The sequence below is a fragment of the Mauremys reevesii genome, linkage group 13 (assembly GCF_016161935.1).
Source record: "Mauremys reevesii isolate NIE-2019 linkage group 13, ASM1616193v1, whole genome shotgun sequence".
Taxonomy (NCBI): Eukaryota; Metazoa; Chordata; order Testudines; family Geoemydidae; genus Mauremys; species Mauremys reevesii.
The window spans coordinates 737,494-809,080 of NC_052635.1; the positions used below are offsets into that span (position 1 = coordinate 737,494).

The 71,587-nt window shown below is 49.6% G+C and overlaps 1 long non-coding RNA gene and 3 gene segments (V, D, J or C); 3 read left to right on the top strand and 1 right to left on the bottom strand.

Annotated features, from left to right (window-relative positions):
• Positions 1-27,877: 27,877 nt before the first annotated feature.
• On the top strand, positions 27,878-28,537 carry LOC120380697. The segment is given in 2 exon segments: positions 27,878-27,993; positions 28,218-28,537. Coding segments are annotated over 2 exon segments (369 nt in total).
• A 4,763-nt stretch (positions 28,538-33,300) lies between these two features.
• On the bottom strand, positions 33,301-35,517 carry LOC120381173. The gene is made up of 3 exons (XR_005587956.1): positions 35,398-35,517; positions 34,417-34,651; positions 33,301-33,950 (listed from the first exon to the last, which is right to left on the bottom strand). It is a non-coding gene; the product is annotated as an uncharacterized LOC120381173 (long non-coding RNA).
• An 867-nt stretch (positions 35,518-36,384) lies between these two features.
• Positions 36,385-37,914, top strand: LOC120380698. The segment is given in 2 exon segments: positions 36,385-37,344; positions 37,595-37,914. Coding segments are annotated over 2 exon segments (366 nt in total).
• Positions 37,915-40,397: 2,483 nt separating this feature from the next.
• On the top strand, positions 40,398-41,133 carry LOC120381172. The segment is given in 2 exon segments: positions 40,398-40,487; positions 40,791-41,133. Coding segments are annotated over 2 exon segments (336 nt in total).
• Positions 41,134-71,587: the final 30,454 nt, after the last annotated feature.

Sequence of the window (71,587 nt, forward strand, 5' to 3'; positions counted from 1 at the left end):
ACCTGGGGCCCTCCTCCCTCCTTCCCAGGTGGAACGCTGCCAGCCCCCCTTTCCTGGGAATGTTGCCCCTCATCCGACTGGGTTTCTATCCAGTCAACCCTCTGCAGGTTGGGTCTGCTCGGTCTGTCCCTGAGCTTGGGGCATTCGGCCTGTATGTGGCCTCGTTGGCCACAGTGATAGCAGCCCATGTCTCATGGGTCCCCTCGAGTGGGTCGGATGGACCTGACGCCGGATGTTTCCCTTTGGTGGGGGTTCTCCATAGGCCCCTGCTGGGAGGGCCCATGGTGACTCTCTCTCTCTGCGTTGAGGCAGACCTGCTCCTTCGAGATGCCTCCCTGCTATCCCCTGCCCGACTGTCCATGTATTGGTCGGCCAGCTGGCCTGCATGCTGCGGGTTCTCCGGCTACTGGCCCATCAACCACAGCCTCAGGTCAGATGGGCACTGCTCATACAGGTGCTCCAGTATGAATAGGTCAAGCAGGTCCTCTTTAGTTTGGGCCCCAGCTGTCCACTTGCGGGCATAACCCTGCACCCGGTTGACCAGTTGTAAGTATGTGACCTCCCGGGTCTTATGTTGACTCCGGAACCTCTTCCGGTACATCTCCGGGGTCAGCCCAAACTCGCGGAGCAGGGCCTGTTTGAACCGGTTGTAATCCCCTGCCTCTGCCCCTTTCATTCAGCTGTACACCTCCACGGTGGTGGAGTCCAGTAAGGGGGTGAGAAACGGGATCCTGTCTGCAGGGTCAACCCGGTGCAGCTCGCAGGCATTCTCAAAGGCCGTCAGGAAGGTATCTATGTCCTCCTCCTCCTTATGCCGGGCCAGGAAGCTCTTATCGAAGCTCTTTGTAGGCTTGGGTCCCCCCTCACTCACCGCCGCTGGGGCCTCACTGTTTTTCAGCTGGGCCAGGTCCATCTCGTGTTTACGCTGCTTCTCCTTCTCCTCCCACTCCTGCTGGTGCTGGTTCTCCTCGTGTTTACGCTGGTTCTCTTTCTCCTCCAGCTCACGCTGGCTTTGTCTCTCCTCATGTTCCCTCTGTTTCTCACGATCCTCCAGCTCTCTCCGTTTTTGTTCCCTCTGTTTCTCACGATCCTCCAGCTCTCTCAGTTTTAGCTCCTTCTCCCATTCCAGCCGCATGCGCTCCACGGATGCCGAGCGTCGCCGGGACGCTCCCCTGCTCGGGGGTGAGCTTCGCCGGGAGGATCCCCTGCTGGCCGGGGGGATCACGGTGCCCTTGGTAGTCGCTGGGCTCCTCCTCCCCCTCCCCCTAGGCCTAGGGGTGGGAGGTCTCAGGAAGCCCTCAGTGGCCGGCTGACCATTCCCAGCGGGGACAGACACTGGTGCCTGGGCTGCATCTGCCAGGCTGCTTCCCTCAGAGACAGGGATCGGTTCATTCATGCGATCTTCGTCCTCCAGCTGGGCAATCAGCTGGTCCTTGGTGAGCTTCCCACTGCGCAGCCCCCTCTGCTTGCACAGCTCCACCAGGTCGCACTTACGCTGCTTGGCATACATCTTCCTGCTGGCCACTCGCAGGCCGGGGTGCTTGCCGCTCCCCACAGGTTCCAGGGGGACCCCTAGTGTGCCAGTCCTTGAGGTCACCACCTCTCTGCCATGGTCGAGCTGCAGACTCCTCCGCCCCTGGGACCGCTCGCTGCGATCCCCCGGGGGACCCTGTTACTGCAAAGTCCTTCTCTCTGGTCACACACTCCCAGGGGTTAATCACCCCTGCAATCGCCCCTTCGTTTTACTGCTCCCCAGTCACTTACTGCAGGAAGCGCCGTCCACGGGGTGCAGTAGATCCCACCCCTACCACCAGTTGTCACGGAGTGTGGGGGAGTCAGGGCCCTGCACCCCTGGGCTCCCTGCGATTCACCAGGACTCTCAGCCAGCCAGTAAAGCAGAAGGTTTATTTAGCCAACAGGAACACAGTCCAACACAGGTCTTGCAGGCACAGATAACAGGATCCCCCCTGTTAGGTTCACCTTGGGGCCCCAGGAGCCCCATAGCCCCCATTGGGGATCAGAGGCCTGTCTGTGCTTCCCTTCTTTCCCCAGCCAGCTCCAGTCTGCCCAACCCCCTCCAGCCCCTCCTCTCTCCTCTGCTTCTTTCCCGGGCCAGGAGGTCACCTGACCTCTTTGTCTCCAACACCTCTGGTTGCACCTTCGCAGGGGAGGTGCCCAGGCCATCAGTTGCTAGGAGACAGAGTGTCAGGCATTCGGTTGCACTGGCCCTTTGCTTTGCTAGATACTTAAGAACTGCACACAGCATTCCCAGCCCCCAGTATGAACAGTCCCACTTTGTCACAGGGATATCCTGAACTTTAAACATCTTTTTTTCCAAACAATCTTTAAATAAATCACTAAAGTGTGAGGGCCTTGACCATTGGTTTTATCAGCTACATGGCATTGTCTGTATTTGGATGTATTACATGGGTAATAGTGTAATGGAGGAGATGGCAGAGGCAGTGGCAAAGTGCCTTTGGTACTTATCATTTAAAATCCAAGTAGAGAGAGCAATACATGCTGAAGGATTTATCCAGAACACAGGGCACAGCCTGTAGAATAACCCCCAAAATCCAATCAATACCACATTCCCAGGCATGGGTCCCACAAATTTCTTCCTGCCAGTGTATAATTCTTTGTTTCTTCACCAGGGTCAGTTCCTAATGTCCTTTCTAGTCAGGAATTCCTGGACTTTGGCAATTTCAGTGGAGTGAGTGTTCCTTCTTCTTTCTCGAAACAGTCATGGTTCAGCATCCTACAGAGGAGAGGTTACCAACACATCACCCTGTTTTGATTCTTCTAGAAAAATCCAAAGGCACAGTAGGTCTGTCAGTGGACAAGGGAGAGGTTACTAGCACTTCACCTTGTCCTTTTTCCCTGCTGTCCAGAAGGCACAGTGGAGCTAGAAGAAGGAATAGGCTAATCATCAGTAGGAGAATCCTCCCGAGGTGGAGGTGTCTTCTTGCAGTGAGAATAATGGGTCCAAGCAGTCAGTCTTTGGCACTTCACAGCGGTGTTGGTAGTCAGCAGGACTTAATAAGGGCCTTTCCAGCATGGAGCCAAAGCAGTCTTTCATTGGTGGACCTTTACATTGATCCAGTCTCCTGGTTCCAAGGAGTGGCAGGGCTGCTAGGGTCTTTGGGTAGCACTTCTTTAACTGTGAGGAAAGAAACCTAACACATTTCATTAGTGCCTGGAAGTGTTTTGCAGATCTCATAGCTGCTTGGGCACATTCAAGCCCCGCCTTTTTCTTGGTTGTCAGCCAAGTCTTAGCTGTGAGCAGTGTCCTTGAATGGGGCCAGTGTCTTATCTTTAGCCTGAGCTTGAATTCTGCATGCAGATGTGATTGTTCCATCTCAAAAAAAGATATATTGGAATTGGGAAATGTTCAGAAAAGGGCAACAAAAATGATTAGGGATATGGAACAGCTTCCATATGAGGCGAGATTAATAAGACTGGGACTTTTCAGCTTGGAAAAGAGGTGACTAAGGGGGGATATGATAGAGGTCTATAAAATCATGAGTGGTATAGCAAAAGTAAATAATGAAATGCTATTTACTCCTTCTCATAATAAAAAAACAAGGGGCCACCAAATGAAATTAATTGGTAGCAGGTTTAAAACAAACCAGGAACGTATTTTTTCATGCAATACACTGTCAACCTCTGGAACTCCTTGCCTGAGGATGTTGTGAAGGCCAAGACTATAACAGTGTTCAAGAAAGAATTTGATAAGTTCATGGAGGATAGGTCCATCAATGGCTATTAGCCAGGATGGGCAGGAATGATGTCCCTAGCCTCTGTTTGCCGGAAGCTGGGATTGGGTGACAGGGCATGAATCACTTGATAATAACCTGTCTATTCATTCCTTCTGGGACATCTGGCATTAGCCACTGTTGGAAGACAGGATACTGGGCTGGATGGACCTTTGGTCTGACCCAGTATGGCCATTCTTATGTTCCAATGTTCTTATGTTCTCTCCCCAGACAGAAAGTCCAGCGCACTGGCCCTGTGCAGGGCGAGGATGGCAGATGCTGTTGTGTATTCAGTGCCGCCCAGAGGGGGGGGGCAAAGGGGGCAATTTGCCCCTGGCCCCGGTTCCACAGGGGCCCTCAAGAGAACAGCGGAGGCTCCCGCCTCCTCCCCTCTCCGGGAGCCCTAGCGCATCAAGCGCTGAGTCTCCAGCCGAGCCCCTGAGCCCCGCCCCGCTCAGAGCCACGTGGTGAGGGGGCGGGGCTGGGAGCTCCAACGGGGCCTGAGCCCCGCCCCGCTCAGAGCGGCGTGGGGAGGGGGCGGGGCAGCTGCCTCCGCTCGGCCCGGAGCTCACAGCCCCGCCCCCTCCCCACGCGGCTCTGAGCAGGACGGGGCTCAGGCCCCGCCGGAGACGCGCTCGGGTAAGAGGCTGAGGCTGAGGCTGGGGGGGGGGGAAGCGGGAACCGCCGCCGCCGCCTAAGTGCAGCCCGGTCTTCGGCGGTAATTCGGCGGCGGGGGGCCCTTCTGTTCCGGGACCTGCCGCCAAAGTCCCCGAAGGCTCGCGGCGGGGACCCCCCCCGCCACCGAATTACCACGAAGACGGGCTGCACTTCGCGGCGGGTCCCGCCGCGGTAATTCGGTGGCGGGCTCCCGCTGGTCTTCGGGACTTTGGCGGCGGGTCCCGAACGGAAGGGCCCCGCGCCGAAGACCCCCGGCCCCCGGAATCCTCTGGGCGGCCCTGTGTGTATTACTGTGCTCAGAGCTACACAGTGTGACAGTCAGGGGCTGCCTCTGTATAATAACCAGCCCATTGTCTGGCTGCCGTTTGGCTGCAGAGAGGGGAGTGGAAGGAGGCCCAAGGACAGAGAAACGCCCCGGTGACAGGGATTTTCAGAGGAGCCTAGGAGAATGAGAGGCGGGATCTGGTCACCATACTGCATTTTCACGTCAACGAACTTCTGGCAACTAGTTTTGCCATGAGGGGCACCAGTGTGTTCCAAAAACAATAGCCTATTAAATGGCACAGCAGTACCGTTGTCCTCCTGCTCATAGGCGCCAACTTCTTCTGGCGCCGGTGGGTGCTCGACCCGCCCCACCCCGCCCCCATTCCAACCCCTTCCTCAATGTTCCCGCCCCAATACCGCCCCCTCCCTGCCCCTGTTGGACTCCTTCCCCAAATCCCTGCCCCTTCCCCGCCTCCACCCCTAAGCGTGCTGCGTTCCTGCTCCTCCTCCCTCCCATCCTCCCACAGCTTATTACGCTGGGAAACAGCTGTTTTGCTCTCTTTCACACACACACACACACATTTACTTTAACTCTCTGCGTTTTGCTTCTTTGCCCTAACCCGGATTGTTACCATCTCAGAAATGATGGTGAATGTCATGAATCACTAAATAAGGTAAAATCACGAAAGACCAGAACACATCAAGCCGCCCCACCCGCCATGAACTACTCTGGTGAAAGCTGCCCCCAGGTCCCTTTTTGAAGAGAAGTGCAACCAGACAGTTAATGTCACTAAAACTAAACCAATTAACACAGGAACTCGAGCCTGATCACAGGTGAGAGGTTCATATTCGATAGGAAAACTGGCTGGCCCTGTGCAGCTGAGGAATCTTCTCCAGCTCAGTGTACATAGACAGACAGACAGAGTCTTTAGCAGACCTTCCTCACCTGCTGTATCAGAAAAATACTCACCATCTGTATCTTGAAGGCTGTTTTATGGCAAAGGTGTAAAAAAATCTGCGGAAACCATTTCCCATGTGTGTGATCACATTTTGCCGCTTGCGGGGCGCTGTGGTGCTAGGTGAATAACACAAGTAACCAGGTCCCATGTTCTCTGCCCGCCCCTTACACCAACCTGCCCCCTTTGTCCTTCACACGCCCCCGTTTCTGACAGTACGTGGAGAAGGATTTACAGAGAGAGATTCACTCCTGTGAGGCTGGGTTCATGCTGTTCCATGGGCATCTTCGGTTCACAGACACAACATTCATTCTAAGGCACCTTTTACAGGACAAAATTCTCGCCTTTCCTAAATTGGCGCTAATAGACACCTAGAGGAATTAGCAAAGAATCCTGTGGCACCTTATAGACTAACAGATGTTTTGCAGCATGAGCTTTCGTGGGTGAATACCCACTTCTTCGGATGCAAGCAGTGGAGAGGAATTAGTTTTTGCTGACTAGGAGAATTAGCTCTCTTCAGTCAAAGTATCCTTCAACCGAAGGATGTTTCTGACTTTGCTCTCCGCTGTTATAGTCACAGCTGCGCTAAGTGAGTAACATTCAGTGTTCTCAGCTTTGTTACATTCTATCGAACCGTGTCTTCATCCTGCCTTCATCCTCTAGCTTGTCTGAACGCCGGAGATCACGAAGCGCTCACATTACATCCGATTGTACCTAGTGTGTTTATATTGTCTATGAGGGTTAATGTTTCCTGTTGTTTCCGAGTATAAATATTATATTTCTATTATAGAGGAATGTCTTCTGTGTGTGTGTTGTCTCTGAGCACGCCAATATTATTCATTATATCTGAGCCTAGATGTTATTTTTTCTTGTGTGGTCTCTCAGGGCACACTTTGTGTTTCTATTTTGTCTTAGTGACTCTACCGCGTTTATCTACCATGTTTTTGCTGCGCTGTTTGTACCGGTTACATGCATGTTGTCTCGGAGTATATCAGTTCTGTTCTGTGATATCTGAGTGTGTCTGTTCTGCTCTGTTCCCCCCACAGAAGGCATCTATGGAGCAGATTCACTGACCCAAACTGAAGGCAGCGTTATCATCTCCCAAGGGGACACGGTGCGTCTGAATTGCACCTATCAATTTTCTTCCGGTGTTACGGTTTATCCCTTCTGGTACGTGCAGTTCCCCAGCCAGCCCCCCAGGCTCTTCCTGAGGGACCTGGGACGGGAGGACTCGGATGAAGGGATCAGAAAAGGGTTCAATGCCACCCACGATGAAAAGCACAAATCCTTCCACCTGTGGAAACCGGCCAGCGACCTGAGCGACTCCGGGACCTATTACTGCGCCGCGAGAGACACAGTGACACGGGCCGGCAGGGGCGCTGAGCACAAACCGCTCAGGGAGGGGATGTGCGGAGCAGCACGGAGGCGGGCACCTGGGTCTGGGGTGACTCAGGGGCCGAAAGCGGGGAGTCTGCAAACAATGAACTTGGAACTAAAATCTCTCTCACGCACACACAGTTTAGCTCTCTCCGATTTCCTTCTTTGCCCTAATCCGGAATTTTGCCAGCTCAGAAATGATGCTGAATTTCACGAATCACTAAATAAGATAAAATCAGGAAAGATCAGGACACATCCCCCCTCTCGTGAGCAGCTCTAGTGAAAGCTGCCCCCAGCCCTGTTCTGGAAGGAAAGTGCAACCGGATAGTTCAATATCACTGAAACTAAACAGATAAAAAAACACGAACGCTGCCATTATCATGGTGTAGAAGTTCATATGCTAGAGGAAAACTGGTACTGAGCAGTTGAAGAATCTTCACTTGCCCGGGATACATTGATAAACAGTGAGTCTTTACCGGAACATCCCATCTTTGCATCAGAAAAACCGCTGAAGCGAATTCCTATTGTGATCACATTTTGCCGCTTGGAGGCGGTGTGTTCCTAGAAGATAAATAATACAAGTAACAGCCCGTTCTTCTGTCCCCTGCTCTCTGCCGCCCCTGGCGCCAGTCTAGCCCCCGTTTCCTTTTAGACACGGTGCCACTGATGGGGATTTACAGAGCAGAGAGAATCACTCCTGTGAAGTTGGGTTCATGCTGTTCTGAGAGCTCCTGCTGAGAGAGACAACATTCATTTGAAAGGCACCTTTTATAGGGCAGAATTCTTGGCTTCCCTAAACTGGAGCTACTAGCCAAGAAGACAAATAAATTCTTTCGGGGTTAGTAAATTGGTTTTGTTTAGTCAAAGAATCATGAACCCAAGGACGGCTCCAACTTGGCTCTCCGCTGTTATAGTCACAGCTATTCTAAGGGTACGTCTACACTACGGGACTATTCCGAATTTGCATAAACCGGTTTTGTAAAACAGATTTTATAAAATCGAGTGTGCGTGGCCACACTAAACACATTAAATCGGTGGTGTGCGTCCACGGTCCGAGGCTAGCGTCGATTTCTGGAGCATTGCACTGTGGGTAGCTACTCCGTAGCTATCCCATAGTTCCCGCAGCCTCCCCCGCCCCTTGGCATTTCCGGGTTGAGATCCCAGTGCCTGATGGGGCAAAAATCATTTTCGCGGGTGGTTCTGGGTACAGCCTCACCCCTCCCTCCCTCCCTGACAGCGGCAGACAACCGTTTCGCGCCCTTTTTGCTTGGTGAACCGTGCAGACGCCATAGCACAGCAAGCATGGACCCTGCTCAGCTCCATACCGCAATCGTGGATGTTTTAAACACCTCGCGCACTCGTGCAGTATATGCTGAACCAGGACCTTCGAACCGAGGCGAGTAAGAGGCGGATACGGCAGCGCGGCGATGACAGTGATGAGGACGTGGACACAGAATTATCTCAAACCGCGGGCCCCGGCGCTTTGGAGATCCTGATGGTAATGGGGCAGATTCTATCCATTGAACGCCGATTTTGGGCCCGGGAAACAAGCACTGACTGGTGGGACCGCATTGTGTTGCAGGTGTGGGACGATTCCCAGTGGCTGCGAAACTTTCGCATGCGTAAGGGCACTTTCATGGAACTTTGTGACTTGCTTGCCCCTGCCCTGAAACGCCATAATACCAAGATGAGAGCAGCCTCACAGTAGAGAAGCGAGTGGCGATAGCCCTGTGGAAGCTTGCAACACCAGACAGCTACCGGTCAGTCGGGAATCAATTTGGAGTTGGAAAATCTACTGTGGGGGCTGCTGTGATGCAAGTAGCCAAAGCAATCACTAAGCTGCTGCTACGAAGGTTGTGACTCTGGGAAACGTGCAGGCCATAGTGGATGGCTTTGCTGCAATGGGATTCCCTAACTGTGGGGGGGCGATAGATGGAACCCATATCCCTATCTTGGCACCGCAGCACCAGGGCACCCAGTACGTAAACCGGAAGGGTACTTTTCAATGGTGCTGCAAGCACTGGTGGATCACAAGGGACGTTTCACAAACATCCACGTGGGATGGCCAGGGAGGGTTCATGATGCTCGCGTATTCAGAAGCACTACTCTGTTTAAACGGCTGCAGCAAGGGACTTACTTCCCAGACCAGAAAATAACAGTTGGGGATGTTGAAATGCCTGTCGTTATCCTGGGGGACCCAGCCTACCCCTTGATGCCATGGCTCATGAAGCCATACACAGGCAGCCTGGACAGTGGTCAGGATCTGTTCAATTACAGGCTGAGCAAGTGCAGAATGGTGGTGGAATGTGCATTTGGCCGTTTAAAGGCTCGCTGGCGCACATTACTGACTCGCTCAGACCTCAGCCAAACCAATGTCCCCTATGTTATTGCTGCTTGCTGTATTCTCCACAATCTCTGTGAGAGTAAGGGGGAGACCTTTATGGCGGGGTGGGAGGCTGAGGCAAATCACCTGGCCGCTGATTACGCGCAGCCAGACACCAGGGAGATTAGAAGAGCACACCAGGAAGCGGTGCGCATCAGAGAAGCTTTGAAAACGAGCTTCATCAATGGCCAGGGTACAGTGTGACTGCTGTGTTTGTTGATGAACACCCAACCCCTTTGATTGACTCAGTCCCTGTAAGCAACTCCCCCTCCCCCTTCGAGTACAGCTTACTTATGCAAATAAAGTCACTCTCATTTAAAAGCATTAATTCTTTATTTATTCATTATAAAAAGAGGGAGAGAAGTAAGGGTGTGCTTTGGGAGGAGGAAAGGAGGGATGGAGAAGGCCATTAAAAAAAAATTCAGAGTAACGGCATCCTTCTGGTTGGGCTGTCCACGGGGGTGGAGTGGGCGGGTGCACGGAGCCTCCCCCCACGCGTTCTTACACGTCTGGGTGAGGAGGCTAAGGAACATGGTGAGGGGGGAGGGTGGTTATACAGGGGCTGCAGCGGCACTCTGTGATCCTGCTGCCGTTCCTGAAGCTCCACAAGACGCCGGAGCATGTCAGTTTGATCACGCAGCAGCCCCAGAGTTGCATCCCGCCACCGCTGATCTTCCTGCCGCCACCGCTGATTTTCCTGCCGGTCTTCCTGCCGCCACCTCTCATCTCGGTTGTCCCTCCTGTCCTCACGTTCATCCCTCCTGTCCTCACGTTCACTGGCCTCTTTCCTGTAATTTGAAACCACGTCCTTCCACTCATTCAGATGAGCTCTTTCATTGCGTGTAACTTCCATAATATCTGAGAACATCTCATCTCGCGTCTTCTTTTTCCTCCGCCTTATCTGTGCTAGCCTTTGGGATGGAGGAGGGACGCTTGAAAATTTGCAGCTGCATGAGGGAGATAAATATTTAGAAAGATACATTTTACAGAACAATGGTTATACTCTTTCACAGTGAAAAGCACTATTCACCTTACATAGCACATGTGATTTCCCTACAAGGTCGCATTTTTCATCTTAATAGTGACTGCTTGCATCTCTGGGGTTACAGATCTCACAGACACAGGTCCAGGCATCAGGATTCAGCTTGCATGCGGCCATGGTAAGCCACTGTCTCAGTGATTTACCTCCCCCAACGCATGGCTAATACCACGCTAGCTCCTGCTAATCAACAACCTTCCCCTCCCCACCCACTGCTTGTCCGGTAGCTTGGGAAGCTCGCCTCGCCGGTGACCAAACAGAAAAGATCATCGGCATTTCACCCTCCCTCCCCGCTTCGCTACGTGCAGGAAAGTGTTTTTTTTAAGCTGCTGCATTCCACGAACCCAGTAGAAAAATGGCCACCCCCCTTACTTAAATTCCTGATTTTTAACCAGGTTATCCTGAACGATATCACTTTGCTGAGGATAACAGAACAAGATAAAGAGCGGATGCTTCTTGAATGCCAGCAGTCCCGGGACCATACGCTGCGATGCTTTGCCACGCAATGATACCTGATTACTTGCTACATGCATGGCATGGTAAAGTGTCCTACCACGGTGGGCAGAACAAGGATGCCTTGCCCAGAAACCTTCTGCAAAGGCTTCTGGAGTACCTACAGGAGCGCTTCATCGAGATGTCCCTGGAGGATTTCCTCTCAATCCCCGGACATGTTAACAAACTTTTCTAAGTAACTATACTGTCTGCGAATGCATCCCAAGTCCTCAGGGCAAATCAATCATTAAAAAAGGCTTGCTTAAAAAACACTGTTTGCTATTTGCAAAGGTACACTCACCAGAGCTCCCTTCCAGGGCGTCATTCTCTGCAATAGTTGCTTGCGAGGGCTGGGAGCAGGGTAATTCCGTCAGGGTGATAAAAAGCTCCTGGCTGCTGGGGGTCACGGAGTGCTGTGTGCTCTCTGCGAGGTCTTCCTCTTCTTCTTCCTCTTCATCTTCCCCGTCTGCATAATCCTCAGACATGGCAGAGATTACAACCCCCACCTCGGAATCCACAGTCAGGGGTGGGGTACTTGTGGCGCAGCCCCCTAAAATTGCATGCAGCTCAGCATAGAAGCGGCATGTTTTTCGACCTGCCCCGGACCTTCCGTTTGCTTCTTTGGTTTTCTGGTAGGCTTGTCTGAGCTCCTTAACTTTCACTCTGCACTGCACGGAGTCCCTGCTGTGGCCTTTAGCAGTCATAGCCTTAGAAATTCTTTCAAATACTTTTTCATTTCGTCTTTTGGAACGCAGTTCTGTTAGCACTGAATCATCTCCCCATATAGCGATCAGATCCATTACCTCCCGAGCGGTCCATGCTGGGGCTCTTTTTCGATTCTCAGGAGACTGCATTGTTAACTGTGCTGATGAGCTGTGCGTGGTCACCTGTGATGATGAGCTCTCCACGCTGTCGAAGCAGGAAATGAATTTCAAAAGTTCCCGGGGCTTTTCCTGTCTACCTGGCCAGTGCATCCGAGTTGAGAATGCTGTCCAGAGCGGTCAGTGGTGCACTGTGGGATAGCTCCCGGAGGCCAATACCGTCGATTGCGGCCACACTAACCCTATTCCGATATGTTAATACCGATATTAGCGCTACTCCTCTCGTCGGGCAGGAGTACAGAAACCGATTTAAAGAGCCATTAAAATCGATATAAGGTGCCTCCTAGTGTGGACGGTTGTGGCGTTAAATCGGTTTTACACTCGTAAAACCGATTTAAACGCCTAGTGTAGACCAGGCCTATGTGAGTAACATTCAGTGATCTCAAATGTGTTACATTCTATCGAGCCATGTTGTCTGTACTGTGTCTTCACAATTTATGTTAGATGCCGAAGATCAGGAAGTGCTTATATCTGATTGTATCTATTATGTTTATAGTCTATCTCGCGTTTTTGCTGCCTTGTTTGTATCTGTTACCGGCATGTTATTTCTGAGTGTCTCAGCTTCGGTTCTATCTGAGTGTGTCTGTTCTACTCTGTTCCTCTCACAGAAGGCATCTATGGAGCAGACTCAGTGACCCAAACTGAAGGCAGCGTTATCACCCGCCAAGGGGATCCGGTGCGTCTGAACTGCACCTATCAGATTTCTGGGTTTCCTTACCCCTTCTGGTACGTGCAGTTCCCCAGCCAGACCCCCAGGCTCTTCCTGAGGGACCTGGGACGCGAGGACTCGGATGAAGGGATCAGAAAAGGGTTCAATGCCACCCATGATAAAAAGAACAAATCCTTCCACCTGTGGAAACCGGCCAGCGACCTGAGCGACTCCGGGACCTATTACTGCGCCGCGAGCGACACAGTGACACGGGCCGGCAGGGGCGCTGAGCACAAACCGCGCCGGGTCTGTGCGGAGCAGCGAGGAGATGGCCCGGGGGGCGGGGGGGGGGGGACGACTCGGTGGCAGAAAGGGAAGAACTGCAAACATTGAAGTTGAAACAGAAATCTCTGTCTCACACATATTCACTCTTTAGCTCTCGGTGTTTTCCTACGTTGCCCTAATCCGGAGTGTCACCATCTCAGAAATGATGGTGAATGTCACGAGTCACCAAGTAAGGGAAAATCAGGAAAGACCAGAACACATCCCCTGTCTCATGAGCAGCTCTGGTGAAAGCTGCCCCCAGCCCCGTTCTCGAAGGAAAGTGCAACCAGATAGTTCAATATCACTGAAACTAAACAGATAAACACACGCACTCTGCCATGATCACGGTGGAGAAGTTCATAAGAACAACAGAATGGCCATACCAGGTCAGACCAAAGATCCATCTAGCCCAGTATCCTGTCTACCGACAGTGGCCAATGCCAGGTGCCCCAGAGGGAGTGAACCTAACAGGTAATGATCAAGTGATCTCTCTCCTGCCATCCATCTCCACCCTCTGACAAACAGAGGCTAGGGACACCGTTCCTTACCCATCCTGGCTAATAGCCATTTATGGACTTAACCGCCATGAATTTATCCAGTTCTCTTTTAAACGCTGTTATAGTCCTAGCCTTCACAACCTCCTCAGGTAAGGAGTTCCACAAGTTGACAGTGTGCTGCATGAAGAAGAACTTCCTTTTATTTGTTTTAAACCTGCTGCCCATTAATTTCATTTGGTGACCCCTAGTTCTTGTATTATGGGAATAAGTTAATAACTTTTCCTTATACACTTTCTCCACAACACTCATGATTTTATATACCTCTGTCATATCCCCCCCATAGTCTCCTCTTTTCCAAGCTGAAGAGTCCTAGCCTCTTTAATCTCTCCTCATATGGGACCCGTTCCAAACCCCTAATCAATTTTATAGAAGTCGATCTTTAGCAACTGATTTTTATACAGTCGATGGTGCATGTCCCCAGTAAGTGCATTAGGTAGGCAGAGTGCCTCCTTAATACTGTGAGTAGCATTGAGTCACGGAGTGGTGCACTGTGGGTAGCTATCCCACAGTTCCTGCTGCCCTTTGGAATTCTGGGTTAAGTTCCCAATATCTGATGGGGCAAAAAAGTTGTCAGGGGTGGTTTTGGGTACATGTCGTCAGTCTCTGCTGCTTCCCTCCCTCCCTCCCTCCTTGAAAGCAATGGCAAACAATTGCTTTGTACCTTATTTCCAGGAATGTTTTACTCCATCTATGACAACACCCTGAATCCCAAGCTCTGGTGGTACGAGCTGTACCCAAATGAAGCCCCTCACCTCTTGCTGACACAATATGAAGCACTGGATAAGGAAGAGAGAAAGATCAGGCGAGGGTTCTCCGCCACACCCAATGAACAGGAGAGCTTCCACCTGAAAAAAAACTCCAGTGAACTGAGCAACTCTGCCATCTACTACTGTGGCATGAGTGACACAGTGATTGCACCCAGCAGGGTCACTGCAGAAAAACCCACTGGGGGAAGATGATGGGACACAGATGTGGCCTAGCTGACCAAATGATATACATTTGTATGGCAACTATGGAGTGAGTGTGTCAGATTCCTAGTGGTGGAAATCTACCTGCCTATCTACCCTGGAGTGATGGGGCAAAGCCCAAGCTGGTGTTAACTGGCCATAGCGCCATTGAAAAATGGTCCAGTTTCTCATGTGTTTTGAAGCAGTGCACTTCAATGGAAACAGTTGAGCTACTCCAGTTCGCAACAGCGGAGGCTCTGACCCATTAAATTATATGACATTGTGAATGAATTGCAATTCATTCCTCCTGAACTCCCCTGGTGTCTCCTATGTGAAGGAATGAGGTAGAAATTGGGAAGATAGGAACACTGCATTTACCACACTGGATCAGAACAGAGGGCCATCCAGTTCAGTGTTTACTCTTTGACTATCTTCTACCAGCGGTATCACTATCAGCGGAAGGGATAAGACACCTTCCAATGGGTAGTTGTTATGGGATTATCTCTGATAGGGGTGTTTCTCCCCTAAACCTGGACAAATATCAGTTTGTCTGAGATTGGAAAGTTTATCCATCTTTCAATTTTTAAGTCCTCATTAGGGAAACTCTGAATTTATCCATAAAATCATCCCACTTTTTAAAAAAACAAAAACAATGTCTGGTAAACTGTTGACATCACTTATATATTTTATTCCAATGAGTTCCAAAGGGTCATTAGCTAACATGATAATGAATTTCCATGAACCATTTACCGATTTAAACAAGACTTGTTCATTGGAAAGCTACAATTTAAGGGCCAAACTATGAACTTTCTAGTCAAATGTTATTTCTACCTTAACATATAAATCTGAAATCTGAAAATCTACTGCAGTTACACAGACATCTTAATGCTTTGAAAAGGTTATTCCTCAGGGAACTACTAGGTACTATTTGTAATAAATGACTAGATTGGTAAGGAAGCTGAACATGTTCTTATCTCCCAAGATACCAGAAAAGAAGGAAATGTCTGGGGCATGAGTGAATAATGAAGCTGGAGCTTGCATGAAGGAACACGTAAAAAGAACTGACCAAAATAATTCTTCTTTAGAACACTACTGGGGGGGGGGGGACTTAAGGTGTTTAACAGCAGAGGCCACTAGCCAAAGAACTGCCCCCATGAATCCCTTTCCGTAACACGAGTCAGGTTTTGCAGCTATTAGACATGAGAATAATTAGAAGAGTGTGACAGAGGCTCAGACTCACAGTGGTGGTGCCTCCTGCTGGCCTTCCTGGGGAATTAGTTCTCACAGTCCAGGAGCGCCCTCTTCTGGCAGTGTCTCACCTGCCGTTACCTGTCCTTTCCAAGTCTCCACCAGGTTAGGCCCCGTGTCCCTCCCAGACCACGGTGCCCTTCCCCGGGTTACTACTCTCTGGCAGTGCCTCCCCTCCAGGGAACCAGCTACCCCTAATCCCACGACTCACCTCAGTGACCCATTGCCAGTCTTCCTCTAGCCGCTTCCCTCAGGGGCAAAGAGCAGTCTGAACTGGGCACTCATCATTGGCAAGGGGGGGTGGACCTGTTGCCTATTCTTCCCCTGGCTGCACCTCTGCAGATCTAGTACCTCCTCAAGGCCCTGTTTCAGGCCCTCGGCCTGGAGTTGGTCAGGCCAGAGCTCCCCTGGCTGCTCCTACCTTCCCCAGCACTGCTCTGGCCAAGGTACCCTGTCTAGGCAGCCAGTCCGTCTCTCTCCAAAGTTGGCCCTGGTTGGCTGCCTTCAACTTCCCCCCTGGCCCCCGATTGGCTGCTGACACAGGCCTCTTCAAGGGCTGTTTAACCCCTTGTTCACCAGTGCAGGGCAACTGACCCATCACAAAGAGAAACACTTTAAGCTGCTTTGGAAAAACTTCCTCTTTTTAAAACATGGGGCGTGTGTGTGTGTGTGTGTGTGTGTGTGTGTGTGTGTGTGTGTGTGTGTGTGTGTGTGTGGCAATGTTTTATCAATGAGTCACCTTTCAGGCAGGGCTGTCATTTCAGAGCCTGGTGTTTAATGTGGTTCCCCTTACCCACCAAGTTTCTCCTTCCTCTTTCTCTCAGACATGGTGTAGAAGCCAGACAGTCAGATTGAAGGGTGAGATCAGATTGCTTTATGATTAGGATCACTGTCCTAGAGTTTCCTGCCACTAAAGAAGCTGTATGGATATGTAAGACATTGCTCATAAGAGCAGCAAAGAGTCTTGTGGCACCTTATAGACTAACAGATGGTTGGGAGTATGAGCTTTCGTGGGTGAATACACACTTCGTCGGATGCAGCTGAGAATATGGATCTAATTTCTTTTTATCCCCTCTTACTTAGCACATATGGTGGAAGTTTGGAAGGGTCAGAAATACCCCTGCTTCCGGGCATATACCTACTATAACTTGGTGTCCTTGTGGGTCACAACTGAGGATGCCAAACTCAGGATGAACTGATGAGAAATAGGGCAGATACACCCCAAGACTGGTGGCTACTCCCTCATAGCAGATACCAAACCAGCAACAAAAGTAAACTGTTTCACCCCACTAGCTAAAAAGAAGAAATAAGAGCCGTTTCCTTAAAGCATTCCAGTTTCTATATCCCCACCAAAAACACTGGGTTCAGAGATGAGTGGTTCTTCACAACCAGTCTCATCAAATAAAAGGTTCTTCTGATCTCAAAGGACCAGCCATGCACCCAAGTCAATGTACAACTAAGATCTTACCAAAAAATCGCACTAATGCTAACCCTTTTGTATCTAAAATCTAAAGTTTTATTCATAAAAAGAAAGAAATAAAAGTGAGAGATAAAATTAGTTGAAGGGATCAACTACAGACAATAATTGCAAAGTTCTTGGTTCAGGCTTCTAGCAGAGATAGTATAAACTGCTGGCTTAAGTCAGGTCTCTGGAGTACATCCACAATCCTTTGTTTGAATCTTCAGGTTTGTAGTCCAGTTCCTCCAGAGGAAAGAAGCAGGATTGAAGACAAAATGGACATGTTCCCAGGGCCTTTTATTTCTTCTCCCATGTGGAGGGAATCCCATTATTCTTATTGTGGAAAAGTATAGCAGAAACCATGTCATACACAGAGAGTTAAGGGTTAATGCCTCTTTTACCTGTAAAGGGTTAAGGAGTTCACCTAGCCTAGCTGACACCTGACCAGAGGAACCAATGGGGGGACAGGACGTTTCAAAAGGAAGGAGGGAAGTTCCCTTTGTCTTAGTTCAGTTTCGGTTTTGGCAGGAGTGGAAAAGATCAAGGAACCAGCCTCTTATCAGATTAGTGAGTATTAGAAAGGAATAAATAGGTTGATGTTTATTTTCTTTGTAACTTGTCTTGGTACCATTAAGGGAATTATCACATTTGGGTATTCTTGTGTGTATTAAGATTTTTGCCCAGGGGAACATCCTCTGTGTTTTCTATCTGTTGTCTGTGAGGTCAGCTGTATGCCGTCTCCCAGAGGTTTTTTTTCTTTTACCTTTCTTTTCTTTAATTAAAAGCCTTCTTTTAAAGAACCTGATTGATCTTTCCTTGTTTTAAGATCCAAGGGGATTGGATCTGGACTCACCAGGAATTGGTGGGGGAAAGGAGCGGGGATGGTTAAATTCTCCTTGTGTTAAGATCCAAGGGGTTGCATCGGTGTTCACCAGGGACTTGGTGAGGAAGTCTCTCAAGGCTACCCAGGGAGGGGAAGGTTTTGGGGGGAAAGAGGGTGTTCCAGACACTGAGGAATCTGGGTGGTGGCAGCAAGACCAGATCTAAGCTGGTAATTGAGCTTAGAGTTTCTCATGCAGGTCCCCCACATCTGTATCCTAAAGTTCAGAGTGGGGAAGGAACCTTGACAAACCAGATGTGCAGGCTGATTACCTTGTTAGTTACTCCAGGAGCAAATATTTGAAATACAGATATAGAGCCAATACTCATAGATTGGTTATTAATGACCTCTGTTTCATATGTGTGGGTCCCCGCCACTCCCTAGGGGTGTGCACATGTGTGGGTCCCAGCTGCTCTCTCTCCCCCTCATTGAAGCAGGTGTGCAGGGTTACTGCCCTGGGAACTGCAGGACACCAGTGGACATGGGGCTACTTTGAGGCAGGGCAGGGGCTGACTGGAGGTAGGGTCTGGCTGCAGGCAGGGAAAGGGGTGCAGGGCTGGCTGGAGACAGGGGTGTGTAGGATGGCCTGGCTTCAGGCAAGGCTGCAGGGGGGTGCAGCAGGGGTTGGCAGGGCTGGAGACAGAGGAGTGCGGGACTAGCTCGCGTCAGGCAGGGGGATGCCGCAGGACTTGGCTGGAGACAGGGAAGGGGGTGCAGGGCTGGCTGCAGGCAGGTAGGAGGATGCAGGGCTGGTGCGAGCAGGGAAGGGGGTGCAGCAGAGGTAGATGGAACCCCAGCCCTTTAAATAGCCCCACAGTATCCCAGGGCTCTGGGGACTAATTAAAGGGCCCAGGGCTACCCTGCTTCTACCCCGCCCCTGACCTTTTAAATATCTGGAGGAGCCCTGGGGAAGCGGCAGGGCTCTGGGGGCTATTTAAAGCACCAGGGTGGCAGAGGCAGCTGGAGCCCCAGCCCTTTAAATATCCCCCAGAACCCCCCCCACACACACTCCAGGGTTCTGGGGACTATTTAAAGGGCCAGGAGCTCCAGCCGGGAGAGCTGGGCCGCAGGGCAAGGGCTTGCCGTGCTCTGGATGGGGTCATGGGGCCGCAAGTCCTGCAGCGCTTTGGCCGGAGCTGCGGGGCCACGGACCTTGCCGGGCTTCAGCCGGAGCTCCGGCCGGGGCCACAGGGCTCGCTGTGCTCTCAGCCGGAGCTCCCGCCGGGATCCCGGGACCACAAGGCTTCCTCGCTCCAGTCGGCGCTCTGGCCAGGGGAGCGGGGCCACGGAAGACCCCAGGGGTCCGCAGCCGGCAGGGGTGGCTCTAGCCATTTCGCTGCCCCAAGCACAGCGGCACACCACGGGGGGGGGCGCTCTGTTGGTCGCCAGTCCCGCGGATGTGCCTGCAGAGGGTCCGCTGGTCCTGCGGCTCCGGTGGACCACCCACAGACGTGCCTGCGGATGCTCCACCAAAGCCGCGGGACCCGCGGACCCGCCACCGGCATGCCTGCCGCAGGTCCACCGGAGCCGCCTGCCGCCCTCCCGGCGACCGGCAGAGCGCCCCCCCCCCGCGGTATGCCGCCCCAAGCACGCGCTTGGCGCGCTGGGGCCCGGAGCCGCCCCTGGCAGCCGGGGTAAGTAAAACAAATTAAAAAGGCGCCTAAGGCTTGGTGCCCTCTTAGGCCGAGGCCCCATTCGGGGGAATGAAGCGAATAGGCCTAAAGCGGGCCCTGGCCCCAGGCCCCCTGAATCCTCTGGGCGGCCCTGGCTCCCTGGGCAGGACCGAGTGTCACCCAGCACCGCACCTGCAACAAGAAATAAAATATACTAGTTGTATGTAGTCTGAGCGCTCACCACGATAACCTTAGACAAGTAGATTAAGAGAGAGGCAATAGGGGGACAGAAAGAGAAACTGCACAGAGAGGGAGAGAAAGATGGGAATAGGGAGGCAGTGTGTGTTTGTGTGTGTACAAAGAGAGAGAGAGAAAGAGATTCGGGCTCAATGGGACAAGCTCTAGGACCAACTACCTGGATATAGAGTGAAAACAAAAAGTCCGAACATCAAACGTTTGCTCATCGTTTTAAGCAAAGTGGCTCCGATTTCAGTTCCGCCCTGAACCCTTCAGCCCTGAAGAGACAGCGTCCTTCCTGAATGTGACAGACTCGCCCAATTTCTGCAGCCACTGGCCTAATGAGGGGCGTATGTGGAACTCAGAGCCCTCGGAACGAACCGCGGTTGGTTTTGCTTGTGAACGGCGTCCTCGCCTTCCTCAACCCTCCTTTAACGTGTCCTTGATTTGCGGGTAAGTGCGACTCTTTGCAGGCGGTTACATTAAGTTGGAAGCACAGTGACTGGTTGTACATAGAGTAAATTACATGTCAGAGAAATCTAGGACCCCACCTCCCTACAACCAATTTCTCAACAATTCTTGGTTATTGGTGCACAGTGAGGAGAGAGTCCCATGGATTTTTTTCCCAGAAGAAATTGCGCTTCTAGCTTTCGTGCCTCGGAAAATCCCCGCTTCCACAAACATCACATTTAAAGATTCAAATTAAATCACTCGCCAAAGGCCCCCTTCCCCCCCGCCAGGATAAATTACATTTGCGTGCGCACACGGAGCTCATTCAGGGAAAGTCTGGGTTAATGCACAAAGGCTTCAAAGGATTTCCTGAATATCTGAAAACCAAACAAGCAAAAAAACCCAAAACCAAGGAATAGTCCGGTGGCACCTTAAAACAAACTCCAAAAAGTTCCCAAGCAGAATTTTTCTTAACTGAATTTTACAGCGAGGCAAAGGATTATCAAGGGAAGTACTTGTACCCGGGCTTGTCTGGCATATGGTGAAATCCACATTTTTTACTTCTACTGCTAAAATCAAATCCTTCCAAGCCTACATATCAGGCTTGTAGAGGATTGATTTCATGGATTTATTTGGCAAAGGTTTATGGCTGGCTGCCAGCCTGATGCCAACTCTCCTGCTTTTCCAACCCGGCTTGGGACTGGCTATGGCAGAGTTACAACCACTAATACTGACAGTGCTTTACACTAAGCAGGTTTTAAATGGTGAAATCTAGTGATATTTTTTTTCCTTAGGAAGCAAAGAAACACTTTCCACAGACTCTTGTAACTAAGGAATGGCTTGTAGGAATAACCGAGTTCTTACAATAACCTCTTCTGGAGACAAGTAACAGAGTTACACAGATTTTCCAGGTCAAAAGGAAGAATGATGCACATGCAGTTTGACCTCCTGCATAACAGAGGCCAGAACATTTCTCTCAATGACTCCTGCTCCAAACCAATAACTGATGATTCCTCTGGAGAAACGCGAGAAATTCCATGTGTAAATAACCCTCGCCTAGAGAAACACCTGAATGGCTCCTGGAGGAGAGGTCCATCGATAGCTAGTAGCCAAGATGGGCAGGGATGCAGCCCCATGCTCTTTGTGTCCCTCAGCCTCTGACTGCCAGAAGCTGGGACTGGACGACAGGGGACGGATCACTCGATAATTGTCCTGTTCTGAAGCACTGGCACTGGCTACTGTTGGAAGAGAGGACGCTAGGCTGGATGGACCATTGGCCTTACTGAGCCAGATCATTCTTATGTTTTTTTCAAAATTACTTGCATGATTTATTATCTCTTCAAGGGGGCACACCTGCCATTCTGGGAATTACATTTTACGCTGTGTTTTATTTTGAATCCAACACTCCCCTGGAGAGTCTTTCGGGACTCTCGTGTCATACAGAGAAGGAAGGTGGGAAATCACAGAGAGGACTCTTTTACATCATACACTTTCTTTTAATAAACAAAAGAGGAGGAAGAACTATTTTCATAATTGGATAAAGGGACTAGCCGTTATCTTTATGACACTGCTCCGCCAAGTTCAGTTCCTTCTGCTCTTCCCACGTCTGGGAGAATCTTTCCATTTCTTTCCCTGTGTGGTGTTATACCCACCATGCTGTGCAAACCACGCCGGATGCGTTATTATCTCAGTTATGTATCAGAGGGGTAGCCGTGTTAGTCTGGTTCTGTATATAGCAGCAAAGAATCCTGTGGCACCTTATAGACTAACAGAAGTTTTGCAGCATGAGCTTTTGTGCTTGCATCCGAAGAAGTGGGTATTCACCCACGAAAGCTCATGCTGCAAATCTTCTGTTAGTCTATAAGGTGCCACAGGATTCTTTGCTGCTATCTCAGTTATGTAAATGTGAGTTAATACAGGTATGAATTTACAACCTTTTAATAAAAAATATTTGTTGTCAATAAAACAAATCACCCCACAAATTCTGGAAAATCATAACAGGATTTCCTGAAGCTGGAAACATGCTGTAGAAGACATTGGTCGAGGTTCCAATCTCTGTCCCATCACCGCAACTGTGGCCAGGCTCTTAGCTGCTGTGTGAAGTGTTTCAGTTTCACTGAAATCAGCATCCATCCATCCAGCTCTCTCTTTCTGTCCGTCAGGCTTTCCGTTTAACCAGCGTCTTATGCATGTAAGTCCCTCTGGTTTCCTGATGAGGCAAAGAATTCAAGTTAATGTCTAAATATTGTATCTATTGCATAGTGTCAGCTTCAAACAAAACTGTTTGAAAACCTGAGTGGGTAGAAGAGCCAGGTAGCAGACGGTTTCACAGAGGACTCAGAAGCAAACACCACTCCCCGCCCCTCATTTCCTCTGGGTTTCGGCGTTTGGTTCAGATTCGCCCCTCTGCACTTTTCAGGGCGGCATGTCATGTGGGTCGGTTTATAACATTCAGCCAACAATCCCCTTGCTTCGCTGTTGTGTTTTCACCGCCTCTTTTTGGCTACACTTACAAGTTGCAGCGCTGGTAGAGGCTTTCCAGCGCTGCAATTACACCCCGTCCACACCTGCAGGGCACAACCAGCACTGCAACTCCCTGGCTGCAGCGCTGGCTGTACACCTGGCCAAGTTGGGGTGTAGCGATTGCAGCGCTGGTGATCCAGCACTGCTCATCAGGTGTGGACACACACCGGCGCATTTATTGGCCTCTGGGGAATAAGGAGATATCCCAGAATGCTTTTAACTAAAATTACTCCCTTTGTTTTGTTATGCAGCCTGTCTTTGTTTTGTTGTGAACCTCCGGAGCTCCGTTTCTACCGGAGCTGCTTATCAGCTCCTGTTTGCTGTGATCAATCTGTGAACAATCAAATGAGATCCTCCTCCCTGTTGTGAACAGCTCTGTGGAGCTCCTCCGTTGCCGCTGCTGCTATCTAAAAAACAAACATAGCTCCTGTTTGCTGTGATCATCTGTACCTGGCTGTAAACAATCAAATGAGAGGCAGGCAGGGAAACAGCGGGGAGTCGTGCAGGCTGTTTGCAATTAAGAGTTAAGACTAAGGGGTCAGAAAAATGTTCTGATTTTTCAAGTCAGGAAGCTAAACACACAGTGTTGGCTCCAAAAATCCCCTCTCTCTTTCCCCCCGCTCCCTGTCACACTAGACCCCACTCCACCCCCCTCTTTTGAAAAGCATGTTGTGGCCACTTGAACGCTGGGATAGCTGCCCATAATGCATCACTCCCAACAGCGCTGGAAATGCTGCAAATGTGGCCACACACCAGCGCTGGTAGCTGTGAGTGTGGCCACACACCAGCGCTGCTCCTACACAGCTGGATGACCAGCGCTGCAAACCGTAAGTGTAGCCGTGACTCTAAGCGCAGAGTCCTCTGAACAATGGAAATGAGTTTTCTTCTAACCCTTTTTATATTCACTCTGTATCCAGGTAATTGAGCTGTTAGCTTTGTTCATGCAGCCTGGCTCACTGCTAATTAAACCCCCTCTCTTCTGCTCCCAAAAACAGAACCAATCCACCAGCTGTCTCTGTTTCTCTGCAGTGCTCCCAGTCCCTCCTTTTCAGTCTACCTATCTAGGTACCTAGTTTTATTCTCTCTCTTTCCCTCTCTCGGTTCCGCACTCCGCTTGTCTGGAACTGATACATTGTATTTATTTATTTATTTCTTGTCGCAGGTGCTGCGCTGGGTGACTCGGTCCAGTCCAAGGAACCCCAAGTGTCTGGAGTAGAAGGAGGCTCGGTGACATTCAGCTGTTCCTACAATACCACCGATTCTAGGGGCGTCTATCTCTACTGGTACCGACAGTCTCCTAACCGAGCCCCGCAGTACATTCTGCGGAGAGGGATGAAGCAATACGCTGCTTATAGCGAAAATGTGGATTTTGCCCAGGAGAGGTTTTCTTCCCAGACTGATGAGAGCTCCACAGCCCTGGAGCTGGCGGACACAGCGGTGTATCTCTGCGTCTTGCAGCGGACACAGTGACAGAGCCGAGCTGTACGAAAACCCTCCCTTCCTTCCCATTCACCAGCACTGCACTGGGGAGAGACCAGAGACAGGCGTCCCCAAAGCCCCGCAGTCTCCCCCCAGTCAGAGGTACAGATACAGCTCCGCGTGACAGGCAGGGCCTGTCCCAGGCCCACATCCTGCTGGAATATGGTTATAATAATTGGAGATATACCAATCTCCTAGACCTGGAAGGGACCTTGAAAGGTCATTGAGTCCAGCCCCCTGCCTTCGCTAGCAGGACCAAGTACTGAATTTTGCCCTAGATCTCTAAGTGGCCCCCTCAAGGATTGAACTCACAACCCTGGGTTTAGCAGGCCAATGCTCAAACCACTGAGCTATCCCTCCTTGCTATGTTTTGCTCCCTTCCCCAGTTAAATTCTGTTTCACCCATTGAGACTTGGGGAAATGACTAGCGAAGAGATTTTAAAGGGTTTAGCTGCTTAACAATGCAGAGAAGCACCTAGGGATGGATTTTAGAAAAGTATTTAAGTGCCTCCTGGGATTTTCAAAAGTATCTAGGCACCTAACACCCATTGAAATCAATGTGATTGAGACACCTATTTGGTTTTGAAAATTCCACTAGATGCCTAAATGTCTTTAATACCAGCACCCCTAGAGCAATGGCTCTCAACCTTTCCAGACTACAGAACCCCTTTCAGGAGTCTGATTCGTCTTGTGGACCTCCAAATTTCACTTCACTTAAAAACTACTTGCTTACAAACTCAGACATAAAAACACAAAGGTGTCACAGCCACACTATTACTGAAAAAATTGTTTCACTTTCTCCCTTTGTCTGTGTGAAGTTTTAGTTTCTACTGACTTGGCTAGTGCTTTTGATGTAGCCTGTTGTAAAACTAGGCAAATATCTAGATGAGTCGATGTATCCCCTGGAAGGTCTCTGTGCCCACCTGGTTGAGACCCACTGCCCCAAGGGGAGTTTTGAAAGGACCTACGGTAGATTTATAAAAGGTTTTTAAGCACGTTAACAGGCAGACAGTTGCTATCTACATCGCTATACATCCAAATACCACCAAAATCTGCTCTTTGGTGGGATTTTCAAAATTTCTTTACCAGGTTAGGTGCCTAATTCCTCTCGGCTTTTCATTGGCGTGTCTAAGTGCTATAGTGAGTTATAACAATAGCTTGTTTATCAGCACCCACCACAAACACTGGGGAATCCCTTCTGCCCCAATAATAAGGAAATCCCCTAAGATAGTGGTGAAGTCGCAGGGAGTGAATTATAATGCTCCCTGAATTAAGGTGACTGATAATTAACTGCAGAGCGTGTACTTATGTCAGGGTGATTACAATTACCTGCCAACGAACACAGCAGCAACAATTCATCCAGACAGGTGAGAAGTCTTTAGGGCAGGGGTGACCCTTTTATAATTCTGTGTTTGTTCGGTGCCTGTCACAATGAGGTCCTGCTCTAAGCCCAGCCCTCCGAGAAGACACTTAAATAACTCAGAATTCTTAGCATAACCGGGTCCGGCCCAGGACAGGGGCTGTGTTGACAATAATCAATCATAACCCTGAGCTTACAGAAGGCGCCTTCTGTGTGGAGAGGACCAGTGAGATGATTGTTTGTAAAGAAGCGATAAACCAACACTTTGTTCAAAGCGCGTAATCAGGCCTGGCTGTTAGGAATCATCTGTTTAAAGCAGATGCCTAAAGCAGCTAAATACCACATCGATAAACACAGGGATTATAAGAGGGGGGGCGGGGACGGACCATTGTGACCTTGGAGTCTGCTGTCCTGTATAACACAGGAGAGAAAATGTCACCCAACGATTCTTACTTGAAGCCCATCCTTTGTGGTTGAACTAGAGCAACGTGAGAAATTCCATTTAAAAATAAGACTTTGTGGTCTCAGAACGGTCTCTGAAATGGCTTTCCTGGTGGCTTTTGGTATTTTATTGCAGGGTTTCTTACATCCACTAGCGGGCGCCCCTGGTTTACAGATGGTGACATTTCACATTACATTAGATATTTCTTTCTATAACAATATCTGAGTCAGAAACGGAGACGTTTCCTTGTGACTTCAGCATCATTAGACGGGCGAGGATGAGAGGAGGAGGTCACAGAAAGAGCAGATCTAAGTTTGAAAACCGGAATTAACATTTAATAAAAACGAAGAGGAATAACTTTATAATTAACCAAAGACTCCCAGAAAAGGATCGAAGATAACCTTATGCTGCAAAATGTTTTACTGCTTGGCTCTACAGCTCTGTTTTCTGCTTGATTACTCAGGTGAGAAATGTTTAGTTTGACTGAGTTTATATGTAGTTAAGGTTTTATAAAACGTAAGACCTACAGAATTCCTGTTGTTACAGGATTTCAAAAGACCTAAAGAGAGTGAAGCACCCAGCTTCCTTATGGGCACACCAAATATTTAAGAAAAACAGAATATTTGAACTAGCACAACAAAATTCTTCCAAATTATCTGTAGGAAATCCTTGCCCTCTTAAAACACAATACTTGATTTAACAATGGAAACGTTTCTGTATAAGATATTATTGAAATTACAGACATGGTAGAAAGGAAAAGGAAAAGGAAAGTTCTTTAATGACTCTTTATTGCCTTTACAGGTTTTGTTCAAGGTGATTCTGTGTTTCAGTCTCCTCTGGAGGTGACAGTCTCAGAGGGACACGATGTATTATTACATTGTAATTTCACCACTATTTCTAACAGCCCGAATCTCTTCTGGTACCGCCAGTATCCGAACCAACCACCCCAGCATATACTGACAGCCTATACATCTCCTGCTGCGAAGAACACGTTCATCTCTGGAAAATTCTCAACAGTTCTGTTCGACGCTAATAAGACGGTGCCCTTGAAGATTGGGGCTGTTTCCCTCCAAGACAAAGCCGTGTATTACTGTGCTCTGAGTCCCACACTGGGGCAGAGTTGTATCTCCGGCGTTACAAGAAGTGATCGAGGTGCTCACACACACCGAGGGTGTCAGAGACTGTTTTTCTACCCGACCCTTCTCTGCCAAGTTCAGTTCCTTCTGCTCTTCCCATGTCTGGGAGGATCTTTCCGTTTCTACCCCTGGGTAGTGTTTTATCCACCATGCTGTGCAGACCAAGCCTGATGCGTTATCATCTTAATTATATATATGTGAATTAATACATGCATTAATTTACAACCTTTAAATAAAAATATTTGTTTTAAATAAAAGAAATCACGCCACAAATCCTGGAAAATCGTAACAGGATTTCCCGAAGCTGGAAACATGCTGTAGAATACATTGAGCGAGGTTCTGATTTCTGTCCCAACACCGCAACTCTGGCCGGGTTCTTAGATGCGTTAAAGCGTTTCAGTTCCACTGAAATCAGCATCCAGCCAGCCAGCTCTCTCTGTCCGTCAGGCTCTCTGTTTAACCAGCTTCTTATGCAAGTAAGTCCCTCTGATTTCCCGATGAGGCAAAGAATTCAATTTCATACCTAAACATTATATCCATTGCATAGTCACAGCTACAAACAAAACTTTTTGAAAACTCGAGTGGGTAGAAGAGCCAGGTAGCAGACGGTTTCACAGAGGAATCATAAGCAAACACCACTCTCCTCCCCTCATTTCCTCTGGGTTTGGGCGTTGGGGTCAGATTCGCCCCGCCCCCTCGACTTTTCCGGGAGGAATCTGGGTCATTTTCACACATTTAGCCAATGGTTCTGTTGCTTCACTGTTGTGTTTTCACTGCCCCTTTGTGACTCTCAAACCAGGATCCGCTTTGCTCAAACCATGAGCACGAGTTTGATGCTGAGCTTTTTTATCGTTACTCTGTGCCCAGGTAATTGTGATTTTTGGTTTTGTTCAGGCAGCCCGTCCCGTTGCTAAATAGTTTCTCCCTAAAATAGGAGCCATTGCTTTTAACTATCCGCTCCCGCCCCCCGCCTGCCTTTTCCTCTGCAGTACTCTTCCTTTTCTCGTTGTCTGTCTGTCTGTCTGTCTATCTCTCTGTGTGTTTAGGTTGGACACTCTGACTGTACAGAACTGGTATATTTCTTGTTGCAGGTGCTGTGCTGGGTGACTCGATCCAGTCCAACAAACCCGAAGTGTCTGCAGGAGCAGGGGACAATGTGACACTCAGCTGTTCTTACAATACCAGCTATTCTGATGTCTATCTCTACTGGTACCGACAGTTTCCTGGCCAAGGCCCACAGTACGTTCTCCGAATAGGTGCCAAGTCCTACAGCTCTGTCCGTGATTTTGCAGAGTTTGCCAAGAAGAGATTTACTCCCCAGGCTAATGATACCTCTACAGTTGTGACTGTCACAGCCCTGGAGCTGGCGTACACAGCGGTGTATTACTGCGCCCTGCAGAGGGCACAGTGACAGAGCCTCATCCCAGAGCTGTGCAAAACCCCTCCCTTCCTTCACATTAGATTGTCCCCTGTATCTTTTCTCTCTCCTCTTCAAACTCTTTGAGGCAGAGGTGGCATTAATAGGTTGCATAGCCTGGGACCTAGTACAATGGGGCCCCACTCTCCCCTGCGTCTGTCTCCTCCTGTTGTCCTTGTCTTATACTCAGATTGTGAGATCTTGGGGGCAGGGACACTTTTGTTTTGTATTTGTACAGCACCTGGCACCATGGACTGGAGGGTTCTACACATCCTCCTACTAAGTAATAGAACCCTTCACTGGGGGCAGGGGAGGCCACTCTGTTTTACAGAGAAGAGTTGTCAGCAGATCTCTCACTTACCAGAAGCAAAGAACAGGTAAGGAGGGGAAATGCTGGAAAAGCCCACTTTGGCAAACTGTCTGTGCCAAAGGAGTGAGAAAGTTAAAATATCTCCCAGCTTGGATTAAGCTTGAAAGAGACCCGAAGAAGAGAACCCTGGAAGAAAATTATAAGCCCTCATGGAGAAGCAGACCCTGCCCCTAGCCATTGTGATCCTCACACTGAACTAATTGTGGCAAAGTATGTTTAAAAGGGAGACTGAGTCAATGGGTGTTAGGCACCTTTTAAAATCGAACTAGGAACCTGTTTGTATCTTTAGGTGCCCAAAAGTCTTGGAAAGTCTGACCCTAAATGACTTGTCCAATGTAAAATGGGAAATCTGTGGTAGAACAGGGAACTTAACCCAGATCTCCAACATCCCACTCTAGTGCACTCAGTGAGAGATGGCAATTTCCTGCATTTCTGGGGAGCTTCCTGTATTAAACGTATGCATCACTGTGAGCCAGGGGTTGTATGCAATTCCATGGGGGAGGGAGACCACAGCTCCCCCAGGACCCGAGAACAATGGGGTGGGGGGTGGATGAGGAAAATTCCTTCTGCTTCTAACACATCCCAGTAGGCACCAACTCCTAGAGAGACTTGCATGTACTGATTCAAGCTGGATCCTGTGCAGGCCACCACCCAGAGAATGGATTTTTTTTAATAAACAGCCTGAGTTTAAACTGACTCAGGGCCCTTTTAAAAAAAATTCTTGGACAACTTAAGTGTCTTCAAGTCACCAGGGCCTGCTGAAATGCATCCTCAAGGAACTGACTGAGGAGATAGCTGAGCCTTTAGCTAGTACGTTTGAAAAGTCATGGAAGACAGGGGAGATTCCAGAAGACTGGAAAAGGGCAAATCTAGTGCCCATCTATAAAATGGGAAATAAGGACAACCCAGGGAATTACAGACCATTTAGCTTAACTTCTGTACCCAGAAAGATAATGGAACAAATAATTAAGGAATCAATTTGGAAACATCTAGAAGATAACAAGGTGATAAGTAACAGTCAGCATGGATTTGTCAAGAACAAATCATGTCAGACCAATCTGATAGCTTTCTTTGACAGGGTAACAAGCCTTGTGGATATGGGGGAAGTGGTAGATGTGTCTAGACTTTAGTGTCTAGACTTTAGTAAGGCTTTTAATACAGTCTCCCATGATCTTCTCATTAAGAAACTAGAGAAATGCAACCTAGATGGAGCTACTATAAGGTTGGTGCAAAACTGGTTGGAAAACTGTTCCCAGAGCATAGTAATCAGTGGTTCACAGTCAGGCTGGAAAGGCATAACGAGTGGGGTCCCACGGGATCAGTTCTGGCTCTGGCTCTTTTCAATATATTCATCAATGATTTACATAATGGCATAGAGAGAAGAGTTATAAAGTCTGTGGATGATATGAAGCTGGGAAGGGTTGCCAAGTGCTTTGGAGGATAGGATGAAAATTCAAAATGATCTGAACAAACTGGGGAAATGATCTGAGGTAAATAGGATGAAATTCAATAAGGAGAAATGCAAAGTACTCCACTTAGGAAGGAACAATCAGTTGCACACATACAAAATGGGTAATGACTGCCTAGGTAGGAATTCTGCAGAAAGGGATCTGGGGGTCATAGTAGACCACAGTGTAACGCTGTTGCGAAAAAAGCAAACATCATTCTGGGATGTATTAGCAGGAGTGTTGTAAGTAAGACACGAGAAGTAATTCTTCTGCTCTACTCCGCACTGATTAGGCCTCAACTAGAGTCTTGTGTCCAGTTCTGGGTGCCACATTTCAGAAAAGATGTGGACAAATTGGAGAAATTCCAGAAAAGAGCAACAAAAATGATTAAAGGTCTCGAAAACCTGACCAAGAAGGAAGATTGAGAGAATTGGGTTTATTTAGTCTGGAGAAGACAGGACTGAGAGGGGACATTACAGTTTTCAAGTACCTTAAAGGTTGTTACAAGGAGGAGGGAGAAAAATTATTCTCCTTAACCTCTGATGATAGTACAAGAAGCAATGGGCTTAAATTGCAGCAAGGGAGGTTTAGGTTGGAAAAACTTACTAACTGTCAGGGTGGTTAGGCACTGGAATAAATTGCCTAGTGAGGTTGTGAAATCTCGATCATTGGAGCAGGTTAGACCAACACCTGTCAGGGATGCTCTAGATGGTGCTGGTCCTGCCATGAGGGCAGAGGACTGGACTTGATGAGCTCTCGAGGTCCCTTCCAGTTTTATTATTCCCCCTGTAATGCTTTTACCTTAAGAATAAAATATGCTTGCTGAGTAAAAAGGCTGCATCGTAATTTAAGACTATGGTCAATTACCTTCCAAGAGAATGCAAAGGAGAGGTGCTGGCCTTTTTCGGCAGTCTGTCTAACAGAGGATATCACAGCATAGACAGGGGTCTGTTCAGCCTGGAAATACCCTGGTTAGGGGAGAGAGAGAGAGAGATTTTTCTTTGCCCACCAGAGGTGACAGCTGTGGAGCCAGAAGCCTGAGAAGTGTGCCTGGAACATGGAGGGGGAATATAGGTGCAGTTGCCCAGATCTGTGACCCACTCGACCATCCTTCTTTGCTTAGAAATATAGCTTAGGATTCACAAGGGGGCCCAAGGGAGTTAAGCACTGGTGTTCCATTGAAGATTTTACAGCAGGCAGGTTTTGAAAGATACATGGAAAATATGGTAAGAAGAATGTTTTTAAAAGTGCTACATTGTCAATTTCATCCAAGCCCCTTAGCTCTGCAATGGCTTTCATAGAACAGCTAAAGGCTGCATATATTGACTCTCTAGAAGAACACCATCCATGAGAAATGCCACCAGAAAATAAATTATTCTCCCTCTTCTAGTCTTGGATTTCACAACATCCTCTGTCAAAGAGTTCCACAGTATGCAATTGTATTTTCACTTTCAATCATATTTCTTCCTGCTATCACTTGATACGTTGCTTCATATCTTGTTTACTACTATAAATGCTCCTAGACTCGAAGGGCCCAATCCAGGAAAACACATAGGAACTTGCTTCACTCTTGTTAAAATGAATGAGTACAAACATTCCTTAAAGTTAAACATGTTTAAGAGCTTCGCTATGTCAGGGATCTTAGTTTAAAATGCTTAAAACAGGGTTTCTCAAACAGGACTCGCTGCTTGTGTAGGAAAGCCCCGGGCGGGCTGGGCCAGAGTGTTTACCTGCCCCGTCTGCAGGTCCAGCTGATCACAGCTCCCACTGGCCACAGATCGCTGCTCTGGGCCAATGGGAGCTGTTGGAAGTGGTGCGGGCCGAGGGACTTACTGGCCGCCATTTTGAGAAACCCTGATCTAGGTGCCATCACCATGGCCATCAATTTTCCCAACTGTGTGCTAGGAAATACTTGGACTCAGTATTTTAAACTGATTTTGGGTTTTGAACACCAGATTCCCATTAAAAATGAACAGGGACTGATGTAATAGATTGACATATTTAAAAAACCGGGAGGAAGCTGCATTATTATCTGTTTGACTCCTGCATGGCATAGAACATCATCCCATAATTCCCTGCATTAAGAAGAACATTTTCAAAAGGCTCTTTTGAAAATGGGACTTAGTGACCTACCTCACTTAGGTACTTTTGAAAAATTTACTAGAAGCCCATAACTTCTATCTAAGTTTCTTTTATGGGCCCCATTACCTGAGCTCCTCACAGCCTTGAATTTATTTAATTTTCACAACACTTCTGTCATATAGGGCAGGGTCACGGTCTCCATTTTAGGGATGAGGTCTTCAAGTGCAGAGAATTAACAAGTCATCCATCCAAGGTCACAGAGATAGTGTTTGGTAGAGGAGGGACTAGATTCCCAAATCCTAGGCTCCTGGCCTAATCACAGACCTCTCAAACCTTCCTTACAAACAGAGAAGCTAGTTATTCCCCCCGCCCCTCCCTTCCGCGGCACAGCTGAGAGATGGGAGAGGGGAGGGCAGCAGCAGCTGCTGCTAGAGTAGCAATACCTGGCTGTAGGTTAAAAATACCTACTCCTCATATCAGTATTTCTCCTAACACTGAATCCCTTAATGAGCTACTTGTAATTATGGTTAGGATTTTCAAGAGAGTTAAGCACCCAGTTTCCTTTGAAAATGCCAGTGAAATTCAACTCTCTTGGGCCCTTTTGAATATCCCAGGCCCAATCGCCAGCCAACAACAACAAACACAGAGTTTTCCTGCAAGTCTGAAGTTTGCAGGCTAGGGGAAATTTGAATAATGACTGGGCATAGTAAGAAGTTGTTTTGAAACATGTGCTAAGGTATCGCCTTCCTTATTTTATTTTTACAGCTCAGAAAATAATAATGAATAATTACCGGTTTCCAAAAACTCTCCTCTGGAGAAACATCGCACCTGAAATTCCATGCGAATTTCCCCCTCCTGGGTGGTCTCTAATAGTTTTTATTGGTTGCTGTCAATATCTACTAGAGGGCGCTCCAGACCTGCATATTTAACCTTTGACTTTGTATTTTGTTGATATGTACAGTACGATACCTTTAGCGTCGCAAGGCGGGAAGGAAATGAAGAGGGGCTTACAGAAAAAGCAGGGCTCATTTTTACATCGTGCACAATCATTAAAATAAATAAAGGAAACAACAAACAAATTAACAGAAGCGGAAGAAATATTCTCTTGCTCGCTACAGACACGGAGTAACCACGAGGTTAGTTTGAAGCTGTAGCCAGCATGCTGTGTCTAGGAGTACAGCTCTGCAGTCTACTTTTGTTGTCAGGTGAGGTCAATTTTTGTGATGTTCATTATGAACATGTAAAAGTATGAAAGTCGAAATGTGTTTGTAAGGGCCAGATAGGTCCTGCTGTTAACATGTTCCGGGCGAAAAAGAAATTCCCTAAACGGTGACATTGAATATCGCATGGTATTTAGGGAAGAAAATCATTCTCCTTTTATAAAGAACATATGTCATTCTGTATTCGGGCTGGGATTAACAGAGCTGCCTATCGGATTTGGGCAGCCAGTTCCCATCCATTTTCAGACATCTGATCTGCTTCTCTTAGTCGGCTTTGAAGATCTCAGCTGGAAATAAATGAGAAAAAAATACAGAGATAAGCAAATAGATATGTCTTGCAGAGCGGGGAAGGACAAATAAATAGAGAGGGTATATGCGGATAGTAGATAGAGGGAGTTTGTGGGGACAACGACCTAGCTAGCTAGAGAATGTGTGTGTGGGGATAGATAGATAGATAACGGGGTGGATGGGGATAGATAGATAGGGTGTGTGGGGACAGGTAGGTCACATCTATTGGAACCCTTCTGGGATGCTCAGCTGACAGCAGACACAGCTGTGCTAATTTTTTATAGTCAATTTGCATCTACTGTTTTTGCAGGACTAAGTAACGAGAAGAACAGTGTCACCCAGAGACAAGGACAGCTGACCGGGGTACAAAGTGACTCTGTCACACTGGGCTGAACTTTCACGACTGAAGATGCAGGTTATGACATACACTGGTACAAACAGGACAGCAGCGGCCAGACGAAGTACCTCTTCCGAAGGTCTGTCGGGAGCGAGCACAACGGGGCTGGGAGCCGGTTCTCACTGGACTTCAGGCGAGCCGAGAAATACGTGGGTCTGAGAATGGCAGAGTTAGAACTGAGCGATTCGGCGATGTGTTTCTGAGCTATAGCTGAGAGGGCCTTAGGTTACCACGGCGGGTGGGTTAATAGAGGGGCTTTTACAAAATCCAGAGCTCAGTTTTCTCTTGACTCGGAGACAAAACCTGCGCAGATAGAAATCGGTGTAAAGAGACACCGCAAGCCACAAGCAGGGGTTTGAATCAAACGATGCAGGGTGTGACTGAAACCGCAGGGGCACTAACTGTGTGGAAATGTTACCCTTTTCCATGAACCATCCCCCCACCTCCTCCAAATACCCAGAACCTCATGAGCCAGATGTCAGTACCTGTCACACCGCAATTCCCATGAATAGCTCCGTCTGCTTTTGGGGCCAGACCCCAGCAGGTAGGAATCAGACCTCGCTCCAGTAGCGTAAATGGGGCAAAGTATCAGCTGGTGCAAATCAAGGTTGCCCCGTTGAATTCAATGGGCCCGACCCCAGATGCTGTAAATAACCCTAGGGTCATTGGCGTCAATGGCCCAGATCCCCACGCCGTGAATCAACGAGCTTAACTTTGCCTCACTCTGGAGAAAGAACCCCGCGCACAATTTTCTCTGGGCTGTGAGCAGGAAGGGTCCTGGCCAGATCTGTGGCAATGGAATCCGCGTGTGTGTGTGTGTGTGCGTGCGTGTGTGTGTGTGTGTGCGTGTCTTTTAGCCTTTGAAAAAAAGTAAAAGCCGCTCGACCCTGTGTTTCTTGCTGAGCTCCCGTTTCCGAAGATGAGACAGAACTAAGTTGCTCCTACTGAGCTGCTAAAGTGATCTGGAGGCCAGAAAGGTGCCACGTGACAGGAACAAGCCAAAGCACCAGCGGGCAGGGTAAACGCTACCGGAGGGTATTAGCTGTTACCTGGTGAGGGAAACAGCCTTCAACTGGGGTCTATACGAGAGGACGAAATGGTCTTGCCACAGATTTAATCTCTCTCATTTGATTCTGTGAGAAACTTCACCATAAGATTCTATTCTATCCAGGTTCCTGTATTCACCCATCATCGTGGTGGCTTGAGCCCCTGAAGATCTAGAAACAATATATTTAAACATGAAGGCGCCAGAAATCCTGCTTTGGACAGCAACAGCATTTCTATCTTTGAGTAAGTGTCCGCTAAAAGGGGAAACGAATGATAGAACTTCTGTTACCTAATGGGTTTGAGCAGGGGGTGGAATTAGAAGCCAGGATGACTGGGTTCTGCTCACAGCTCAGAGAGGAGAGCAGGGGTCTAGAGGGTTAAAGGAGAGGGTCTGGCCTCCTGATTTCTAGTTCCACTTCTGGGAGAGGAGGAGAGTCTAGTGGTTGAGAGCAGTTAGACTCCTGAGCATCAGGACTCCTGGGTCCAATGGCCAGCCCTGAGTGGGGATCATGCTGTAGTGGGTAGAGCATGGACGATTAGGACTCAGGACTCCGAGGTTCCATTCCCAACTTCACTGCTGCCTTACCTAGAGCGTGGGGCAAACCCACCCCTCAGTCTGTGCCTGCGACATTCTCTTTGTACAAGATGCGTAAAAACAATCATCCCATTTCTGGGAGGCCGTGAGTCCTAAAAGGCTTCTGTTCTCCTCACACGACAATGTCTGTAGATGTGCGATAGTTTTACATACTTAATTAGGGTGAACTTTTTCTCTTTCCTTCCCTGCAGGTTCCAGCCAGGGACAAGGCAGTGTCACGCAAACACAAGGGCAGCTGGCAAAGTTGGGGGGGTCAGACTGTCACCCTGGAGTGTACTTTCTCCACTGGGTACCAGTATTATTACTTATTTTGGTACAGACAGCAACGATCAGGGACAATGGATTTCCTCTTCCGAATATCTCAGAGTAACACTGACCAGAACGGAGCCGGGAAACGATTTTCTGCAGAATTCAGGAAATCCTCAAAATTCTTCACTTTAACCATTAAAGAGCTAGAGCCGACGGACTCGGCGATGTATTTCTGTGCTCTGTGGGAAGACACTGTGAGGCGTTTAATAGGGAGCCCTGTACAAAAACCCACCCCCTGGGCTTTCTCACCATGAAAAACACAACTGCAGAGTAGCATCCCCAGGCCCAGACAGATGGTTAAACCAGATGATGGGGCTGGTATAAACCACACGACCTGACACTTTTGAAGCCCTCTGGGCCTAATTCACCGTTGTGTTACCCCAGATTAATGTCAGTTTACCCACTCTGGGTCTGCTCCTCAGCTGCGGTGAATCACTGTGTGGCAGATGGAGTCAGCTGGGCCAGGTCCACCACAGGTCTCAGTCAGCTGTACTTCCACTGGGGCTGGATTCCCCTAGCTGGAGTAAACCAGCATGGGGCCAATGGGACAGATACACAAAGACACAACACACACAAGCATGCAGACACACACGCACGTGCAAACACAAACATAGAGACAAACAGAAAGACACCAACCCCCACAAAACCGGCACACACAACACAGAGCTTTTAAGACGTCCCACAATGTATTTAATTCACTTCTCACCACGTAGCAACAAGAAGGACAATAAAAAGGAAAATGAATCAGAAAAAACGACAGAAAGCCAGAAACCGACCTTCCAGGAAATGCAGAGGAAGGAATTTGTCCCACGAGTTCTCACCTGCGCTTCAGTTGCAGAACCCAGCCGGTTTCCTGTGTCTGTTACGCATTTCCCGAATCCCTCCCTCTTCTGCTAGGCCGGTCTCGCACTAACCTCTCCCAGTCCTTCCGAGAAGTTGCCTTTAAATTCTTCTCGCAGCGACCTCTCAGCTTGTCCGGGCTCCAGCTGTCTGAGCACCATGGAGACGCGTTTCATTCTCCACCTTTGGATCTTTAACCTACTAGGTAACCGGGCTCTGGGTTTTTTGAAGAAGCGTCATGGAATTCGGCTCCCAACTCCCGTTCTACCCAGAATCCGAATCCAGATCCAACCCTGACCCAGATCTGAACGCCCCTGCTAGCTTTAACCTTAATTTTTGCGCTAACCTTAATTTGTTCGAAATCAGGCGGATAAACCCCTTGGGCTATTTTAAAATTCACAGCCTAGACCTGCCCACGCACCTGGCTGTCCTTGAACGTGAGTGTCTCGTTGCAGGTGCGGTGCTGGGTGACTCGATCCGGTCCAATGAACCCGAGGTGTCCAGATCACAAGGCGATACCGTGACCCTCGGCTGTTCTTATGAAATTAGCTACACTGCTGGTGTCTATCTCTACTGGTACCGCCAGTACCCGAACCGAGCCCCGCAGTACATCCTCCTGAGAGGAGCAAAAGGAAGCACGTTCAGTGATACTGCAGATTTCGCCCAGGAGAGGTTTTCTTCGCAGGCGAACGACACCTCCACAGTTCTGAACATCACAGCCCTGGAGCTGGCGGACACAGCGGTGTATCTCTGCGCCCTGCAGCGGGCACAGTGACAGAGCCTCACAGCAGAGCTGTACAAAAACCTCCCAGCCCTGCTGCAGGGGATGGTACAGGCATTAAAACGGGCAGCAGCGCCTTGAAACAGCCTGAGTACTGACGCTGCTTAAAATACATCTCCTCCTAACAGTTACAGGTTTCTGTAAAGAGCTAATTTAAACACAATCCTTGGATAATATTATGGGCCTGATCTTTAATTAGGAAACTATTAATACCTATTTTCTTAGCTGACGAGATGACCTGTTCTGTGCTGCGTGGGGGAAAAGCATTTGTAGTAAAACAAGGGTTAAAGGTAAGTACAAATGTAGATGACGTGACATTGTTGAAAATGCAAATTGAGATGAAATGCGAATGAAAACATCCCTTTACACATGGACAATGAACCGTTAAATTGCTCATTTATGTTGAAATGGGGGTTAAATACGCGTGTTAAAATACTGGGGAAATAATTCGAAATACCCGGTTTTGAGTGGTGGGGTAAAGCTGCAGTTACCAACTCTCCCAGAGTCAAATCAATGCTCCTGTTGTAGAGACATTTGCATTTTGGGTAGATTTGTTTGGAAACTATTTAATTGCAAGACACTTTCCCCAAGAACCGTGAGCTCTAAAATCACGTGGTACGTGGTAAAGTCATGACAAAGCACCGCCATCTGCTGGTTGGAAATATAAACACAGGTTGTCATTGGAAACCCTTCCACGCGGTGCCTTGGGTTTCACTCAGGCTGTCGGCAAAGGCAGCAGAGGAAAGACGAAAATGATTTAAAAAAATTCTTTCAGGAGTTGTGGCTGGGAATTTCAAAGGAGGTTAATGGAGTTGGGTGCCTCATCCCATTACATTTGTTGTGATAATCCCAGACGTTATTGCCTGTAAACATATTCATGCCCCATCCCACTGAAACCTGGGTGCGTCAAAAAATCTCAACAGTCCCTCCATGAGTTAGAAAAAATCCTCCCTATTTTACAGCTAGGGAAACTGAGGCATAGAGGAGGAGGATTACACATCGTCACACACACACACAGAGTCTGTGGCAGAGCTGGTCTCTGAATCCCAGAGCAGACCCTTGTCCACAAGCCCATCCCTCTCCCGTTAAGAACACCAATATCTCAGCTGCAGGCTGACCTGAACCCACTGTGTTTCCTGGATCTGCGGAGAGTTCCCCTCCCCAAAACTCCTCCCTCTTCCTCTCCGTCGGTTTCTAATTAATTTTCCAGAGTTGTAGCTGCCCTTACAGACGTGAATTTTATATTTGTCTGATGAAGCGGCAGTAGCTGGGAGTTTGAAACTTGGTCGGTAAAGATAGAAGATACTATGGAGACGTGTTTTATTCTCAGCATTTGGATAGTTCTGCTAGGGAACTGGGCTGGGATTTCAAAGAGGTCTCAGGAAACTAAACACTCAGTTCCCATTGAACTGTAAACCTAACCCCATACATAACCCTTACCCAAGACTGTAACCAAAATGCGAATGGTACAATCACCACAACGCTAAACCCTACCCCTGACCTAGGGGGTGTAGAAGTACAGCCCCCCCTCCCCAGCCCAGTCTCTTCCCTAGAGAACCTACAGTCTAAGGGTGACTGCTCGTCTCTGCCACTGAGCTGCTATATGAACTTGGGCAAGTCCTTTCTACTCTCTGTGCATGTTTCCCTCCCATCCCCTTGTCTGCCTTTCCCTGCTGCACAGGCAATGTCTTAGGGGCAGGGAGCCTCTGTGGCGATCTGTTTTTAAAGCACCTGTCACGCTGCCTAGGGAGGCCCCTGCTGGAGTAATCACAGTGCGGCACCAGCCTGTTCTGGAGATGGGACGCCAGAGCCAATGGATCGGCCGAGCCATTCTCTGCTGGGATACACCTGAGGGTAAAACCAGGCCACGCCCCATATTCCTCACCCTCTGCTGCCCCCTAGCGGCCATTCCACTCCAACCACCTTCAGCTGCATCAATCCGCGATTCATTGAAATCCTGTTTTCATTCGCTTCCCCTCATCTTTTTATTTTTTTAAATCCCTGATACAATTTTCTGTGCCTGCTAGTGAGACAGGCTGGCGCATCGCCGTGTTACCCACTTCGGCCAGTGGCTTATAACCATCTTTTTGCTTCCTTGATATCGGTGTGCGCCCGCTACATAAATATTGCTTAACCCAGGAGAGCACAACAGAGAGGGAAACCCATGAATTATAGGGACAGCGCCTTAACCGGTAGAAACCGGACCAGCTGCCCTGGATTAAAATGCGGCTCCACTGATTTACATCAGCTACGGCTCTGCCCATGGTCTCCCGTGGAACTGTGGCCAATTTGCTCCGGCTGGGGAACCGGCCCACTGACTCTGATGGAACCCAATTAATCTGCACCAGTGGAGGACCAGGCCCAGTGCTCTCAGAAGGAAAACCCTTTCCCTCCCCCACCCACTTGAACAGGGTAAATGTACCGAGTTCCTTCCAGCCTGAAGGCCACCCCTGGAGGCTGAGCGGTGTCACAGCTTCACCTCATCCAGGTTCAGCTGCAACCACTTCATTCTGCGGCTGAGTCCCTGACAATGAGCCTGGCCGCTTTGCTGCTGGTGCTGGCTCCAGGTATTCGAGGCTCTGCTCTGAGCAGGGCACCACGGGTTGGGATTTCCAGGCTGTTGGGGAATGGCTTTTCTGAAAGAAAGGCGCTCCGATACCACGGGGATGGGCGCCCATGGGTAGACAGATGGACAGTGCAGAGGGGAGGATGGGCAGAGGGAAGGGTGGATGGATGGACAGGCAGACAGTACAGAGGGAAAGGTGGATTTTCGTTCGCTTCTTTTCTCCTTTGTCTGCACAGAGGTGCATGTATTTTCCTGTCACTGCTGAGCAAGAAAACCTGGACTAAAACCAACCTCCTCCCCCCAGGTGCGTTGGCCCAATACACGGTGACCCAGGAGCCGTCCCAGGCCGCTGCCCACGAAGGAGAACCCATCCAGCTCAACTGCTCCTACACGGGCAGCGAGGACAGCGTGCATTGGTACCGCCAGCCCCAGGGGGGCCAGCCGCGGTTCCTGGCGCTCCTGTCCTCTAGCCGCAGAGACACCCGAGAGAATTTCACCATGAGCCTGGACACCAAAACCAAAAGCAGCTTCTTGTACCTGAACAGCAGCCGCCTGGAAGACTCTGCTGTGTATCTGTGCGCGCTGGAGCACAGTGCCAGGTGAGCACAGGCAGCCCGTCACAAAACCCTGGGTGGGGGCAGGGCACACGGACACGAGGGAGGAGACAAGCAGAAGTTAGAATAGAACAGCGGATATGAGCACAGAGAGAAGAAAGGAAAGTAGACCAGAGTCGGCGAGAGGCTATAAGAATAGAATGGAACAGAAGAGAACACACGGGAACGGACCGGAACAGGAGCGATGTGAACAGAATAAAGGGGAGAGAAGAGAAGAGGGGTCAGTAATTTAAGGAAGAAACTTGAAGAATCAGCTGGAAAATTATAGACATTTTCACCTTTTCGCCTTCCCCAATTGCCTGGATCTGGTGGTTTTATATAAAAAAAATAGCTTTCTTGCCCCACAACACTAGCAGATGGGGAAGCATTCTCTGGGGAGACAATCCGGTACCTCAGTAATTCCCATGTGATTTTCCCTGTTGTTGAGGTCAGACACTGTCAGACTGGTAACATGCACACAGACATTCTCACATACAGCCACACACAGGACACACTCGCACAAGCATTCTCTCATACAACCTCTCTCTCACACACATACAAACACAGACACTTGCACAGACATACATAGTCACATAAGAATTTTCACATACAACCACACACATACACATAGGTGGCAGGTTTGTATAATTTTTGGTGGGGCCCAAAATGGTGGTGCCCCCCCGCTCCCGCCCTGTAAGCCGATATAAAATGAAGCTACATCGCATCAGTGCCACAAGATTACGAGGGTCAATTAAAAGTGGAAAGTCAGAAGCAGCACTTGCCTACTTCAATATACAGTATTATATTTTGTTGCACCTGTTGTGATGAAGTGGGAATGTTCTTAATATTTTCTCTGAATACTGTGTGGGTGCCTCAGTTTCCCCTGCAAGATGCCAACTGAAGGTGTTGGGGACAAAGAGATCAGGTGGCCTCCTTGTCCAGAAGAGACACAGAGGCCAGAGGAGGGAGTGTCAGTTTGGAGTTGGCTGGGGAAATGGGTAGAGACCCAGAACTTGGTTCTGGGCTCCCCACCCCCAAAGATGGACGTGACAGAGGGGTTCTGTTTTCTGTACCAACAAGCTCTGTTTAAACTGTGTTCCCGTCATCTAATAAACCTTCTGTTTTACTGTCTGGCTGAGAGTCACATCTGACTGCGGAGTTGGGGTGCAGGGACCTCTGGTTGCCCCAGGACCCGCCTGGGCAGACTCGCTGTGGAAAGTGCATGGTGTGGAAGGGCATGCTGAATGCTCCGAGGTCAGACCCAGGAAGGTGTAAGCTTCTTGCCCTGGAGACAGTCTGCTCAGAGAGAAGAGGCTCCCCCAGAGTCCTGACTGGCTTTGTATGGAGTTGTTCCAAAGCATCACAGCATCCCCTTCCACACCATGCGCTTCCCGGAAGTCCGCACAGGCACTGACACTCCCTCCTCCGGCCTTTATCTCTTTTCCAGGCATTAGGAGGCCACCTGATCTCTCTGTTCTCCAACACCTTCAGTTGGCACCTTGCAGGGGAAACTGATTTGGGAGAAATGAAGTAAAAGCTGCCCAAACTGAGCTTGAGCACTCCTGAATTTTGAGGTGTTCAAATCTGGAAGGCAGGTGCTGGGGGTGGGAGAGGGCTGTGGGCTCCATGGGGGAGCATGGCAGCAACTGTCTGGAGCTGCACGGAGCCAGACATGCTGGTCTGAGTGGCACAGTAAGTGGTTTGGGGGTTGGAGAAGGGGTAGGGGGTTCCAGGGGGCAGTCAAGGGACAAGGAGCAGGGGGGGTTGGATGGGGCAGAGGTTCGGAGGGGCAGTCGGGATAGGCAGCAATTGGATAGGCATGGGAGTCCAGGAGGTTTATCAGGGGACAGGTAGGGGGTGGGGTCCTGGGGGGAAGTGGGGTGGGTCTCAGGAGGGGGCAGTTGGGGACAAGGAGAAGGGAGGCTTAGATAGGGGCTGGGGTCCCAAGGAGCAGTTAGGGGCAGGAGTCTCGGGAGAGGGTAATCGGGGGACAAGGACCAGTGGTGCTTAGATAGGGGGTGGGGGTCCTGGGGTGCAGTTGGGACAGGGGTCTGGGGAGGGGGCAATCAGCAGCCAGGGGCTGGGATTCAAAGGGCTCTGGGCTCCCCGTGGTTGCAGGCAGCGCAGAGCCCTCTGACTCCCTGCCGCGGCTGGGATTTAAAGGGCTCTGGGCTCCCCGCGGTTGCAGGCAGCGCAGAGCCCTCTGACTCCTGGCCGTGGCTGGGATTCAAAGGGCTCTGGGCTCCCCGGCTGCCGGCAGCGCAGAGCCCTCTGACTCCCGGCCGCGGCTGAGATTTAAAGGGCTCTGGGCTCCCGGCGGTTGCAGGCAGCCTAGAGCCCTCTGACTCCTGGCCACGGCTGGGATTCAAAGGGCTCTGGGCTCCCCGGCTGCCAGCAGCGCAGAGCCCTCTGACTCCCCTGCACTCGAAGCAGGGGAGAAACCTAGCTCCAAATATTGGTGGAGCAGAGCCCCTGATTGTCAATATTCCTGGGGCTTTAGCCCCACAAGCCCATATAAGTTGGCGCCCATGCACACACACACTCTCTCTCACCTAGACTCACACACACAAATATACGGATTCTAACACACAGCCAGAAACATACACACTGAAATCACACACAGACAGGCACACTCTGACATACCTAGCCCTTCATACACACTCAGAAATATAGATCTTTATGCATACACACCATGACACACATACATTTAATCTTAGAGACAGCTCCATGCACACTTTTAGATGATAATATGCTCGATTGGACCAGCTTCTGTTGAGGAGACAAGTTTTCCAGCTACACAGAGCTTTCCTCCGCTGGGAAGTGTGTCTCTCTCACCAACAGAAGTTGGTCCAATAAAATATGTGACCTCACCCACCTTGTCCCTCCAATAGCGTGGGACCCACAAAGCTGCAACAACAACACGGCACACTCCTAGATAAACAGCCTGGCCCCCAGAATGTGTCCCACACCCAGAGAATTTCCTGCATCAGACTTAGATCTCTACGCAAAGGGACTCAGTCCTGCCTTTCATTGCAGGGTCTGACAGACCTCACAGCACCCATGAACTTCCTTCTGCTAACTGCACTGCTGCGAGGTATCCCACCCTTTAGTTCTCTGTGCTTTGCTGTTCTCTCTCACACACTGACACAACTTCCCTCTCACACTCAGGCAGGATTTAAGAGCTTGGCGTCCCTTGGTATTTTACAAGCAAAGAGCTGAGTTTACGCCAATCCCATCTCTTCGTGTCAGCTCTACTGAGCACAACAGACACATGCAATTTGTAAAAAACTCCATCTGTTTCCTGCTGGCTCATCTCTATCCCTCCACTGTAAGGGGACTTCCAGCCAAACGTCCGCCCCTCCCTGGGCATGACCTCCATTGGCCTCCCTCGCCCTGTTTTCCCCACAGGGGCCCGCAGCCCATACGCCGTCACTCAGGACAAACCTGCTGTCTCCAGCGAGGGACAGTTACCGTGGGGAGCGCGGAGCATCCCTTGCTACCACCAGGTCCCAGGCGGTTCCCCGCAGCTCATGATATTAAGGATCACAGGTGGCTGGGAACAGGGAGTTTCCTTCACCACGTCCTTGGAAACCACCCACTGGTGCAGCTCACTCAGCTTCCCCAGCAACCAGCCTGGGCCCTCAGCCGTGTACTTGCACTAGTACAAAACCCACTGCAGCCTGTCAGGGAGGTGGGTGTGTGCGCGCGTGCAAAGACTTGTAGAGCCCTCCGGCCTGTGTGGGAAATTATTTTACTCTCAGCGCTCACATGCCACGGAGATGAGTGTCAGCACAGACAGACAGTGCAGCAAGAGGGAGGGATGGACAAAGCAGCGGGCAGGGTGGCTAAATGGTTGTATAGACAGATGTGCAGCAGGCAATCGAGCTACATGTCTACATGCAGCCAACGAAGTGGGTATTCACCCATGAAAACTCATGCTCCAATACGTTTGTTAGTCTATAAGGTGCCACAGGACTCTTTGTCGCTTTTTTCAGATCCATCTAGACATGGGAAATCTACTGAAGACCATAAGAACGTCCATACTAGCCCAGTGTCCTGTCTCCCAACAGTGGCCAGAGCCAGGTGCCCCAGAGGGAATGAACAGAACAGGGAATCATCCAGTGACCCATCCCCTGTCACCCATTTCATTACCGCACATTCACTGGGGTTACATTTCAGGGGAGGGAAAAGGCTCATCCTCTTCAGCAGTTTGTGGCACCAATATAATATAGGCAACGCGGCTGCCTCTGTCTGTAGTCCTGGGGGCCATTCAGGCCCAGCAGGGACGCACATTTCAAAGAGGCATAAAAGAGCTGAGCACCCAACTCCCCTAGTCCCCTTTGGGATCTCTGCCAAAGAGAGCGGGGGAGCCTGCGGCTGAGAATGGACACGTCCGATGGGCACAAGGAGTGAGATGTGAACAGGATGGCTCCTGTGCCCATGTCCCTCCGAATTTAGAGCAAAGTGTTTCTATTATCAAGGGGCAAATTTGAGGAGGGGGAGGGGCAGGTAACCTTCAGATTGTGAGCCAGATTCCAGCCCAATTTAAGCCAGGCCGACAGCCAGAGCTCATCCAAGGTCCGTGCCCTCTCCCAATTCCACCCATCACTCAAGCTGCCCCCACAGCCCCCGCTCTTCCCACAACCCATCTGTGTATGGAAGCCAGGCTCCGCCCACCCACAGCACCCACTTGCTCAGAGCAGATCTGCAAAGTGACCCCCTGGGACTCATTTCCCGGCTGTGTTAGGCTATCCGGAGCTGCCGCCAGTGGGTACCAAAGAGGCTCCTGGTTCAGGAGGTGGAGCTGGTAAATTTGCCCCGGAGGAAGAAGTAAATCTACCTGCGAGGGGGCTGAACCTTTTGTACTGAATGGGGAACACCCGGCGATACAGCTTCTTTGCTGAGGGACAATGGGGAGATCCTGGCGCTGTTCCCACGCCTGCTGCTACTGCTGGTGAACATTCCCTGTAAGTCTGGGGGCAGGAAACGCCACAGAAGACACTGAACGTGATGGTGGATATAAGAGACAAGGACTAATTCCCTGACTCTCCCTTTGCTTTGCTAGTCAGGCACCGTTCTCTGTACTGGGTGGGGATACAGGACTCCTGGGTTCAATTCCCAGCTCTGGCCTGCTGGAATTCCTTCCCCTTTCTGTGCCTCAGTTTCCTCTCCCACTCTTTGCTTGGCTATTTAATCTGTAAACTCTTTGGGGTAAGGGCTGTCTCTTATTATTGTGCCCTTGGGAATCTCGCAGCCAGCAATAATCTAGGGCTAACCCCCTAACCCCAACCCCTAACCCCAGATTATGGCTATCTAGGAATACAGCAATATAGGGAAATAGCAGTGGTGGACCAGATGCAAAGCCCCTGGAAATGAAGAGAAACTCCCCTGGGCTTCGCATCCGGCCAGTGTGTGAACTGGGCAGAGGTGCCCTGTCATCTATGGGGCGTGTCTTTTCTCTTCTGCCCACAGGGGGGAGCTGCCAGGCCGAGGTGCACCAGAACCTGTCTGCGGTCACTTGGGAAGGGCAGAACGGCAGCATCTCTTGCCACTACACGATGAGTAATTTCGGGAGTGTGCAGTGGTTCAGGCAGCTGCCCGGAGGCCAGCCTGTCTCCCTGCTGATTCTGGTGTCCGATGGGAAACAAACCAAGGAGCCCAACCTCACTGCGGAGCTCGACAAGGGGAAGCGGCTGAGTTCCCTGCACATCAGAGAATCACAGCTGGGAGACGCAGCCACCTACTTCTGCGCCGTGGCGACACAGCGACACAGGAGCACTGGCAGCCTGTGCAAACACTCCCCAGCTAGAGGGTAACTGTCAGGCTGGCTGGCGGCACAACACCACCTACTTCTTACACAGTGCATCTCTGAGCGGGCCTCGCCTTCCTGAACACGGTCAGACCCCAGCACCCAGGGGCGGCTCTAGGCATTTTGTCACCCCAAGCACGGCAGGCAGGCAGGCAGGCTGCCTTCGGCGGCTTGCCTGCGGCGGGTCCGCTGGTCCCGCGACGTGCCTGCGGGAGGTCTGCCAAAGCCGCGGGACCAGCGGACCCTCCGCAGGCAAGCCGCCAAAGGCAGCCTGCAAGGGCGCCGGCAGAGCACCCCCCCACGGCTTGCCGCCCCAAGCACGCGCTTGGTGTGCTGGGGCCTGGAGCCGCCCCTGGTAGGGGGAGAGGGAACTGCTGCAGCTGGTTTCCTGGAGATGAAAACCTCTAACTGATTTCTGGGAATCTGCACCACAGTTGTGCTCAGAAATTCACCCCGAAGGGGAGAGCTGGAAGGAGACAAAGCAGAATGTGACGCAAGGACTGGGAGAAGATTTAGTATATGGAGCTATATCTATCTCATAGAACTGGAAGGGACCCTGAAAGGTCAAGTCCAGCCCCCTGCCTTCACTAGCAGGACCAAGTACCGATTTTGCCCAGGGCCAGTTCTAGTTTTTTTGCCACCCCAAGAAAAAATGTTTTGGCTGCCCCCCCACTTGAGCCCTGGGCTCCCCCATCCGCATGCCCTGCCAGGTCTGGGCTCTCCCCCCACCCGCACCCCCTGTGGCCCCAGCCCTACCCCCCACCAGTGCTGGCTCTGCCCACTCCCCCCTCTCCTCCAGCTGGTCAGGTCTGGCAGGGTCGGGGTAAGCAATGGGGCTCCTGGGCTGTGCCTCAGCCCAGGGTCCCTCCAGCCAGGGCTCCCGCCTCCAGGACCGGCTGGGACCTGGGAGGGCAGAGCTGGGGGACCGCCCTGGCAGGAGGCTGAGGAGCCGGGGCAGGGTAGCCCCAGGGGGAGCGGAGGCCCAGAGAACAGGAAGTGGGCCCCATACGGCAGCGCCCAGCCCTCTATGGCCTCGCTGCTGCTGCTGCTTCTGGCCACCCTGCCCCAGTCCCTGGGCAGCTCGGGCTGCTTTGCTCAGCCCCGGCTGTGGCGATGGGAGGCGGATGCCCTGTGGCATCTGCAGGTGGCTCCCTGTGCCACGTGGGGTGTCCCCCAGCCGGAGTGTCCCCCGCTTGGAGCCTGCCTGGCCCAGCCACAAGGTGCGGGTGCTGCTCCCCCACGGCATGAACCGCACTGGCCTGAGGGTGCCCTCGTGCACCATGTGCTGCTGCTGCCAGGGCCGGATCTAGGCTTTTGCCACCCAAAGCAAAAAAAAAAAAAAAAAGATGGCCAGAATGCCACCTGTGAAAATATGCTGAGATCCAATGGCTGGAAACTGAAGCAGGACAAGCTCAGGCTAGAAAGAAGGTGAAAATTTTCAAGAGTGAATGTTTCAGTTACTCATTGGACCAACTTATCTAACGAGGTGGTGGGTTCTTCATCGCTTGGATGGTTCAAAGCCAGACTGGATTTCTCTTTCTGAAGGACATACTATAGCTCAGGCGTAGGGAGCACTGGCTGAAATTCTCTGGCCAGTGTGATACAGGAGAGCAGATCACATGATCATAATGGTCCTTTCTGGCCTTACAAATCCGTGAACCTGCTGAATAAATCCCTGGTTGTGAAGGCTGGAATTGTCACAGGCTCCTCTGGTATTAGGCACCCACATTCTATTGAAATTCAAGGGAGATTTAAGTTCCTATCTCCCAATGGCTCCTTTGAAAATCACAGCTGAAAATGTTCAGTTGATCAGCAAAAAGGCCTTTGCACCATTCAAGTCTTACTTCAGCCCTCAGTGCATGGACTTAATCAGACAGAATCGGGGCAAACACCACTGTACCCTAAGAAGAGTTAGGCATAACTGAAAAAATAGCTCCCAGAGTCATATTGATACCGGAATTTTCAAAGGATGATCAAATCCCAATTAAATTAAAAGAGATTTGGGCACCTAACTCTCTTTATTTGTTTTGGAAATCCCATCCTGAATGCCCAAACCCCATTAACTTTAGGTATTACTTAACCTGCCTACCCTTAGGCAGTCTTCACTGTTACAGCCTGCATTTTCAAATCACAGGGAAATATAAAATGGATTGAAAGTAGAAGGGTCCCCATAACCCAAAATCAAAAGTGAAATAATAGAACTGTTTCAAGACCCAGTGTGTTTATTTGTACGTGAAATTTAATAAAAGTGTGACCTGTTGTCATGAAGTGTGTGAGGGAGACTAGGCCATGACGCTCAGCCAGCCAGTAAAACAGAGGGTTTATTTAGACAACAGGAAGACAGTCCAAAACAGAGCTTGTAGGTACAGACAACAGGACCCCCTCAGTCAAGTCCATCTGGGGCCCCCAGGGAGGCCACAGCCCCGTTGGGAAGCCCAAGCCCCATTGGGGTGCCCCTCTCCATTTCCCAGACAGCTCAGAACTGAAACTCCCTCCAGCCTCTCACTCAGCCTCCCCCTGGCTCCTCCCCCAGCCTTTGTCCTTTTACCAGTTTCCCGGGAAGAGATGTTACCTGGCCTCCAACCCCCCACCTGGGTTCTCAGGTTACATGCTCAGGTATGCGCCCTTCCCCAATGCAGGCCATCCCACACTCCCCTGCAACCTTCCCAGGTTAATACTCCCCACTCAGCATCCACAGAACACATCAAGAATATTCTCACTTCATCACACCTGTCCTTGTCTGGAAGGAAATAACAGGTTCATAATGAAGTGCTGAAACCTAATGGCCATTTCATCTAGCATTCACATCTACAGAAAATTTGTATAAAATTGTTATGAAGTTTTCCACCACTGTTCTACTAGATTGAAGTCAAATATCAACATAAATCCTCATGTCATCCTGGACATTGATCCAGTATATTCTGGAAACAACCGCACACCACTGGCCCGCACAAAATTCACTCATACAATCAAACTTACACACATCAAATTTACTCCCACTCTCTTGGCTGAGGCTGCTGGAGGAGTCCCTGTCATAGGTCTCACCCCCACTTGGAGCTGTTGGGTTCCAATATGGGGACCTGCATGGATTCTTCTAAACTAAAATCCTAGTTTAGATCTGGTAAAAGCTTCCACCACCCAATAATGTACGTGTATTGGGACACAGTCCTTCCCCAAAATCCTTGGGGATCCCAAGAGCCCCAAATCCATGGAGTTCTTACACCCAGGAGAAATAAACCATTCCCCCCTGCTTCCTCCCCCCTCCTTTTTCCTAGGAGAGATACCGGGATTCGACTACAGAGGGATGCCGTCCTCCTCCCTCCTCCCCTTTCCCTGAGAATTCACCCAAGGAAAGATTAACCAAGTCCTTAACAGAAAAGATTTATTAAAGAATAAAAAGAAAGTAACTGTCTCTGTAATACCCAGATGGAACAATACACAGAGTCTAAACTTATCAATCTCTGGAGAGAATCCCCACTCCTTTCTTTCTCAGTAAAAGCAAAGTAACAGCCAACAGGAATAAAGAATTTCCTTCAGCAAACGCACAATTGCAAATGTAGAAATCAAATTATAAGACTAATCCGCCTTTCTAATTAATACTCACTATTGAATAGTAGGAACTACTCCAGGAGAACTTGGAGACATGTCTGGCCTCTCTTAGATCCAAAAAGAGAACACAGAGCTAACAAGGAACACAGACAAAGGCTTCCCTCCACAGAGATTTGAAATTATCTTGTCTCTGATTGGTCCTCTGGTCAGGTGGTCATCAGGTACTGCATGTTAACCCTTTACAGGTAAAAGAGACCTTAACCCTTAAGTATCTGTTTATGACAGTCCCTATGGCCAGGGTTGCAGAGCAGCAAGAAAGCAGTTCAGCTTGGTGCCTAGCAAGCAGAGGCAAATATGGTACCTCAACCTGGGTTATGTGTCATGTGATGAGCCTGAGGCACAAACACTTTAGGCCTTGGCTACACTGGTGCTTTACAACGCTGCAAGTTTCTTGCTCAGGGGTGTGAAAAAACACCCGCCTGAGCGCAGCAAGTTACAGTGCTGTAAAGCGCCAGTGTAAACAGTGCCCCAGTGCTGGGAGCGTGGCTCCCAGTGCTTTAAGCTAATCCCCACGGGGAGGTGGAGAACCTGCAGTGCTGGGAGAGCTGTCTCCCAGTGCTGGTGCCGCGACCACACTCGCACTTCAAAGCGCTTCCGCGGCAGCGCTCCCACGGCAGCGCTTTGAAGTTTCGAGTGTAGCCAAGCCCTCAGGCAGAGGCGAGACTGGGAGCCAGTGTATCTCAGTGCTTTGAATGTCTCAGGTGTCACTAAATTAACGCCACTCAACTCAGAGCCATGAGGCTGAAAATGCCCTTGGGTCTTTCTTCACTTCTACTGTAAGTCTGTGCTCAGAATACTCTGGCCTATCCCAACCCAGCTGCTTCACTTCTGGGATGTTGAATCAGAAATGGCTGAAGCAGCATTTGATTCAGGGTTTAGGATGATTAAGAGTTACTGCACACATAAAGAGAGAGGGGGCTGCCAACTGGAGGCATCACTGTTCTATTTCAGTGTTTGTAGTGATTTGGAACATTCGTTGGCATTTCTTACCTCCTTTTTTCAAGACTTCAGAAGAGCATTGAGAGGGAGAGAGAGAGAGAGAGGGAGGGAGAGAGAGAGGGAGAGAGATATGGAAACTGCATTTTACAACAGCTTGATGTATGTATAGATGATGCAGAGGGAAGGACAGATGGACGTGGATAGATAGGAGAGTTAAGAAATTAGAGAGAGGCAACAGAAGAAAGAAAGATACATAGATAGACTGGGAGAGAGACTTAAGAATGGCCATACTAGGTAAGACCACATCCAGCCCAGTATCCTGTCTTCCAATAGCAGCCAATGCCAGGTGCCCCAGAGGGAATGAACCGAACAGATAATCACCAAGTGATCCATCCCCTGTCATCCATTCCCAGCTTCTGGCAGAAAGACAGACATGAGGTTAAACAGATACTGTAACACTCTGATATACATCGCTCTAATGCTGTAATTTTATTTCCCTCCAGTCCCCTGCTGTGAGTCCCTGTTGGTTTAGGGACCCGAGTCATGGGTTGTGCGGGAAGGAGACGTCTCCACAGTGACCTGGACTTACACCGGTACTTACCAAACCTTCCGGTGGTACCAGCAGCTCCCCTGGAGTGGGCTGGCCGCCTGATGACTCTCAATGCTAGGGAGACAGTCACTGATGGGTGGTTCATGGGTGAGCGAATGGAGGATTTGAAAAGCAGCTCTCAGCAAACCGCATCCACTGGGAGCTGCGAGCGGCCGTACCTGCCAGGGACGGCTCCAGGGCCCAGCATGCCAAGCCCGTGCTTGGGGCTGCAAGCCGCAGGGGGGGCTCTGCCGGTTGTCACGAGGGCAGCAGGCAGGCTGCCTTCGGCGGCTTGCCTGTGGAGGGTCCGCTGGTTCTGCGGCTTCAGCGGACCCTCCGCAGGCAAGCCACCGAAGGCAGCCTGCCTGCTGTGCTTGGGGCGGCGAAATGCCTAGAGCCGCCCCTGATACCTGCGGACGCTCAGGTAAACAAAGTGCCTCATGGCCCGCCAGGGGATTAGCCTGAACAAGCCACAGACCAAGTTTGAGAACCCCTGATCTAGACCATCCCTGACAGGTGTTTGTCTAACCTGGTCTTAGAAACCACCAATGATGGAGATTCCACAACTTCACTCGCTAACTTATTCCAGTGGTTAACAACCTGACAGGAGGCTTTTCCTAACGTTAACTGTGATGGGGCAAGGCCAGATGGCTATAGAAAAGTAGTGGGAGATAGATATATTAGCCGCAGGTTAAACAAATCCCTGGTACCAGGATAAGTAAATGGCAGCTGCTCCAGGTCAATTAAGATACCTGGGACTCATTTTGTATTTGTGCAATTGATTCCAAATGGAGTATTGGAATTTACCCTTATTGAATTTCATCCTGTTTAATTCAGAACACTTCTCCAGTTTGTCAAGATCTGAACTCGAATTCTGTCCTCCAAAGTGCTAACTACCCCTCCCAGCTAAGCTTGGTATCCTTTGCAGACTTTATAAAGTTACTCTCTGTGCCATTATCCAAACCATTTATGAAGATACTGAATAGAATGAGACTCAGGACAGATCCCTTTGTCATATGCCTTAATAACTCGACTGTGAACCACATTTGATAACTATTCCCTGAGTACAGTTTTCCAGCCGGTTGTGCACCTGCCTTACAGTAGGTTTGTCTAGGTCATTGGTTCTCAGACTTGGTCTACGGCTTGTTCAGGGTAAGCCCCTGGCATGCCACAAGATGCTTTGTTTACCTGAGCATCCACAGGTATGGCCACTCGCAGCTCCCAGTGGCCACGGCATGCTGTTCCCAGCCAATGGGAGCTGTGGGAAGTGGTGGCCTGGACCGCGCAGCTTCCCACGGCTCCCATTGGCCACGGCATGCTGTTCCCAGCCAATGGGAGCTGTGGGAAGCGGTGGCCTGGACCGCGCAGCTTCCCACGGCTCCCATTGGCCAGGAACGGCGAAGCATGGCCTCTTGGAGCTGCGATTGGCCGTACCTGTGGATGCTCAGGTAAACAAAGCGTCTCATGGCCCGCCAAGGGATTACCCTGAAGAAGCCATGGACCAAGTTTGAGAACCCCTGGTCTAGATGATATTTCTTTAGTTTGTTTATGAGAAAGTTATGTGAGACAGTATCAAAGGTCTTACTAAAGTTGAGACATATCACATCTACTGCTTCTCCCTATCCACAAGACTTGTCATTCTGTCAAAGAAGGATACTACCTTGGTTTGACATGATTTTTTCTTGACAAATCCATGTTGACTGTTATTTTACCTTATTTTCATCTAGGAAATGACAAATAGATGGACTGATTATTTGCTAGCAAGCAGATCAAAGTGAGACAGGGTGTGTTTGCTCTACGTGGAAGTTACACCTTCCACACCCAATGTAGACATACACATAGACAGGTAGATGGACAGAGAGGTTGTGGAATCTCCATCACTGAAGGTTTTAAAGAGCAGGTTAGACTAACAGCTGTCACGGATGGTCTAGAGATCACACTTAGTCCTGCCATTGAGTGCAGGGCACTGGCCTCCACCACCTCTCGAGTTCCCTTCCAGTCCTACGATTCTGTGATAGAAACTCCAGTGTTCCCAGGACACAGCGTGAACCTGGAAGCAGGACCATTGGCTACGGATTGAGCTCTCTGAAATTATTCTTCTCTCTGTTAAGCTGCTTAGTAGGGATCTTTGTGAGGTTAATGAGAGCTACATAAAGGCTGAGAAGGGACTGGGGTATTGACACTCAGGCCACTTATACATTACATGCCCCCAATAAATGTATTCTCTGCCCTGTCTCCTTTCCTAGGTGCCCTGGGCAGAACTGATATCAAGCAGCCAGTCACTGCAGAAACGTCTGAGGGACGAGACCTGAATCTGACTTGTACTCACCCTTGAGTTACAGACGATGGATTTTCTGGTACCAGCAGTTCCTGAACCAAGGGCCCCAATATATAGGCCACAGACACATGGAAACTGTTCATAGCCCTGACCCAGAGGGAGCCTTGAATGCCTCTGAGGACAGAAAATCCAGCAGCATTGTCAGACACATAGAAAAACATAAACTCTTGAGCAATAGTCAACATGGTTTCTGTAAAGGGAAATAATGTCTTACTAATCTATTAGAGTTCTTTGAAGGGGTCAACAAACATGTGGACAAGGGGGATCCGGTGGACATAGTACTTAGATTTCCAGAAAGCCTTTGACAAGGTCCCTCACCAAAGGCTCTTACATAAATTAAGCTGTCATGGGATAAAAGGGAAGGTCCTTTCATGGACTGAGAACTGATTAAAGGACAGGGAACAAAGGGTAGGAATTAATGGTAAATTCTCAGAATGGAGAGGGGTAACTAGTGGTGTTCCCCAAGGGTCAGTCCTAGGACCATTCCTATTCAATTTATTCATAAATGATCTGGAGAAAGGGGTAAACAGTGAAGTGGCCAAGTTTGCAGATGATACTAAACTACTCAATATAGTTAAGACCAAAGCAGATTGTGAAGAACTTCAAAAAGATCTCACAAAACTAAGTGATTGGGCAACAAAATGGCAAATGAAATTTAATGTGGATAAATCTAAAGTAATGCGCATTGGAAAAAATAACCCCAACTATACATAAAACATGATGGGGGCTAATTTAGCTACAATGAGTCAGGAAAAGGATCTTGGAGTCATCGTGGATAGTTCTCTGAAGATGTCCATGCAGTGCGCAGAGGCAGTCAAAAAAGCAAACAGGATGTTAGGAATCATTAAAAAGGGGATAGAGAATAAGACTGAGAATATATTATTGCCCTTATATAAATCCATGGTACGCCCACATCTCGAATACTGTGTACAGATGTGGTCTCCTCACCTCAAAAAAGATATTCTAACACTAGAAAAGGTTCAGAAAAGAGCAACTAAAATGATTAGGGGTTTAGAGAGGGTCCCATACGAGGAAAGATTAAAGAGGCTAGGACTCTTCAGCTTGGAAAAGAGAAGTTTAAGGGGGGATATGATAGAGGTCTATAAAATCATGAGTGATGTTGAGAAAGTGGATAAGGAAAAGTTATTTACTTATTCCCATAATACAAGAAGTAGGGGTCACCAAATGAAATTAATAGGCAGCAGGTTTAAAACAAATAAAAGGAAGTTCTTCTTCACACAGTGCACAGTCAACTTGTGGAACACCTTACCTGAGGAGGTTGTGAAGGCTAGGACTATAACAATGTTTAAAAGGGGACTGGATAAATTCATGGTGGCTAAGTGCATAAATGGCTATTAGCTAGGATGGGTAAAAATGGTGTCCCTAGCCTCTGTTTGTCAGAGAATGGAGATGGATGGCAGGAGAGAGATCACTTGATCATTGCCTGTTAGGTTCACTCCTTCTGGGGCACCTGGCATTCGTCACTGTCGGTAGACAGATACTGGGCTAGATGGACCTTTGGTCTGACCCGGTACGGCCATTCTTATGTTCTTATGTTCTTAGCCTGTCCCTGTGCAGGGCGTGGCTGGCATACGCAGTGGTGTATTACTGTGCTCTCAGCACAGGGGCGGCTCTGAGCACAGGGGCGGCTCCATGCGATTAATATCCCACTCCAGGGCTGAGCAGTGGGGGGCGCCCAGAAAGGGGCAGAGGGGTACCCCCGGGGAGAGAGCTGAAATGACTCAGGCATTTAATGAACAGAACAAGGACACTCAGGGGCGGCTCTAGGCATTTTGCCGCCCCAAGCACGGCAGGCAGGCTGCCTTTGGCGGCTTGCCTGCGGAGGGTCCGCTGGTCCCGTGGCTTAGGCAGATGTGCCTGCAGTAGGTCCGAGGAAGCCGCGGGACCACCGGACCCTCCACAGGCAAGCCGCCGAAGGCAGCCTGTCTGCCGCCCCCGCAGCGCTGGCAGAGGCCCCCCGGCTTGCCGCCCCAAGCAGGCAATTGGCGTGCTGGGGCCTGGAGCCGCCCCTGCCTGCATGACCCACCCTTTCTTCTGTTCTCTGGTGTCTTATGAACTCTGAGCCTCTTGCAGTCCCACCCCTCCTCTTTCTGTTCGAGCCCTGTTTAAAATGCTGTCACTGCAGCTCAAGGGAAGTGTCAGATCTGAAGGAACCACCCACTCGGAGGCTGTTAGCACCCACCCAGACAGCTGAACGGAAACAGGAGAGAACCAACCCGTGATTTTAGGGCTTTACTCTGAAACAGACAGTTGTCTGGTAGCTGTGGGAAATGAAAAGGTGGATCCCTTCTTCATTATTGGGGTGTTTTTTCCCCGGCGGTGATAAGAACAGTTTGGATCAAGAACTATTGACTTCCCACCATGTTCTTCACCTCAGGGTCAATTATTTTGCTGGTTGCGATTTCAAGTGAGTAGCATTTTCATTTGTCCAGTTTGAAAAACTTTCTATTGTCATTTTGCCAAACCCAACCACTCTTAAAAAGCCTGAGCTCGGAAGGGTTAAATGTTTAAAAGGGGCTGGATGCAATTAAGATTAGAGTTACCCCCAAATAACGGGGTACAGGCATCAAAATCACTTAGGCAACTTTAAATATTCTCACCCTAAAGTGATAGTGTTTAAAATAAATATCTGTTCTCCCCCCCACCACCACCACCACAAGGGACGTTCGGAGACTCGGTCACACAAACTGAAGGCACAGCTATTGTCAAAGAAGGAGCACGCTTGGTTATTGAGTGTACCTATGAGTCTATCCTATTCACTTATCTCCTCTGGTATATTCAACACCCCCATAAAGCACCAAAGTTATGGCTGAGAGATAAAACATCAGGCGGTGGCCACGATGAAGGGGACAAACATGAGTTCTTTGCTGACCATGTCCAAGACAAGAAATCCTTCCATTTGAAGAAAAGCTCCAGTGAAGTGAACAACTCTGCAGTCTATTACTGCGCCTTCAGATACACAGTGATTGCAACTATCGGGGGAGCTGAACAAAAATCCACTGAAGCACAGAAAGAACAGCACTTCTGTCTCTGAAAAAAAAAGTTCTATTTTCATAACTTGACTTCATTGTGGTATATAAGTACTGCATCAGCAGGGAAAACAGAGGAAAGAGCTGAAATCTAGTGGAGAGAGGAATGAAAAGAACCAACGGTTGGAAGATAAGACCAGACAAATTCAAATGAGAAATAAGTCATACTGGTAAAAAAAAAAAAAAGGAGTGGGGGTGGGGGAAGAACAAACCACCAAGGTAGTGGTAGCTTCTCCAGCACTTGAAGTCTTAAAAATCAGGACTCTTTGCTTTCTGGAATCTGTGCTTTTGTCCAACACAAGTTATTGGGCTCAAGGCAGGAGTAACTGGGTGACGTTCTTACAGGTTCTGTTACACAGGAGGTCAGACTAGATAATCTACTCATCCCTTCAGGGATTAAAAACTATGATTCTACCAATCTATGTACTTAAGAATGGCTGTGCTGGGTCAGACCAATGATCCATCCATCCCCCAGCTCTGTCTTCCTGCGGTGGCCTGTGCCAGCTGCTTCAGGGGGAATTAACAGAACAGGGCAATGTATTGAGTGTTCCACCCCCCCAAATCCACCCCCAGTTTGTAGCAGTGCTAGATTTAGGAAACATAGGGTTGCATCTCTGACCATCCTGGTTAATAACCATTGATTGACCCATCCTCCATGAACTTATCTAGTTCTTTTTTTCAACTTGTTATACCTTTGGCTTTCCCAGCATTCCCTGACAATCAGTTGAACAGGTTAGCTGTGCACTGTGTGAATAAATACTTCCTTTTGTTTGTTTTCTAACCTGCTGTTTATTAAATTCATTAGGTGACCCCTCCTTCTTGCGTTATGAGAAGGAGTAAATGACACTTCCTTATTTACTTTCTACACACCAGTCATGATTTTATAGACTTCTATCATATCCGCCCCTTAGTCCTCTCTTTTCCAAGCTGAAAAGTCCAATACCCAGTGGAACCCCACTCCCAACTTGGTCAGACTCTATTAGGCTTTGGTTTAGATGTGGTCCCTTAAGCGTTTCTGAGTTATGTGAAGGGCTTAACAACAATTCTTTACTCACTTTCTTCACACCATTCATGATTCATAGACCTCTATTATCTGTAACAGTATGAAACCTCAGCGGGTGGAAATCTGTATGGTTCCATTTAAGCTATGGCTCTTTAGGCCATTTGGGGATATGGTACATTAAATACCAATCCTTGTGGTGCCTATTTTTGATTATTTCTCCCCCTGTCTGCGTTAATGCAGGGTTTTCTCTGGTTTGTAAATTGAGGTTTAACGTCACAACCCCCCCCCCCCCGTCCCAATTTTAAATGAAATGAGGGAATGGGAACAGCTTGTTTAAATGCAGATGGCAGAGTCAAGGGATCTGCAGCAATCCACACTAGCTGAGGATTTAGCCCGTAAAGTGGCAATTCTGGAAGGGACCCGGGGTCACCTGTGATTATGATAACACGTAGGCGCCCCCTGCTGTGCCAGGGAAATACAGAACAAACACAGGCGGTGTCTTCCCTGACTCCACTTACAATGCAAGTGGAAGCGGAGACAACATGTGGGTGCAGACAAACAGAGGGAGGAACACAAAGGGTACGTCTACACTACGGGATTATTCCGAATTTACATAAACTGGTTTTGCAAAACAGATTGTATAAAATCGAGTGCGCGCGGCCACACTAAACACATTCAATCGGTGGTGTGCGTCCATGGTCCGAAGCTAGCGTCGATTTCTGGAGCGTTGCACTGTGGGTAGCTATCCCATAGCTATCCCATAGTTCCCGCAGCCTCCCCCTCCCCTTGGCATTTCCGGGTTGAGCTCCCAGTGCCTGATGGGGCAAAAATAATTGTCGCGGGTGGTTCTGGGTACAGCCTCACCCCTCCCTCCCTGAAAGCAGCACACAACCGTTTCGCGCCTTTTTTGCTTGGTGAACTGTGCAGACGCCATAGCACAGCAAGCATGGACCCTGCTCAGCTCAATACCGCAATTGTGGATGTTTTAAACACCTCGCGCACTCTCGTGCAGTATATGGTGAACCAGGACCTTCAAACCGAGGCGAGGAGGAGGCGGATACGGCAGCGCGGCGATGACAGTGATGAGGACGTAGACACAGAATTCTCTCAAACCGCGGGCCCCGGAGCGTTGCAGATCCTGATGGTAATGGGGCAGATTCTATCCATTGAACGCCGATTTTGGGCCCGGGAAACAAGCACTGACTGGTGGGACCGCATTGTGTTGCAGGTGTGGGACGATTCCCAGTGGCTGCGAAACTTTCGCATGCGTAAGGGCACTTTCATGGAACTTTGTGACTTGCTTGCCCCTGCCCTGAAACGCCATAATACCAAGATGAGAGCAGCCCTCACAGTAGAGAAGCGAGTGGCGATAGCCCTGTGGAAGCTTGCAACGCCAGACAGCTACCGGTCAGTCGGGAATCAATTTGGAGTTGGAAAATCTACTGTGGGGGCTGCTGTGATGCAAGTAGCCAAAGCAATCACTAAGCTGCTGCTACGAAAGGTTGTGACTCTGGGAAACGTGCAGGCCATAGTGGATGGCTTTGCTGCACTGGGATTCCCTAACTGTGGGGGGGCGATAGATGGAACCCATATCCCTATCTTGGCACCGCAGCACCAGGGCACCCAGTACGTAAACCGGAAGGGGTACTTTTCAATGGTGCTGCAAGCACTGGTGGATCACAAGGGACGTTTCACCAACATCCACGTGGGATGGCCAGGGAGGGTTCATGACGCTTGCGTATTCAGAAGCACTACTCTGTTTAAACAGCTGCAGCAAGGGAATTACTTTCCAGACCAGAAAATAACAGTTGGGGATGTTGAAATGCCTGTCGTTATCCTGGGGGACCCAGCCTACCCCTTGATGCCATGGCTCATGAAGCCATACACAGGCAGCCTGGACAGTGGTCAGGATCTGTTCAATTACAGGCTGAGCAAGTGCAGAATGGTGGTGGAATGTGCATTTGGCCGTTTAAAGGCGCGCTGGAGGACATTACTGACTCGCTCAGACCTCAGCCAAACCAATGTCCCCTATGTTATTGCTGCTTCCTGTATTCTCCACAATCTCTGTGAGAGTAAGGGGGAGACCTTTATGGCGGGGTGGGAGGCTGAGGCAAATCACCTGGCCGCTGATTACGCGCAGCCAGACACCAGGGAGATTAGAAGAGCACACCAGGAAGCGGTGCGCATCAGAGAAGCTTTGAAAACAAGCTTCATCAATGGCCAGGGTACAGTGTGACTGCTGTGTTTGTTGATGAACACCCCCCCCCCTTGATTGACTCATTCCCTGTAAGCAACTCCCCCTCCCCTTTCGAGTACAGCTTACTTATGCAAATAAAGTCACTCTCGTTTAAAAATCATGAATTCTTTATTAATTCATTATAAAAAAGAGGGAGAGAATGAAGGGTGTGGTTTGGGAGGAGGATAGGAAGGATGGAGAAGGCCGTTAAAAAATTTCACATTAACGACATCCTTCTGGTTGGGCTGTCCACGGGCGTAGAGTGGGCGGGTGCACGGAGCCTCCCCCCACGCGTTCTTACACGTCTGGGTGAGGAGGATATGGAACATGGTGAGGGTTGAGGGTGGTTATACAGGGGTTGCAGCGGCACTCTGTGATCCTGCTGCCGTTCCTGAAGCTCCACCAGACGCCGGAGCATGTCAGTTTGATCACGCAGCAGCCCCAGAGTTGCATCCCGCCACCGCTGATCTTCCTGCCGCCACCTCTGATTTTCCTGCCGGTCTTCCTGCCGCCACCTCTCATCTCGGGTGTCTCTCCTGTCTTCACGTTCACTGGCATCTTTCCTGTAATTTGATTCCACGTCCTTCCACTCATTCAGATGAGCTCTTTCATTGCGTGTAACTTCCATAATATCCGAGAACATTTCATCTCTTGTCTTCTTTTTCCTCCGCCTTATCTGTGCTAGCCTTTGGGATGGAGGAGGGACGCTTGAAATATTTGCAGCTGCATGAGGGAGAGAAATATTTAAAAAGATACATTTTACAGAACAATGGTTATACTCTTTCACAGTGAACAGCACTATTCACCTTACATAGCACATGTGATTTCCCTACAAGGTCGCATTTTTCATCTTAATAGTGAATGCCTGCAGCTCTGGAGTTACAGATCTCACAGACACAGGTCCAGGCATCAGAATTCAGCTTGCATGCGGCCATGGTAAGCCACTGTCTTTCGGCTTCTGCAGTGATTTACCCCTCCCCCCCAACGCATGGCTAATACCACGCTAGCTCCCTGCTAATCAACACCCTTCCCATCCCCCCCCCCACCCACTGCACGGCTGGTAGCTTGGGGAAGATCATCGGTGACCAAACACAAAAAAAAGATCATTGGCATTTCACTCCTCCCCTCCCCCCGCTTGGTTACGTGCAGGAAAGGGTTTTTTTTAAGCTGCTGCAGTCCACGAACCCAGTAGGAAAATGGCCATCCCCCTTACTTAAATTCCTGATTTTTAACCAGGTTATCCTGAACGATATCACTTTGCTGAGGATCACACAGTGAGATAAAGAACGGATGCTTCTTCAATGCCAGCAATCACCGGGACCATACGCTGTGATGCTTTGCCATGCTATGATACCTGATTACTTGCTACATGCATGGCGTGGTAAAGTGTCCTACCATGGTGGGCGGAACAAGGCTGCCTTGCCCAGAAACCTTCTGCAAAGGCTTCTGGAGTACCTACAGGAGTGCTTCATCGAGATGTCCCTGGAGGATTTCCTCTCAATCCCCGGACATGTTAACAAACTTTTCTAAGTAACTATACTGTCTGCGAATGCATCCCAAGTCTTCAGGGCAAATCAATCATTTAAAAACGCTTGCTTAAAAAACAATGTTTGCTATTTGCAAAGGTACACTGACCAGAGGTCCCTTCCATGGCGTCATTGTCTGGGATAGTTGCTTGGGAGGAGGGTAATTCCGTCAGGGTCAGAAAAAGTTCCTGGCTGCTGGGGCTCACAGAGTGCTGTGTGCTCTCTGCTAGGTCGTCCTCCTCTTCTTCATCTTCATCTTCCCCGTCTGCATAATCCTCAGACATGGCAGAGATTACAACCCCCACCTCGGAATCCACGGTCAGGGGTGGGGTAGTTGTGGTGCAGCCCCCTAAAATTACATGCAGCTCAGCATAGAAGCGGCATGTTTTTCGACCTTCCCCAGACCTTCCATTTGCTTCTTTGGTTTTCTGGTAGGCTTGTCTGAGCTCCTTAACTTTCACTCTGCACTGCACTGAGTCCCTGCTGTGGCCTTTATCCGTCATAGCCTTAGAAATTCTTTCAAATACTTTTTCATTTCGTCTTTTGGAACGCAGTTCTGTTAGCACTGAATCCTCTCCCCATATAGCGATCAGATCCAGTACCTCCCGAGCGGTCCATGCTGGGGCTCTTTTTCGATTCTCAGGAGACTGCATTGTTAACTGTGCTGATGAGCTGTGCGTGGTCACCTGTGCTGATGAGCTCTCCACGCTGGGGAAGCAGGAAATGAATTTCAAAAGTTCGTGGGGCTTTTCCTGTCTACCTGGCCAGTGCATCCGAGTTCAGAATGCTGTCCAGAGTGGTCACAGTGGTGCACTGTGGGATACCGCCCGGAGGCCAATACCGTCGATTTGCGGCCACACTAACCCTATTCCGATATGTTAATCCCGATATTAGCGCTACTCCTCTCGTCGGGGAGGAGTACAGAAACCCGATTTAAAGAGCCATTAAAATCAATATAAGGTGCCTCCTAGTGTGGACGGGTGTGGCGTTAAATCGGTTTTACGCTCCTAAAACCGGTTTAAACGCCTAGTGTAGACCAGGCTAAAGGAAACACAGAAAGGACATTGGGTAACACGACAGGCTGTGGTCTCAGCACAACAGCCGCCTAACCCGGCTCAGCATCACACCAGGCAGGTTTTACAGCTGGCTAGTATGGCTGGGGTGTTGTAAAAAAACCCGTGTTTAGGGTTCTGTTTAGGACTGGGGCTATGTTTAAGATTAGGGACAGGGTAACATTTAAAATTAAGATTAGAAGAAAGTTAGGGTGAAGGATTTAGTTTCAGGATTATTGTTTAGGGTTAGGTTAGATTGAAGGCTGGGGCTGAAGTTATGTTTAGGGTGAGGGTTATTGAAGGGTTAAAATCCATGTGCATTTTATATAACAACCTGGTATGTGAATTGTGCCAGCTCTTACTGAGACCCAAAGTCCAGAGTTTGGTCAAGAGACCAGAGGCCTAGTGAATAGTGATTAGCTAAGAGAAAGCTGGGTAAACAGATAATCTTGTTTTGCTAAAGTAGGCCTGGTCAGCAAATTGCCAGGTGTTGGAGCTAAGAACTAAATAATTGTGTCTTATTCAGAGTTGCAAATTGAACAAAAGATCCCTGTTCCTATTGTGTCAGTCTCTTCTGTAGGGAACGTTCTTCCCACAGATCCAACCTTGAGTTTATGAAAAGTTGGCATGTGTCAGTATAAGATATGGCATCCTTCCACCTCCCTTCCCAGGGACCAAAGCCCTGCCTTAAGGAGACAATCTTTATTGCCATATACTTTCACTGTTTCTTTGCTTTAACCCCTAGGAATGTACCTGTTGGACAATCAAAGAAGTTGCTCCATTCCTATGGCCACCAAATCAGAATTCAACATATATATATATATTATACTAATAACATTTTATCAAAGTATTAATTAAATGTTAACTTGCTAACTTGAGACCATGGGCGGAGACATTATGTAAACTTTTAACCGTTGGCTAATGTGCTATCTTGTCTTGCTGCAAAACCTTCCCGGGGTGTGGAACTGCCTATCCCATCACTTTCTCCTGCCCATGGAAAATCTATATATTCTATTGTAATCAATTGGTTGACAGTGTCTCTGAGTCTAATAAGCGAGGTGACACTCCGCCAGTGCTGTGCGTAATAAACTCCTATGTTTGGCCTCTACACGGTGTGGATTTATGTCTTTCAGTTATGTTTAGGCTTTCAGTTACGGTTAGGGAGAAGTTAGGGTTTGAGGTGAGGATTCGAGTGTCGGTTATGGTCAGAGTGAGGCGTTATGGAGAGCATTAGGATTCTGAGTTAGGCTTTATGACTGAGATTATGGGTTCAGATTAATATTAAAATCAGTTTTTTATTACCTTTTTACTGTCCTAAACTGTACTGACCGCCGATCCCTGCTTCTGGGGTCTCTGTGCCGGGTCCGTATCCCAGTGTAATCTCAGCACTGCACAAACATTACTGCACTTGTCTCACAAACACCACTGTGATGCTGGGAAGTGTCACTACACCCATTTTATCATACACGGGGAAAGTGAGGTACCGAGTGAGGTTTCTAGGTTTGTCTGGCGAGCTCACCAAGGAACTTGGGTGCAGTGAAGCTGAACATGCTTTTAGGTGCCTACAAAATCTCTGGGAGTCACAAAACTCAAGCTGGGGGCCCAGGCTCCCTATACCATGAGCTGGGAGAGACAGACACCTCCGAATGGGATCCACAAAATCCAGCAGGCAGGCGGCTCCTCCCCTAAACTAGCCTACAGGGAGATACCAAGCTGAGTGGTGTGTGCTAAGCCCCGCCTCTCTCGGGGAGATAGGCGCCTAAGTCTGGGCTGTAGGGAAAGACCTCTCTAGTCTAGAGTCTCACTTGCAAACCCTCTTTCCATTAAGCTGCGGGGGAGGAAGGAGGGGATCCCTTGTAACGTTTAACCCAATAGTTAAGGTACTCACTGGGCTATGGGACGTTCTGGGTGGGGCGGAGGGGGAACCTCGTCTTCTGCTGAAGCTGTTCCGCAGTGGATAAATAATTTTAAAAAGTCTATTGGAGCAGAGGGGCCTGATTCTGGGATTTAGGCACCTACTTGCCACTTTAGGCACCTAAATCCCTTTGTGACTCTAACTCTTAAGCGTGTTAAGATGAAGATAGGCGCCTAGAGGGATTCAGTGAGAGTTATGCATTTAATAGATTTTAAAATACCATAAGTCTCTATTTTGCTTCATTAGGTTCTTTAGTACCCATAATAATCAGAGCCTAAATGACTTGCCCAAAAAGTCACCCAGGAAATTTGTGGCACAGCAAGGAAACAAAGGGCTTGGCTACACTTACAAGTTGCAGCGCTGGGAGTTACAGCACTGGTCATGCAGCTGTGTAGGGCCAGCGCTGGAGTGTGGCCACACTGACAGCTACCAGCGCTGCAGTGTGGCCACACTTGCAGCACTTTCCAGCGCTGTATTGAGAGGTGCATTGTGGGCAGCTATCCCACAGAGCACCTCGTCCCATTTTGGCGCTGAGTATTGTGGGAAGGGGAAGGAAGTGTGCGGGTCATTCCGCTTCCTGTTTGCCAGCGCCCCGTGGTGCATCGCTTCACATCCCAGCATTCACTCTTTCCGGCAACGTTTGGCGCCATTGTGAGTGTCTTTCTGTTTTACTCTCTGTGTGAATCGCGATTTCTGTGGCAAATGGAGCCCGAGCTGCTGAGGACTGTGCTGATGAGTGTCGCCAGCACAACACGTTTGGCAGTCGAGCTATTCCTTCAGCTCCAAAGTGACAGTGAGGAGTCTGACGATGATATCGATATCCATTCTCCTGCCGCGTGTGACACTAAAGTGCTTGTGGCATTCATGGAAATGCTCAGCACCATTGAACGCCACTTTTGGGCTCGGGAAACAAGCACTGACTGGTGGGATCACATCGTCATGGAAGTCTGGGATGACGAGCAGTGGCTGCAGAACTTTCGTATGAGAGAAGCCACTTTCATGGGACTGTGTGTTGAGCTCGCCCCCACTCTGCGGCGCAAGGACACAAGATTGAGAGCTGCCCTGACGGTGGAAAAGCGGGTGGCTATTGCAATCTGGAAGCTGGCAACTCCAGACAGCTACCGGTCAGTCGGGAACCAGTTTGGAGTGGGAAAGTCGACCGTTGGAATCGTTTTGATGCAAATTTGCAAGGCAAGTAATCGCATCCTGCTAAGAAAGACCGTGACTCTGGGGAGCGTGCAGGACATTGTGGATGGCTTTGCACAAATGGGTTTCCCTAACTGTGGAGGGGCGATAGATGGGACGCATATTCCTATTCTGGCCCCCCCCCCCACCTGGCATCAGAGTAAGTTAATCGTAAGGGGTATTTCTCTATGGTTCTCCAGGCGCTTGTGGATCACTGCGGGTGTTTCATTGACATTTACACAGGCTGGCCTGGAAAGGTGCATGATGCACGCATCTTTCGGAACAGTGGCCTGTTCAGGAAGATGCAGGCAGGGACTTTTTTCCCAGACAGGAAGATCACAGTAGGGGAACGTCGAAATGCCCATTGTGATCCTTGGAGACCCCGCTTACCCATTACTGCCTTGGCTCATGAAACCCTATACAGGGAAGCTTGACAGGAGCAAGGACCGGTTCAACTACAGGCTGAGCCGGTGCCGAATGACTGTGGAGTGTGCTTTTGGGCATTTAAAAGCCCGCTGGCGTTCCTTGTATGGGAAGCTAGACTTGGGGGAAAGCAGCATCCCCGCGGTTATATCCGCATGCTGTACCCTCTATAATATTTGTGAAGGGAAGGGTGAAACATTCAGTCAGGCATGGACCAACGAGGTTCAAGTCCTGGAGGCTGAATATGCACAGCCAGAGAGCAGGGCTAATAGAGAGGCCCAGCACAGGGCTACAAGGATTAGGGATGCCTTGAGGGAAGAATTTGAGGCTGAAAGCCAACAGTAATGTTTGCTGCCTTGCATGGGAGTGAATTGCACTGCTTACACTGTTATTCTATTATCCATAATAATAATATGATTTGCAGTGCCTCTTTCTTTACTGGGCTACGGTATCTTTCACTATCTGCTATAATAAAGACTGTTTTCAAAGCCAAGAATTGTTTTATTGAAAAGAAAAAAACTTCCTTGACAGACAGACACACAACATTTCATGAACACAAGAGGGCAGGGGTGTGGGTTGGTGAACTGTACAGTCACAAGTTTGCATATGTCCTGTCTGGAGTGCTGTTTAATGAATCCTGCACTTCAGGGTGCATATACTGCATGGTGATGGGGGTTGAGTGCAGAGGGTAAGGGTGGTAGGTATCAGGGCTGGTTGGTGAACATACAGGTGTTGGAGGCAGCTGGTGGTGGTAAGAACCTGAATGCTGGGGAAAGGTGGTTTGAGCTGACATTGGGGCACAAGGCAAAAAGCTTTGGGACGGGGGGGTGGGGGAGTAGCACGGTAGTGCTCTGCTTGCATGGCAACGAGTGACTCGATAGAGTCCGCTTGGTGCGACAGGATGCTTAGAAGCTGCTCTGTGCTTTTCCTTTTGGCCACTGCATTTCTCTGCCGGTTCCTGCTTTCCCTCTGGCGGATCTTGCTTTCCTTTTCTCTCCACTCCTTCAATTCTTTACTCTCTCTAGCAGAGTGATGAAGAACAGTTTTCAGCATGTCCTCTTTGCTCTTTCGGGGATTTTTTCTCAAATTGTGCAGCCTCTGTGCTGTGGAACATCTGGGCAGTCCAGTAGTCAAGGTCACTGTAGAAACCCAGAAATGACAGCATTTAACAGGGGCAGCATTGTATTCACTATCTCCAGACATTAATAGTTACACTGAGGCAGTTCTCACTTTAGCATTCTTTTACCACACACATAACACAACAGAAGCCACGAAATGGTGAGTGAGGGGTGGGTGCTTATAGAGGGAGAAGTGGGGCTTGAGTGATAGAGGGGAGCTGGTTGCTTCGGGTAATCTGGAGTGATAGAGGGGTTTAGTGAAGATGCAGCTGCAGGGGTGATCTTCACTATCTCCCTATCTCTTCACTAAAGAGTCTCCCAACATTTTTCACAGGAGTTAATCCTGGAAGATGTCTCCCTGCTGCGAGTCACTAGGGAACAGCGGGAGGCTCTTTTACAGCAATGTGGATTCCGCCCTGGCCCCTATGCGGCTTGCCTGTGTTCAGAAATGGTCCCTACACCCCTCGCGGCACAGTGGCATGGACACGTCAGCGTGACTGGGACAAGGAACACAGTGGCTCTCCCTATAAACCTGCGAAGGCACATTGCTCATGCTCTGGCTGAAACTTTTGAGGAGATTACCGAGGCCGATTACCGCGACGTGATAGACCACATCATTGGGCTATTCCACATCTAGGCTGGCATGCATGCAGCCATAACCCCCCTTCCTCTCCAGAAACATTTCCACCCAGAAAATAAAAGCTGCTTACCGGTAACCCGCTCCTCTGCTTGTCCTTCTGCAACTGCTGGCTGCTGCGATTGGGTACTTTCCTCCTGGCTTGAGAAGAGCTCCTGGCTGCATGCCCACTCTGGGGTGTCTTCCCCCATCCCAGTAGCTTCACTCGCGGTTTCCTCCCCCCCACCGCCGCCTCTGCCTCCGCCTCCGCCTCCTCCTCTTGTCCCCCAGCCTGCTCAGAAGTGTCCATCATTGTCCTGGGATTGGCAGTGGGGTCACCCCCAAGTATCGCGTCCATCTCCCTGTAAAAATGGCAGGTCGTGGGGGCAGCTCCGGATCGGTGATTCCCCTCGCGGGCTTTGTAATAGGCACTCCGCAGCTCTTTAACTTTCACCCTGCATTGTAGTGCGTCCCGATCATGGCCCCTATCCAGCATGGCCCTTGATATCTGCTCAAAGATATCGTAATTCCTACGGCCGGAGCGCAGCTGTGCCTGCACAGATTCCTCACCCCAAACACTGATGAGGTCCATCAGCTCGCCATTGCTCCATGCTGGGGCTCGTTTGCCACGTGGAGGCATGGTCACCTGTAAAGATTAACTGATTGCACTCCACACCTGGCTGCAGCAAACAGGAAGGAGATTTTTAAAATTCCCGAGGCATTTAAAGGGCGGGTCACCTGAGGCAAGAGCAGTAGAGTGCAAACTGATGAGCAGAGTGGCTGAACAGGAAATCTGGGATAACTCCTTATTCCCTGGAGGACAATTAAAGCGCTGGTGAGTGTCCACACCTGCTGAGCAGCGCTGGATCACCAGTGCTGCACTCCTTATACCCCTGCCGGGATGGGTTTTCAGCCAGTGCTGCAACCAGGGAGTTGCAGCGCTGGTTGTGCCCTGCAAGTGTGGACGGGGTGTAATTGCAGCGCTGGAAAGCCTCCACCAGCGCTGCAACTTGTAAGTGTAGCCAAGCCCAAAGAAGGAATATTTTGTATTTTGGGGGGTAATTTAAAAAAACCGGTAACCCTCCCATAATTCAGACAAAACAATAGCCTCATTTTCAAAAATCCTCTGGAGAGAGACCCCAGATTTGCAGCGCTGCAGCAGGGTGTGAAAACACACCCTCTCCAGAGCTGCAAATTGCGGTGCTACAAAGCGCCAGTGTAGTCAAAGCCCCAGCGCTGGGAGCGGGGCTCCCAGCGCTGTACAAGGGAGGTGGAGTACGGACAGTGCTGGGAGAGCTCTCTCCCAGTGCTGGCGCTTTGACTACACTTAGCGCTTAAAGCGCTGCCGCGGCAGCGCTTTGAAGTGCAAGTGTAGCCAAAGCCGAGACAGAGGGCTTGGCTACACTTACAAGTTGCAGCGCTGGGAGTTACAGCGCTGCTCATGCAGCTGTGTAAGGGCCAGCGCTGGAGTGTGGCCACACTGACAGCTACCAGCGCTGCAGTGTGGCCACACTTGCAGCACTTTCCAGCGCTGTATTGAGAGGTGCATTGTGGGCAGCTATCCCACAGAGCACCTCGTCCCATTTTGGCGCTGAGTATTGTGGGAAGGGGAAGGAAGTGTGCGGGTCATTCCGCTTCCTGTTTGCCAGCGCCCCGTGGTGCATCGCTTCACATCCCAGCATTCATTCCGGCAGCGTTTGGCGCCATTGTGAGTGTCTTTCTGTTACTCTCTGTGAATCGCGATTTCTGTGGCAAATGGAGCCCGATCTGCTGAGGACTCTGCTGATGAGTGTCACCAGCACAACACGTTTGGCAGTCGAGCTATTCCTTCAGCTCCAAAGTGACAGTGAGGAGTCCGACGATTATATCAATATGGATTTGTCTGCCGCGTGTGACACTACAGTGCTTGCGGCATTCACGGAAATGCTCAGCACCGTTGAACGCCGCTTTTGGGCTCGGGAAACAAGCACTGAGTGGTGGGATCACATCGTCATGGAAGTCTGGGATGACGAGCAGTGGCTGCAGAACTTTCGTATGAGAAAAGCCACTTTCATGGGACTGTGTGCTGAGCTCGCCCCCACTCTGCGGCGCAAGGACACAAGATTGAGAGCTGCCCTGACAGTGGAAAAGCGGGTGGCTATTGCAATCTGGAAGATGGCAAATCCAGACAGCTACCGGTCGGTCGGGAACCAGTTTGGTGTGGGAAAGTCGACCGTGGGAATCATTTTGATGCAAGTTTGCAAGGCAATTAATCGCATCCTGCTAAGAAAGACCGTGACTCCGGGGAGCGTGCAGGACATTGTGGATGGCTTTGCACAAATGGGTTTCCCTAACTGTGGAGGGGCGATAGATGGGACGCATATTCCTATTCTGGCCCCCCCCCACCTGGCATCAGAGTACGTTAATCGTACGGGGTATTTCTCTATGGTTCTCCAGGCGCTTGTGGATCACCGCGGGCGTTTCATTGACATTTACACAGGCTGGCCTGGAAAGGTGCATGATGCACGCATCTTTCGGAACAGTGGCCTGTTCAGGAAGATGCAGGCAGGACTTTTTCCCAGACAGGAAGATCACAGTAGGGGATGTCGAAATGCCCACTGTGATCCTTGGAGACCCGCATACCCGTTACTGCCTTGGCTCATGAAACCCTATACAGGGAAGCTTGACAGGAGCAAGGACCGGTTCAACTACAGGCTGAGCCGGTGCAGAATGACTGTGGAGTGTGCTTTTGGGCGTTTAAAGGCTCGCTGGAGATGTTTGTATGGGAAGCTAGACTTGGGGAAAGCAGCATCCCGCGGTTATAAGCGCTTGCTGTACCCTCCATAATATTTGTGAAGGAAGGGTGAAACATTCAGTGAGGCATGGACCACCGAGGTTCAAGTCCTGGAGGCTGAATATGCACAGCCAGAGAGCAGGGCTAATAGAGAGGCCCAGCACAGGGCTTCAAGGATTAGGGATGCCTTGAGGGAAGAATTTGAGGCTGAAAGCCAACAGTAATGTTTGCTGCCTTGCATGGGAGTGAATTGCACTGCTTACACTGTTATTCTATTATCCATAATAATAATATCATTTGCAGTGCCTCTCTCTTTACTGGGCTAAG